Source organism: Sorex araneus, chromosome 6 (assembly GCF_027595985.1).
Source record: "Sorex araneus isolate mSorAra2 chromosome 6, mSorAra2.pri, whole genome shotgun sequence".
Classification (NCBI taxonomy): domain Eukaryota; kingdom Metazoa; phylum Chordata; class Mammalia; order Eulipotyphla; family Soricidae; genus Sorex; species Sorex araneus.
In genome coordinates, this window is record NC_073307.1 from 38,395,403 (window position 1) to 38,467,491 (window position 72,089).

Here is a 72,089-nt window from a genome sequence, read left to right on the forward strand (position 1 = left end):
GATTAAGCTGACTCCTTCCAAACATATTGCTCATGTGTAACTTGCTAACAAGACAATTTCTCTACATTGCATGACGAAAGGCAAGTTTTCAGTATTGGGACAGGTCTTACATCAGAGAATGTGACTGGCCAAAGGAAAGCACAAATTAACTTTAAAAGCATTTAAAAAGGCATTTGGTTGTAAGGTAAATATGAAATAAATAAATCCATTGCATTTTTTTTCAGCAATAAGTAGCTAAAAGAATAAAGGAACTAGTGGGGAAAAAAACCCACTATTTGAATTGTATCAGGTTAAAGATTAGCTACCTAGTAAAGTGTGAAAGTGTAAGACTTTCTACAGAAAAACTTCAAACCTTGATTACAACATATCAGAAAAGAAAGATTTTAGTAAAGATATGTACTATATCCACGAACAAATATACTACCACAAATATGTAAATGCTCCCAAATTACTCGAAGTAATTCAAATTAACTCAATCAGGTGATTGAGTAGAAGGTTAAATTCAACTCAAGTTCTATTATTAACTAAAGACACAAAATCTACCAAGAAAATCCTAAAGTAGAGGAAGTGAGAGAAAACTGGTCATAAAAACTCACAGGTGACTTTTGAAGAAATTAAAATTCATATAAGATGGCATTAATATACAATATAAATTATTTTAATAGAAGAGAAACTGCAAATATAGAACCATGTACTTGGGGAATATATGGCAAAGATGGAAGAATGAATAGCTGAGAAAAACAGTATAATGAAGAAGCAGAGCTCTAAAAGTAATTACGCATATGGTAAAACACAAATTGTTATAAACACATACTATGTATACAACTCAGTAAGTATGTTACAACAAAAAAAGAACTTTCAGGTAGTTGAAAATTGAGCTTCAACTTCCCGATATACTTTTTCTTTGTGGTCTAGAGAGTCTAAAGAAATTTTCAAATTCACTTAGTTTATTAACAAAAATCAATGTATTTTTCTATATCAAAATTAAGAATGTTTCTTAATCAAAAGAAACAAAATGAGTAAGAGTATCAATTACAGGTAGGGAAAATACCACTAATATTAAAAATCAAACAATCAATCAGTAATGAAAATAAAACTCATATTTGAAAGAAATGTCAAAATACAAGAATAAGCATTTTGCTGAAGAAGGCACAAAATGTTTATATGTAAGATAAATTTAAATATTATTAGAATGTAATTCCTCATTATATTATTCAGTTATGCCTGGGACAATGTCAAAAGTAAAGGTGACATGATAACACAAAATATCTTGTACACTGAAAGCAAGAATGCACTGTAGCACTGTCATCCCATCATTCATCTATTTCCTTGAGCAGGCACCAGTAACGTCTCCATTGTGAGACTTGTTGTTACTGTTTTTGGCATATCAAATATGCCATGGGTAGCTTGTCAGGCTCTGCCATGCAAGAGCGATACTCTTGGTAGCTTGCTAAATATATACAAAATATTTTCAAAATGATTTTTACCATTATAGTCTAAGGCTTGCAAACTAACTCTATTCTTAAGTTTATATACAAAAGAAACTCTTGTCCAAGTATACTAGAAAATATATACTTGAATGTGCATAGCGATATGCTCAAATTAAAAACAAAATCATAAAAGTCTGTACTAAAATCTGTACTTATATACTCATAAAGCTTATTATCATAAGTTGTAGGATGACATTACTTTGTCCTTTCCCTCCTTGCCACAAGTAGCTTGTCCCAGTTTTACCCAGAGTTTAGGCTTACCCCAGTCTCACCCATCGAGGTGTTCCCGAATCTCTCCCATCCCTTTGTTTAGCTATAATCACTTCTCCATGTTCTCTTCCCCAAAACAGTTAATCCTCGGCTTTCCCTTAATCTGACTGCTAATTTGCAAGGTCAGACCTTCCTAGGATACTGAATTTATATTATATAAGTTAATATTGCCTTTCTCCTCTTCTTGTGCCTTTTGAATTATTTACTTTAAAGCTATGACTGTTTTGTATAGACACAAGAAGACAATATTATGTTTTTATAACTTGGGAATTAATTGGCCTCGAATATTCCCTCCCGGGCCTCTGCTTTCTCCACTTAAGCCTCAGTTGCCCTCAGTTCCTAGCACCCCAAAGTAGGGTCCCCGACGTGGGACAGGAAGGATCCAGGGCAAGCGGTGAGTTGTGTGCTACCCTGGCATCGAGATGGGCCTGGCCAAAGTGCCTAATTCTTAACTATAAGTTAAGAGCTTGATCATAGACAAATGCTGTCATGATCCAATAGTAATTATGAGACTGGGACCCTGCCAGGGATAGGAAAGACTGATCTGGCCTGAGCACTGTAGTCTGAGATTGAGATGGCCCCAGGAGAGCAATTCTATAAGCTTTAATGCATCTCTTATTGTGTCCATACAAAATAATGAATATTATGAATTCTTATATGTTTGCTGGCTGAGGAGAAGAGAAACACATTCATGGGACTCCGCCCTTGGGTGGATCCTCCTGCTGAAAGAGAATTAAGTCCTAGGAGAAGCATCCCCTAAGGGAATGGAACCTTACCCTATTGATGGTGACCACACCTACGTGTATGCCCCAACCCCCTGATGCTGTGGAGATTTAACAAGGCTGTGAGAGTGGGTTGGGGGGCCAGATCCACAAGCCAGATCCACGGGGCAGATCCACGGGGAGAGACCCAGGAGAGCGGGAGAGAAGCGGAGGGAGAGAATGAAATAAACAGATCGACCAACCAGTTTGGCCTTCTTCCTTCTTCCTTCCGTCGCCTGCCCTCGACCGACGGCACACACAGCGGTTCTGGGGCACCGGACGCGGGTGGTGAGACAGAGCCGCCCAGAGAGCCCGCGAGTGTATGCGCCCCCTCGGCGCTCTTTAGTTTTTTACAATAAGTAACCAATGATAAATAATTGGAATGATATACAGCCCTATACTATTAATTTTAAGGGCTGAGAGATAGGATAGCTGTGAAGGCTTTTTCCTTGCATGTGGTTGATCCAAGTTTGATCCCCATCACTACATGTAGTTCCCAAGCCTCGCCAGAGGTGATCACAGGGCACAGAGATAGGAGTAAGCTCCAAACAAAGAAGGGTGTGGCCTAAGCACTCCAAAATATATTTTAAAAATCACAATTCCAAAACTCTCTGAACTGTGAGAACTTTTAGTTGTGGTAGTAAAAGTGGAAACATTTTCATTGAGAGATAATTACACATGGAAGCAATATAAGGAAGGTGACAAGTGTTCACTGAACTCAGAGTTGCAAAAGATTTTGCCAAATAAAGGAGAAGAATAAATGGATGAAAAGAACACACGTTCAGATGATTTTGTGAGAGCAGGGGGCTGGATCACACTCAGAGTTCTCAGGGACTACTTTGGCTCTGTTCTCAGGAGTCACTCCAGGAGTGCTCAGGCGACTGTGGGGAGAATCAAGGTCAGCTGCATATCAGACAAGTACCTTGAACACCCCCTTTCCTATCTCTTCAATCAAGCAGAACATGTATGTAGATGTATGTCAATTTATCTGGAAGATTCATTTGTCTTTACCACATATAATAAAATGCTCAACTATATAAAATATGTATATTAAACAAAAACATTTATCATATTAGATCAGCCAAAAGAAATAACCAATGTTCACATTTAATGCCACTTTATACTTACATGCTGAGGTAATTCTCAAGAATTTTAGTACGTAATCAAACATGAAAATACTACACAGCACAACCAACCACAAAACGACCCAGGATGATTGGTCAAGTGGCATGAGAGGCAAAATTCCGGTTTAATGTTTATTTCTATTTAACTTCAGATTTAACTTTAAATTTAAATTTCAGATGAAAATGTAGGATAACATAGCCTCAGTAGTTTAGTTTTATTGGGTTACTCCCATTACAGTGCTCCTATTCCTCTTTGTTTATTTGTAGCTTCTTTCTTGGTGTTCTGTTGACTTGTAAATAATGTTTTTCTCTTCTCCTTGAGTCCTTTGCATAGTTTATTCAGAGCAAGTCCTTTTTGTATGGACACAGGAAGACTTAACAAATGTTATGCTTTTGTAACCTGGGAGTCATTTGACTCTACATGATATTTTCCTCCAGGGCATCTGTTCTCTTGACCTAAGCCTCAGCTGCCCTTACTTCCTAGCACCCCCAAAGCACGGTCCCGACGTGGGACAAGAAGGACCCAGGGCAAGCGGTGAGTTGTGTGCTACCCTGGCATCGAGATGGGCCTGGCCAAAGTGCCTAATGCTTAACTATAAGTTAAGAGCTTGATCATGTACAAATGCTGTCATGATCCAAACAGTGATACTAGATTTGGACCCTGCTAGGGTGAGGAATGATTAATCTGGCCTGAGTGCTGTGGTCTGAGCCTGTGGCAAGATGTTGCCAGGAGAGCTGCCTTGCAAGCCTCAATGTATCACTTGCCATGTCCATACAAAAATAACTAGTATTGAGATGTTGATAAGTTCCTGGACTAAGGAAAAGAAAAAAAACCTTAAGAGTGAGGAAGGGCTTTGGAGTGCCCTGCCCTCAGGAAGGGCTTTCTTATGTTGATTTGGCTACTTGGCTGCTTGTAGCCTAGAGGGCAAGGTGGGAGAGACAAGTAGGAGGAGAGAGAGAAGCCAGAGAGAGGCAGCAGTTGAGCGGTAGATCCAGAGAGAGGCCGGAGCTGGGAGTGCGGGAGATGAGAAAGTTTGAAGATTGAATAAACGGTAACTAATCAGCAACCAGCTTGGTCCTCGTTCTTCCTTCGCCTGTCCTTGACCACCGGCCGTCCCGATCCAGTCCACACACTGCGGTTCCAGAGCACCGAACACGGGTGGCGAGACAGAGCCGCCCTGAGAGCCCGCGAGTGCACTCGCCCCCTCGGCGTTCTTTAGTTTTTTACAGAAAAGAAAGATGTTACTTACTAATGCCCATGCTTTGCAGGGCACACATTTAAGTGAACAGAAAAGTATCTCCTCTCTGGCTCCTTAGTTTCTGCTTTTGCTTAAATTGATAAGATTTGTGGGGCTGGAACGATAGTATAGTGGGTAGGGCACTTGCCTTGCACGAGGCCAACCTGAGATCAATCCCCGGCATCTCAAATGGTTCTCAAGCTGTGCCAGGAGTAATTCCTGAGTGCAGAGCCAGGAGGAACCCCTGAGCATTGCTGGGTGTGACCCAAAAAGCAAGAGAAAATAAAAAACAATTATAAGATTTGTGATGCAGCCTGGAAAGATAGTACCGCAGGGAGAGCACTTAGCTGTCCCCTCCAGCTAAACTGCCATCTCCAGTACTACACATGGTCCCCAGAGTACTGCCAGGCATGTGCCCAAGCAGAGTCAGGGATGCCTCCACAGCACCACAGGCTATGGCTCAAGTTCTCCTCACAAAAGAGAGATTTTGTTATGAGGAAACCTCTTAACAATTTTTAAGTCACTTGCCTTGCACGGGACTGACCAACGTTTAATCCTTCGCACACCACACATAGTCCCTTGTCACAGCCAGGAATGACTCTGAATATGTAGCCAGAAGTGATCTCTGAACATCGCCAGCTATGCCTCAAAATCCCCACTACCCGCCCCCCACCAAAAATAAAAATGTTCATATGTTCACCTTGAGTTTTTAGTGTTTGGGGGGCTGGAGTGATAGCACAGTGGGTAGACCGTTTGCCTTGCAAGTGGCCAACCCGGGTTCAATTCCTCCGACCCTCTTGGAGATCCCTGCAAGCTACCAAGAGTATCTCACTTGCATGACAGAGCCTGGCAAGCTACCCATGGCATATTTGATATGCCAAAAATAGTAACAACAAGTCTCACAATGGAGACATTACTGGTGCCCGCTCAAGAAAATCAATGAGCACAGGATGATAGTGATAGTGACATTTTACTTGATCTAGGTTACTATTGTGGTGGTGGGAAATTAGAAAGCATCCTAAGTGCTTTCCTCTGAACTTACTACCCATTTCTGTATATCTTTTTTAAAAAAAACAAGTTAAAAATTTTAGCAAGCATTGTGAGCCAGTATCAAAGAACTCACAAGAAGCTCCAATCAGCCGGGGCAGTTTTCAGCCTCTCCTGTAGGGTTTGTTCCAGTCAGAAGATCTCAACAAAATATGCTCATCCTTATAACCCTGTTTCTTGTAGGTGCACTGGGTATTAATATGAGAAAACAGAACAGAAAGCAAAGAGAAAATGTTGAGAACTTTAAAGAAGCACACAACTTAGTGGAGAACATTTTCTGAGCACTTTAAAAGCCATGATGAAAATCTACTTACCCATTGGTCTTCTTTATGAAAATCTACTCCTTAAAAATAGAGACAATGTTTTACAAATCGGATTTATAAAATCACAGTTCCTAAGAATTCGTAGGTCCCTATATTTATTCAAGAAATAAGTGAATTCTTATTAGGTTATCATTTAACATGTCATTAGTATAAGCAAAACACATCAGACACTGGTTTACAAGTTATGAAAACGGGAACTTGATAGACTAACAAATACAAAGCTTCTTGGAAGTTAACTTGAAAGGAAAATCTCTGATGAGAGTTGATCTTTATAAACAATGCATGCCCAATGTTCTCACAGCTATTTGAGACAGGAAAATGCTGTTCTTCCTTGAGAAGAGTCTAGAGAATCAGTTTTTTTTTTTCTGCAAGCTTTTACTGGACTGAGGTTCTCTTTAATTAACCTGACTATTGTTCCTGTTCTCTTTCGGGATTTCATTCTCTATCACACACACTCAGGAACTGTCACATTGCCCCTAACATCTCCCAGTTTGGCTACTCTGTTTTGGCAACATTTCCTCTAACTGACACAAAACGTGTCTTTAGACAGAACTTACTCAGCAGAAAAACATGGCAGCAGATGGTCACATATATATACACATTCTAAAGAAAACAGAAGGGCTGAAATGGGTTGGTAAGAAGGCACCAAGGAGCCATCAGATGAAGCAATTGAAGGGTAGAGACCAAAATGATGATAATGGTACCAACAGTAGCAACTTCACAAAAATTTAATTGTTAATGTAAGTGTAAGCCATACAACCTATGTTATAGCTGTTACTATGCTCATTTATTTATTTTTTTGTGATTTATAAGAATTGGCTTTAAGTTTTTTTTATATATACTATTACTCTGTCACCATGTCTAATTTCTATGGCCTTATTATGAACATCTAATACTAAGATATATTACTTTGTTTAATGAAATTATCCAAAGGGATTATTTTAGGTTAGATATAGGGCTGCCAACAGCATTTCTCTTATTAGATAAATCTTAATATTCTAAAGAAAGACAAACATTGGAAACAGAAAAAAAATTACCTGAGTGATTTTCTCAGACTCACTCTTGATTTATTCATAACACACATCCCTCAATTCTCTTGGAACATAGATTCTACATTTATTATTTAAGCAAAGACATTTTATAGGGGAAGATTAATGAATAAAAGGCAAATAGCAGATGAATTAAGAGTCTGGGTCATAAAAACCTATTCAAATAAACACAAAGTTAAAACTGCTTTTCAGAGCAATGCAGATAAAATTGCAGAAAAGTTGTAAGAAATGCTACTTAGATAATAAATGAGTTACACACTGAGAGATGTAAAACTTGAAAGGGACAACATACTCGATGAATATGTATATTTAAAATACATAAATTTCAAATTTAAAGCCTAAAAGTGTGAGGAACCTGGTCCTTTGGTGTGAAAAGGTAATTTTCTCTATGAATCTACACATAAAAAATTACAGTGGCAGGTAAGTAAAAATTTTAATAAAAATGGAAATTATGACCTTACAAATAGGAGTCATGTTTCTTCCAAACAGGACTGCTAACCTTACTGAAATGACACTAAATAGTAGTGGAAAAGCCAGAGCAAAACTGAATGCAGATCAAAATCAATTGTTTATAAAGTAGCCTCAAACTAGGTTTCCATGTAGTGAACATGCAATCATAAAGAAATAGCAAAAGTGTAAAAGATACATTTTAATCTGAGGTGTGGAAGTAATATTTTATGTGGAATGAAAAGTAACAATATCAATAATTATTGTAAGCATGCAGGCTCGGCTCCACAGCCTTGTAAGGACCAATCAAACAGGAAAGATGGGGTGAAGACTTGAGAAAGAACCTTGGTGGCAAAGCCCAAGTTTGGAAGATGGCAGATTCACTTCCTCAAAGCAATCAAACTGTTTTTACAGTCACAGAAAAAGGTTTTTATAGGGGAAGGTGAGGAGAGATGGGTCTGCTGCAGACTAGAAGGATCCGGGTTGAACAATATAATCCCCTCATGGGCTGATTCCCTGAGGTACACTCCATCTTATTCCTAAGTCTAAACAATATGCTAGCTAGGCTATATGGTGTGGATGAACTAAAAATAAGCTGTCCTTATATTTAGGCTTTTAGAGAAAAAGCAAGCAGAATAAATTTTCTGAGTCAAGGACAATCATGCTTTTCTAGTCCTGATACTTGAAGTAGATTCAACACCACATTACTTTAATATTGTACATTTGTATCTACAAGTTTACAAAGTTAATTAAAATAGAAAAGAACACTTACTAAAGATTACCAAAGATCTGGGGCCAGGGAGATAGTATAGCAGGTAAGTCTTACATGCCAGGAATGCTCCCTGCATGTAGAGCCAGGAGTAAGTTCTGAGCATCAACAAGTGTGTCTCCGAAACAGCAACAAAAATTTACGAAAGATCTAGAGAACAATCTTGACATAAATCAAAGTTTCAGAATAAAAATCAAAGTTTCTTTAATAGAGAGTACTTGAATATTAACTTGTATGGTCTAACCTGACAGAAACTTTTATGTCTCAATGATCAGTGAAAAAATGTGAAATTAAAATGAATGGTTCCTAATATATTACAATTAACAATATGACAGTGATACATATCTCACAAGTTAATTTTACCAATCAATGGGCAAGAGTAGAACTCACATTACTCAGTTTAGAAAAGCTAATAAAAATGTATAATACAGATTTTCTTCAGTGTATTCAGTCATAAAGGTTAATCATGAAGTCAAATTAGAACTTTTTAAACTTTTTAATATAAATAAATTTGAGTAGTTGTAGGTTTACAGTAAATGGAGCAGAAAGAATAAAGAGCCCTCCTTTACATTCTCACCGCACACAGTTCTGACCTCTACTTTTATCAACACCCTTTACTAGAGTGGTACCCTTGATAAAACTGATGACCCTACATTCATACATCACTCTAACCCAAACTTCATAGTTGGCATTATTAGGGTTTACTTTTAGTTTTTGGTTATTGGGATAAACCTAAAAACGGCATGCATTTACCATGAGGTATAAAATAGTCTCAAATCCTCTGTATTCTTCTTATTCACCATTCCCTCTCTTTATCCTCTGACACCCACTCAATATTTTTAATGTCCATACAGTTGGAATTATATGTGTATATCCTTTCAGATTAACTTCCTTCTTTTAGTCATAGGTATACAAGTCAGAGGCACTTCATATCTTTTCATAATTTGACAATTCACATCTTTTTAAGACTCATAATATTCTAGTGTTTAAGTGTGTTATACTCAATTCATCCATTTATCATATTGTGTGCAGGTTTATCTATATATATAAGTTTCAACTTCAAGAAGCATAATTACATAGTTAGAGAATGTTAAGTTTTATAAGACTTCACAAAAACTATTTTCCAAATACTCAATTCTTTTTCCAGATAGCATGCATAAAAGTATCTTAAACATAATCATAGTCCATGAACAAGTCCTGGAAAAATATTAAAAGATTCTTCTAATATATGGCTAATATTTCACTAAACAATTCCTTAAAGAATAGTTTTAGGATTTAAAACAACATAACTTTCCCCAAGAATTAGCCATTTCAGAAAAGTGGTAGAATATTTCTGGGGCTGGAGCAATAGCACAACAGGCAAGGCATTTGCCTTGCACTCGGCCGACCCGGGTTTGATTCCCAGCATCCCATATGGTCCCCCAGCACCTCCAGGAGTAATTCTTGAGTACAGAGCCAGGAGTAAATCCTGTGCATCGCCGGGTGTGACCAAAAAAGCAAAAAATAAAAAAAAGGTAGAATATTTCAAGTCAAAATTATAAAATACTTTCCTTGTTTAAATCTCAAATCTATAATTCAAATGACTTGTTTTGTAGTGGACAAACACTGAGTAAGACTAAAGGGCTAATTCCAGAAGTCCTTCTAGTAGAGAAGTATCAGGAATCAAACTAGGGTCTCCTGTTTAGCTCTCTCTAGTTTCTCAAAACAATTTAGTGAGTACACAGATATCGCATTTATGAACACTGTGAAGTTCTTAACTGTATTTCACAAGTTAAGAAAATTATGTTACTATAATGGAAAGTTATTTTGTTCATATTATGATTGATAGACTGAGATTCTGAAATTTGCTGGAACTCTTTATCTCAATCGTGAATTGATTGATTTTGTTTCATTTTTGTTATACATGATAAAAAATCCTGACTACATTAGGCTGAATCAAGCATTAGAAAAGCAGGTACCACTGCCTCTTCACTTGTACACGGAACTCATTTTAATCCTACACGCTAATTCAAATGTTACCAACTCCTGAACAATTCTTTAATAGTTTTTGTTTTCTTTTTAATTGTCTTTTAAGAAAGCTTTGCATTTGTCATTTTGTACAATAGTCAATTGTGATTTGTTTGTATGTCAGCTTCTCTGTGCTATTTGAGAAGTATCTGCACACAAACATATGAGATTCCTATACAATAAATAGATATAAAAATTGTCAAGAAACTGGAAAATATCAGTAACCCTGTTGGTTTTCTAGTTATAGAGATGTTTAACTTTATGAGTGAATTATAACACCAGTTTTTCATTACCTATCCACCAAACTGATGGTTGCTATCTAAAGTTTTCCCATTTTTCTATAACAATTTTAATCCATCAGTTTTTAGGAAATATTATTAGTCCTATTACATTTTTATATTGTTCTCAACAGTCTGATGTCCTTCTTGTAATAATTAAAAAATCATCCCATTCTTGTTTCTTTTCTAATAAAATTTTGATACCAAAAGAGACTGTTTTTATGACTTCCATCTATGACCTAATAGCAATGGTTCTACTCCCAAACCAACAGTTATCATTTACTATTACTTTGAATAAAGTGACTATATTTTGAATACTCAGAAAATAAATTAGAAATTGGAATGAAAACATTTATTTAAGAACTTCTCCCCTAAGTAGCATACCACATAAAACAAATTTAAAAAATGCTTTTTTGGGGGACTTGGAGATACCACAGTGGTTTTTCTACATGTTTAGCTTGTACATGACCAAGGGTTGGTTTCTGGTGTCACATGATCTTTGAAGCATCACTGGGCGCAGCCCTGAAGGCCCCTGAGCACCATCTACTGTCCTGGGCAGGAGGAGCATCAAATCCTTGTGTCCTGGAATAAAGCCAATTGTCTGATTGGTCAAAGAAGTCCAGGTGGGGCCCTGGATACACAATGTTCACTCCTTACCTCATTTTTGTTATCAAAAAATGCAAATATGTTTTCTTCCAGTGAAATGTAATAAGGAAAAGGTTTGATTCCAGTAGAGAAATTTCCTGCCAATGAACCTGAATAAATCTGTAGGAAGAAACAAGAGTATTAAATCTTCATAGTAAAGCTGGGATCAAAATCTCCCCAGCCTTCCTTCAGATAAACTTCGTAAGTCCTGTGATTATAGTTTAGAGTTATTAGTCACTGGGGATTGGCTGTGCTGCACAAAAAACATGGCATTGTGAAATGCTTGCTGCAGGTTATTTTGCTGCTGAAAGGAAAGATAAGAGAGAGAGAGGAGAGAGGAAGAGGGGAGAGAGAGAGGGAGAGAGGGAGAAAGGAGAGAGATGTCATAGAGGCAGGCAGATATAGGAATTGGGAGATAAATTTGGGACATTGGTAGTGGGAAATGTATACTGCTGAAGGATTTGGTATTGGAATATTATATAACTAAAACCTAATCATGAACAACTTGAACTATGTGTCTCACTGTAATTCAATTTAAAAAAAAGAAGAAAAGAAAAGCAATGACTTCTTGTCATACCAGTCAGAGCAGAGTTCCCTTGAATTTCAAATGAAATTATTGAGCATGCAGTCTGAGAGTTACATTGATTTTTCTATAAATACATTAGTTTTACCAATGATTGATTTTAAATGGCACCAAACCAAGGTGAAGTGTTGATCTGATGCCACAGACATGATAAACATAGAGAGCTGTTCTCCAGCACTAAAATATAAAGGCTCTCATCTAGGAAGACTTAAAAACAATTGACAGGGTTAGACATAGGGAAAAAGTTGGGTTAGGAATGATTGTTTCATTTCATCACTAGGTAAGAAACCAGAAATTCGAAACTGGAATACAGAACTCCTTCTCTTTACACAGACAGAATCTCTGAAGACCAAAAAAATTAATCATTCACTCCAGGTGCATATGGTGAAAAATAAAGAGCAAAATTCTTTTAAGTTTGAAATCTATACCATACGTAAAAGCAGTAACTGTGTCTTGTCTAGGTGTTTTTATTCTATGATAGAGCCAATAATCCAATAATACACTGTTTATTAAGAAACTAGTTTTGTAAGCTAAACCAAAAAAGACAAATAGAGCATGATTTCTTTCTTATATGGAAGATAAACTAAACCATGAACAGAATAAACAAAACCTTTAAGTTTTTACAACAGGGATTACCAGCAAGCAAAGAGGCTGAGGTGAGTAAATTAGGGAAAAGGGACTAATCCTATGGTGAGAATGGAAACAGAAACTTGGTGGGCTTGTAACAGCACCTAGGGATGTTGAACTATAGTGTAGTATACCTATCATATTATTAACTGCTGGGGCTTCAATAAATCTTTGAAAATGTTCTTACTACGGACACATCTGGGTATACCATCAATGTTTTGTCATCAAATAGTTAAGGAACCTGGGCAGATGGCAAAACTTTTCTCTATCTTCAATTCCTCACAGGTAAACTAAACAGCATTATTTTTATTATAGCAGTAATGTACCAAATTAAATAAGTTAATACACATTAGCACTGTAGCACTGTCATCCCATTGTCCATCCATTTGCTCAAGCAGGCACCAGTAGCGTCTCCATTGTGAGACTTGTTGTTACTGTTTTTGGAATATTGAATACACCACAGGTAGGTAGCTGTCGGCCTCATTCAAGACAAACACCCTACCCGCTGCGTGTGCTATCGCTCCAGTTCTGATACACATTAAAAAGTGTTAAAGTGGGGGCTGGAGGGATATCACAGTGGTAAAGTACTTGCCTTGCACCTGGTCAACTCAGGTTTGATCCCTAACACCACATATGATCTCCTGAGCACCGCCAATAGTGATTACTGATGACAGAGCCAGGAGTAAGCCCTTAGCTCCTATCACATAGGACAAACCAGTGAAAGTACCTGTTATATTATTATCATTATTATGATGGCAACTGTTATTTACTAGCAGCATTATCAGAGAATGTATCCAGTAAAATTTTTGCTGCCTTATTTCTCAGATTGAGATAATTAGATATTGATCAGTCGTTTCTGATAATCTTTACCAGAAATATAAGTGTGAAACTTCAGTAGCAACTGAGATATTCCAATAATATCTATATTTCATCTAATATTCACTTTATATACATATATATGCGTAGTTTCTCATGTTATATTTCACTTTCCACATACAGACTTTAAGAGTGGGTCTTAAAAAAAGAGTGAGTCTTTTCATTAATTTTAAAAATATATATAAAGAAATACAGGATATTGGGTTGGGTTAGTAGGGCCTGTATTGGTATATGTCAGAGTGGAAAGTTACCATCTACAAGTAAAACTCGCCACCACAAATAGGCCTCAAACAGTTATGGGTACTGGTTCTGATAAGAGTACTTCTAACATTCTAACATAAATGGGCTGATCTCAAAATTATAAAAGTCTCATTCAATTTGCTTGATGGACGGGTTTAAATGTACAGTTTATATATATACATATGTATATGTGTATATATATATACACACATATACGTATACATAACTTCAATTGTATCACTTGTCTTCCCGTTGATCTTCAATTTGCTCAAGCGGGCGCCAGTAACATCTCCATTTGTCCCTGTCGCATGCTAGTTTAGGCCAATGATATCTGCTCGCTCCAGGGACAGGAAGTGCCTCAAACCATTCATTCAGGGTTTTGAGAAAGAAGTCTGACCATCTTGTTGGTGGGCAGCTATGCAGTCTTTTCATGTCCCGTGGAATCCCGTCGGTAACAGCCTTAGTTCAGGGGTCGTCTCTGAATCACATTACATGTCCGGCCAATCTGAGTTTTGATGTCTTGGCAAACTAGACAGCATCTCTGATTCTTGACCGTCGATGGAAGTCGGAACTCCGGATTTCTTCTCTCACTCGAGTGAGATATGATACTCCTAGCATAGCTCTTTTGATTCCTCTTTGGAATACCCAAGTAGTGTTCTCATCCTGTTTGCATAAGGCCCAGGTCTCTGGCATCGGAAGCATCCATCAAGGACCTGATGGTGCAAGCACAGAAGATCAAGTATGATGCCAATGGTCTGATCGAAACAAGAAGACATCGAGCACATCACGCCATTTTCAGCACTGGAGAAGAATTGTTCCTTGGAACATGCGACAACAGAGGTGTCGGTGGTGTTGGATGTCCTTTACAACATGAACTTGGCCATGAGCATTGATTCACTCGAATGTCTAACAACCCAAATCAGACAATTACGCTTGAATAGATGTGGCTCACTGCCGGCAGTTTCTATTTCATCGTCTATGCACCAACATCCAACTACAATGAAGAAGAAATCGAGAAGTTTTACATGGAACTGGAGAGTAAATATAAAGAAGACCACACCTTCTACAAGATCATTGTTGGTTATTTTAATGCCTCATGGCATTAAAAGGACCAAGAAGTTCGCCCAAAGAACTCCACATTGGGACCCATGGCCTAGAATAGAATGATCAGGGTGAGAGACTGTCTGAGTTCACCATGTCAACCAAGACCATGCATGGTAACTCACAGTTCCAGAAGGCCGAATCGAAATGCTGGACTTGGAAGTCTCCTGGTGGACCGTTTCACAATGAAATTGACCACATTATATTCAATCAAAGGTTTTGCCTAACCAATGTCGCTGTTGTCCCAAAATTCCAAACGGGATCGGACCACCGTCTCCTTCGTGCAAAATTCTACTTCACAGAGTGGGGAGAAAGGTCTGCAAAGTTTAAGTCTAAGAAGGCAACTCCCAGAATGACCACCAACTGGGAGCTCTTTGGCACTACTGTGGCAATGTGGGAAGATGCCGTCCTTGACAACATCAACAAGGAATATGATCGACTGGGTTCAGCCCCTCCATGACTGTATGAAGAATGCCAAGAGTGAGAAAGTCACAAACAGACACCTGTCTTTGTAAACTCTCGAGCTTATTCCTCAACGTGGTTTGGCGCGAGCCTCAGGCAACCACAAGCTAATGTCTGAGCTTGCAAAGCTGTAGAGAGAAGAGATAAATGAAGACCTCAAAGAGAGAAGAGCAGCAGTGTTGGCTGATGTGGCAGAAGCCTGGAAAAGTATTCGCAATGCTCGTCTTTCCTTCGCCAACTACAAGACCAAGATGACTGCCCTACGGCATCCTGATGGATCTATCACATCTTCCAGAAAGGCAATGGAGAGGATTATTTACGACTTCTACTCAGATCTCTTTGACAGCCATGTCCACCTGCCCACATACCAAATTCCACAGGATGGTTATGTCATTCCCAATGTCCTCCCTTCCAAAATCCGACACACCATCTCATTGGTAAAGATCCGTACAGCACCCAGTCCAGACAAGGTCAGACCCAAACACCTGAAGAATCTGCCGCCAGTACTCATCAATACACTGGCTCGGCTCTTCACATGCTACCTGTCTGAATGCAAGGTTCTGTCCCAATGGAAAACCAGCAGGACCGTTCTGTTGCACAAGAAGGGAGACATCCACGACATTGGCGACTAGTGCCCAATCTTCCTGCTGTCTGTCATCTACAAGTTGTTCACTCATGTCATCCTGAATAGAATAGGCAGAACAATAGATGAAGGACAACCATGAGAGCAAGCAGGGTTCAAAAAAGGATTCAGCACAGTCAACCATATTCACATAGTGACCAAACTCATTGAAGTTTCGCGAGAGTTCAAGATGCCGCTCTGTCTAACGTTCATCAACTTAAAGAAGGCCTTTGATTCTGTTGAGACTGAAGCGGTCATCGAAGCCCTAGATAAACAGGTTGTTGAAACTTAGTACATCAAGATCCTCCAAAAGCTGTATTGCAGATTCACCACCAGGATCTCACCATTCTACAAGGAAGTGATCATTGGTGTAAAGAGAGGGGTTCTGCACGAGGATACCATTTCACCAGAGCAACTACACCGCATCAGCTTCACTGATGACATTGTTCTCATAATGCCAAACATTAGCCAAGCGGCACAAATGCTGGCCGACTTCGACCTTGAGTGTGGAGAGGTTGGACTGCAGCTGAACATCAACAAGATGATGCTCATGAAATACAAACTAGTCCCTGACGTTTCATTTGCTATCAATGGAACAAATGCCTCTGAATTCAGCATTATGTGTACCTGGATCGAGAACTCAACATGAGGAACAACTTGGCGCCAGAACTGTGCAGGAGGAAGAGAGCAGCATGGAATGCCTTCAAGAGCCTTGAAGAAGTGGTTGAGAGGACGAAGGATCTCCAGCTCCGGGCACATCTTTTCGATTCAACCGTTCTTCCTGCACTAATGTACACCTGCACTAATGTACGTCTCAGATACATATGCATATACATATATATATGTGTGTGTATATATATATATGTACACGTATGTGTGTGAGCCTGTGTGTGCATATGTGCATGTGTGTAATCAAACAAATTCTCATAATAGTTTAACATGGAAGAGATATTTTCTTCATCTAAAATAAAAGTATAAATTATAACAACTTATTTTGGGAGTCTTTGACCCCTGCACCTGGCTGTCTTCATTGGGGCCCCTCAGGGGTGGGTTGAGTTTCCATCTGGTCCCCAAGCAGAGCCCCTACAGCCAAAGACCTCCAGAACCCAGAAACAGCCATGTTCAAGGCCCCGTTCCAGACTTTCAGACGAGCCTCATGCATGAAGGAACTGGCAAGGGAACCAGGTGTGCGGGACCTGGGGCTGAGCTCTCCAAGCTTGCTCGGATCAGGACTGAGCCTCTTCTGCCCAGATCCTCCATTCTCCATTAGCTAGGTGGTCACACCCAGAAACTTCCCCCAGGTACCCTGTAATCCCATCAATGGCCAACATCCAGAGACAACATCCAGAGACTCGGCCAACACCAAGCTTCTGACACCTTATAGCCTTATTTTTCCTCTTGGAGAACCTGGCAAACTACTGAGAGCTTCCTGCCTGCATGGGAGAGCTTGGCAAACTCCCTGTGGCGTGTTCCTATGCCCAAACCAGTAACAATGATGGATCTCAATCCCTTAACCCTGAAAGATCCTCCAATGTGGCACCATTGGGAAGGATGAGTAAAGAGAGGCTGCTAAAAGTCTCAGGGCTAGGACAAATGTAGATGTTACTGAGACTTATCTAGAAAATCGATGATCAACAGGATGATGATGATAATGATGATGATGATTTTGGGAGTCATGACAATATCTGTTTCTCTAGGTACCATCGTTTCAAAGTTCATAATGTTTATGTTTGATTAATTCTTTCACTGAAATGATTTTTCAGAAATATTATCTTATTTTCTCTGAAGGCAGCAAGGGCACAGCTTACTCTGATCAAATTAATAAAAACTGACACCTCTTTTCTAACAATTTTCAAAGAATCATTTACCTTTTTCTATATTGTTAAAAATCATGTCCTTTACCTCCAAATTGAAAAAGCAAAGAAAATAGCAGTTCTTACCAATTTTACACTTTGTGTACAGATGTAAAGTATCCAAGATCACTGATGGTTCTGCATGCATAGTACTTACTGGCATCAAAGAAAGGGTTGGGGCAGTGTGCACAAAGGAAGAAACCAAGTCCAAGAGGAAGAATTAGGCTGAAGTGGTTTTTTTTTTTAAATATATTGCTCCTAGGCAGATCTCACAAGTCCCTAGAGAGGTTAATGAGGATTATGTTCACCTGTGGTTTTTTTATTTCTTTCTTTTGGGGGGCGTTATATTGAAGAAAAGAAAGTCGGCAGAGTCGGGCAGGGGTTGCTTAGCCTGCGCCAAGGTCAGGTTGGTAATCTTTGTTTTTTTATTATTTTTTAAAATTTTTATTAGTGTTATCACTGTGAGGTACAGTTACAAACTTATGAACTTTTGTGTTTGCATTTCAATCATACAGTGATCATTTATCCATCCCTCCACCAGTGCCCATTCTCCTCAACCAATGATCCCCAAATCCCTCTCACCACCCCCACTGGATTCCCCATCACCCCACCCTGCCTCTGTGACAGGGCATTTCCATTTGTTCTCTCTCCTTTTGGGTGTTGTAGTTTGCAAAAGAGGTATTGAGTGGCCTTCATGTTTGGTCTATGGTCTACTTTCGGCACGCATCTTTCAACCCCAAAGGATCCTCCCAACATCCTCTACTTAGTGTTCCCTTTTCTATCTCAGCTGCATTTTCCCCCAGCATGTGAGGCCAGTTTCTAAACTGTGGGGCAGACCTCCTGGTCCTTATCTCTGCTACTCTTGGGTGTTAGTCTCCCACTCTATTACTTTATATTCCACAGATGAGTGCGATCTTTATATGTCTGTCTCTCTCTTTCTGACTCATTTCACTTAACATGATACTTTCCATGTTGATCCACTTATACGCAAATTTCATGACTTCATCATTTCTAACAGCTGCATAGTATTCCATTGTGTAGATGTACCAAAGTTTCTTTAACCAGTCATCTGTTTTGGGACACTCTCGTTTTTCAGATTTTGGCTATTGTAAACCGTGCTGGAATGAACATGCAAGTGCAGATGTTATTTATACTATACCTTTTTGCCTCTCTGGGATATATTCTCAGGAATGATATTGCTGGGTCAAATGGGAGCTCAATTTCTAAATTTTTGAGAATCATCCATAATGATTTCCAAAAGGGCTGAACCAGTCAGCATTGCAACCAGCAGTGAAGGACAGTCTCTTTCTCCCCACATCTGTGCTAACACCGGTTGCTTTTGTTCTTTTAGATGTGGGCCAATCTCTGTGGTATGAAATGATATCTCATTTTTGTTTTAATTTGCATCTCCCTGATGATTAGTGATGTAGAACATTTTCTCATGTGTCTTTTGGCAATTCTGATTTCTTCTTTGAGAAAATTTCTGTTCATTTCCACCCTCCCATTTTCTGATGGGGTTGGATATTTTCTTCTTATGGAGTTCAACCAGTGCATTTTATTTTATTTTATTTTATTTATTTTTTTTGGTAGTAAATGTTTATTGTACACCACCATTGCTTTTTTTTAAATTTTTTATTGTGGAAAGTTACAAAGTTACAAAGTTTTCAGGTTTAAATCTCAGTTATACAATGCTCGAATACCCATCCCTTCACCAGTGCTCATATTCCACCACCAAGAATCCCAGTATAGCTCCACCCCGCCCCCTCACACCCCAAACCCCCCCCCACGCCCCTAGCCCCCCCACCCTAAGCCCCCCCCCGCCTGTGTAACTAATAAATTTCACTTTACTTTCACTTTGATTGCATACAATATTTCAACAAAACTCACTATTATTGTTTGGAGAGTCTCTCCCCTAAAGTCAGACCTGCTGAAAAGGAAAATTTGTTTTCCATTGCTGAGGATGAAGAAGTGTGAGGTCGAGTGACCACACTTAGCGGCCTCTCAGTTTTGGGTTTCTGTAATTTAGTATTTTAGTAACTAAGTCCAGAGAGATATCTGCCAGAAGTTGCATCGTTGCCAACTTGTACTTCTCAGTTACATTATATTCCACATATGAGTGCAATCTTTCTATGTCTGTCTCTTTCTTTCTGACTCATTTCACTCAACATGATACTTTCCATGTTGATCCACTTGTATGCAAATTTCATGACTTCATGTTTCCTGACAGCTACATAGTATTCCATTGTGTAAATATACCAGAGTTTCTTTAGCCAATCATCTGTTTTCGGGCACTCAACCAGTGCATTTTATATCCTTGACATCAACCCTTTATCGGATGGGTATTGGGTGAATATCCTTTCCCATTCTGTAGACTATCTTTGTATTTTGGTCACTGTTTCTTTTGAGAGGCAGAAGCTTCTTAATTTAAGATAGTCCCATTTGTTTATCTCTCTTTTCACTTGCTTGGCCAGTGGTGTGTCATCTTTGAAAATACCTTTAGCATCAATTTCGTGGAGGATTTTTCCAACCTTGTCTTCCATGTACCTTATAGATTCTGGTCTGATGTTGAGATCTTTAATCCACTTTGACATGACTTTTGTACATGGTGTTAGGTAGAGATCTGAGCCCATCTTATTTTCATGTAGCTGTCCAATTTGCCAGCACCATTTGTTGAAGAGGATTTCCTTGCTCCACTTTACATTTCCTTCTCCCTTATCCTAGATTAAATGATCATATATTTGAGAGTGTCTGTCAGGATATTCAACTCTGTTCCATTGGTCTGTGTCTCTGCCTTTGTTCTAGTACCATGCTGTTTTAATTACTACTGCTTTGTAGTAGAGATTGAGGTTGGGGAGAGTGATTCCTCTCATATTCCTTTTCCCAAGAATTGCTATGTTTGTAATCTTTTGTTGTGGATTCCAGGGATTCAGGAAATAAGAAATTCCTAGGGTGGCAGTGGAATTGCATATGCAAACTTTAAATTGTCTTTCTACAGGCCAACCCAACAATGAGAACTAGAACTTTCTGACATACTAAGTTTAAAACTCATACCAAATAGTTGAGGAAATAAATATTCAGCCATATTATGATAAAATATGATAAAATAAATATGGTAAAAAGTTATATTTATAACCTAGATGCATACATTTATCATTCTTTTTAAAAATAACTGAATTCTTTGGGGCATAAAGTAACAAGAGAAATAATCACTAAGAAATGTAAGAATTAGCTGAATGAAGCAAGTATTAGCCACATCTATTCAATCACGATTACAAGAAAGGGAACTTTAATGAATGGGCAGGACCAGTTGCACCTTACTGGAAAAGTAATCATCAGTCTCTTTAAGCTAGAGGTATTTGAAATTAGAGTGAAAAAAATATTTTCAAATACAGGTCTTGACTAGGCTTATAACATATTTACATCTGGCTTTTCATGATCTCATTTCTCACTATCTCATTTCTCAAAAGCCACTATACCAGCCTGCATGGTTACATTTCTCATTATGTATTTCTATGATAACATTTAATTTGTGTGTGTTTGATTCTCAAGAGTTTGATAAATATGACCTGACCACTGGTTGAAACAAAACAAATTACTTTTCTCCATATGCACACATACATGTGTTTCGAATCTGAATCAAAATATTTATCTAACATTCAAGATAATACAGTAAGGCGGCCCCTCCGTTCCTGAATGCCCATGATCCCAGAGGCCAGCTAACTACTTTCGGCACATGGTGGCTTCTTGCAGAAATGCATCTAGACTGTGAACTAAGCTATGGCCCCATGCCGCCCCGGGAAGGGAAAGGTTTTTCTCTCTTGGCCTTTCCTTTCCCTGGTGGTGGCATGGTGACCACTATCTTATAAGGTCCACTGAACAGAGGTACAAGCTTGTAATGATGCGATTTCTGGCAGAAATTTCTCTGTACTTAGTTACTAAAATATCAGATCCAAAACCACATTGCTGCAAAAGTGGCTGCACGACCTCATATGCTCTTCATTCTCAGCAATGGAAAAAAAATTATCAAATGATGCCTTTTCGACAGGTCTGATTATTGGGGGAAAATTCCAAATAATAATAGTGAGTTTTCTGTTGAAATATTGAATGTAATCAAAGTAAAGAGAAAGCAAAGTGAAATTAATCAGCCACACAGGTGGGGGATGGGGGTGGGATGGGACATATACTGGGGTTCAAGGTGGTGGAACATGTGCACTAGTGAAGAGATGGGTGTTTGATCATTGTATGACTGAGACTTAAGCCTTAAAGCTTTGTAACTTTTCACATGGTGATTCAATAATTTTTTTTAAAAAAATAATACAGTATGGGTCTTAGGGGATAGTCGGTAATGCTTGCCCCCCAACCTCTAGGAAGACCCCAAATATCACCATTGACTAAATATATGGTTGTCAATCATTTGTTTCTAAAGTACAAAACTATGAACAAATAGGTATGATCAACACTACAAACCATATAATAGGATAGCTGCAAAATTTCCAAAGTATGTAAAAATAATTGTAAAGATAACAACCAAGTGCTAAAAACTCACTAAGATCTTTCAAAGGATTATTTAATTTCATTCACCATACAGTCCAATGAAAAATTATCATCATCATGCTTTTGAGGATGATACTGAAACTAAAAACATTAATGTATTTGCCAAAGTCAAACAGTTAAATAGAAGAGGTGAGATGAGAAACCAGGCAGGTTGACAGAGGTCTATCCTCTGAAAATCTCGTTGAAAGTAAAGACATGCTATTCAGCACTGCCACAGTGCCTTGAAACTAGAGCGAGATGGAGATGTGTTGGATCAAGATGAGAACCATTCAATGTCATCAGTACTATGAACACAAATTGAGCTAACTGGTTAAGTAGACAATGTTAGTCAAAATAAGTTTTAATAAGATTTTTGTGGCTGAAAAAATAACTAAAAGTTTAATAAATTATATTCTGATGTCTATTAAGTTCTTTATAACAGGCACTATATATGTTCAGTTTACAGACAGTTCTAACCTATATTTGCATTAAAATTACTTTTAAATGAATTATAAATGACAAATCAAAGCTTCCAAATCTCATTAATGTGTCTCTATGCTTTTCATTTTGTTTCCACATAATTTAATAAACCATTTTAGATAATCTGTGTATTAACTGACTACCCTATTATCAAAAGAAATGGGTATGAATATTTATTAACTGATGATAAGTCTTATTTTTTTTAAACAAGAAATGGCTGAGATTGAGAGTCTTGCTGGGGTAAATTTTTAATAAGAAAAGAACTCAAATGAACTGTTACAAAATGAATAATTTTAAATAGATGGCTCCCATTATTAAAAATTTATTATTAATCGAGTCACTCATTATTGTGGTGAGTAGTTGAGTCACATTTTGTCATACTTGGTAGCACATGGATTTGAGTCATTGACAGGCATTCTATGGGAGAAATAGTGAGGCAGATACATGGGCATCAATGTGCTTTTCCAGATTGAAAATAAATACTCCTGATGATGCCGTACAGCATTGAATTTCATAATATTGATCAAATTCATTTATCTCTTTAAAGCAGATTCAAATGACTAGGAAAATGCTAACTCTACCCTTTGCATAGAGCTGGCATGGTCATATCTATTCAGCAGAAGTCTTTGTCACCTCCACCTCTCAGAAGCGATTTATGATCTCAGCTTTATTTAGTAGATTGTGTACAATGGTCATTCAAGACATGAACTTCTTTATGACCACACAGGTAAGAGTCAGTGGGGGGAGAAATCACATTTAAAGCAGATGGTTCAAATCCTTAGGGCTTTGACGTTCTCAGCTTAACATTAAGGGAAATTTACTAATCTCTCACCACCCCAGCACCTCTGACACTACACTACAATCACCAAGGTGACATGCCCTCAGTTCCTAATAAAATTTGAAATAAAATAAAAAATCATGCTCTATTGATTGGGGAAGGGAGAGGCACAGATCTCTCTTTGAAATCTTGTTTTCATATTCTTCAGAGATCTAGGATTGGAATTTCTGGAGCTATGGTGAATCTCTTTTTAATGTTTCAGGTGCTTACATAGAGTTTTCCAAGTGACTGAATCAATTTACATCCCCAGCAATCCTGCCTAGGGGTAACACAGGGCAATTGGATAACTGCCTGAGCCATTAGAACTTGGTGGTGGAACACTTACTTATATTTGGAAAGTTGGAAACACAGATGCCTACATTGTGGTAAATACTCTCCCAATTTAACAAAAGAAATACTTGAATTCAATGAGTATTCAACTATAACCCCTAGGAATATTGGTAGGAGAAGATCCAATCTCTTTATCAGGGTTCACTCTATGACTCCTACCTCCAAACCTACAGAAAATCTCCAGGTCTAGGCTTTCTGGGGAGAGAGGCAGAGAGCGCCGAGCTCTGAGTTCTGCTCTACGGCCTATGCAGTTCTCAAGGAGTAGGTGCTTAGGAGGTGTGGCCAATGTCCTCCTGCCCAGGATTAGGCCTTGGCAGGGTGTGTGGGGAGGATATCCCTGCCGCCATGTCTTCTTAAGCCTCTTGGGGAGTGATAACCAGGGGAGTTTGTGTACCAAAAGCTAGAAGAATGTGTATCTTTCTCTTGCTAGGGGCCATCACACTCCAGGCTGTCCCCAAAGCCAGTCCCTATTCTCTCTTTTGTTCTTTTCCAGACATTCAGTATATGCAGGCAGTTGACCAGGGTAGATTCCCCCATTCATTGGGCAGCAAATAAGAGTTTTCTGAGCAAATGCTTTATATCAGTTGCATAATCTTTAGGCCCAGACTAGTTTCTCACTTTGTGACTGCCTGTGAAAAAGTGAGATGTAAACTTTGTTATCGCACATCAAATTATCTGGATTATTATGAAAAACAATTGAAGTATTATTCAGACCTTGTTTTACACAGCTATTAATTTTGTTTTGTTTGTTTAGGCAGGGAGGGGCACATGAGTACTGTTGCCATAGCACTCCTGAGTCTACATAGTGATGGGAATTGAACCCAGGCCTCCTCTATGCAAAACATGTACTCAGGACTTTAAGCTATCTCTACAGCCCTAATTTTAGAACAATTTCACATATATGTATATATACATATATATGGATACATATAGAGAGATATTGATATATCAATATATGTGCCTCTTCCTCCACATCCATATGCGCCATCTCCCCCAAAGATACAGCATCATTTTCTATCCTATTTCAACCTTTAGTAGGAACTGAGGGCATAACACATTGCTGAAACTAGTGTCAGAGGTGCTGGGGCAGAGTGAAATTTTCCTTAATGCTAAACTGAGTAAGTCAAAGCCCTAAGGATTTGAGACATCTGCTTTCAATGTGATTTCTCCTCACTTTCTCTTTCCTGTATGGTCATAGAGAAGTTCCCCTGAATGATATGTATATATCAATATATATTAATGCATAGACATCTATATATATATCTATCTTTATATATCACTGTTGTCTTGTTCATCGATTTGCTCGAGCAGGCACCAGTAACGTCTTCATTGTGAGACTTGTTACTGTTTTTGGCATATCGAATATGCCATGGGTAGCTTGCCAGGCTCTGCTGTGTGGGCAGGATACTCTCGGTTAGCTTGCTGGGCTCTCTGACAGGGACAATTGAACCCGTGTTGGATGAGTGCAAGGCAAACGCCCTACCCACTGTGTTATTGCTCCAGTCCTATCTATATAAGTATTGATATATTGATATACCAATATATATGTATTTTTCAATTGAAATCTGTATACACAGACAAATATATGCACACACATGCACTTTACCTTCTGATAAACTTTAACTTGTCTAATCTTGCCTGGTATGTGCCTGCTGTCTTATAAAATAACATTTTTTTCTGATCAAGTACTTACATATATAAAGTCAAGGACTGTAATGCTTTATTACAATCTGCAAAATGATTCATCCAAGTCCTCATCAATATAAACTCCCAAATTTTATCCTCTGCAGTAAATAAGCATTCTTCTCCAAAACATGTAGACAGATTTTGCATGATGCTTCCTGAAATTACAACTCGATAGCACAAATATTCATGATCAAAGATCAGCTCTGGAACTTTACTCTTGTTTTATGTAATAGTTCTGGGGAGACAGTGAGAGAAGGAGGGCCTTTCATTTGAAGTCATAAAGATGTATATCTGAGACACAGTAATCTAAGTGCAATACACTTAGGCTGAAAACTGTGTATACTATAGCATGTCTCTTCAGTACAAGCAAGTTCTCAAGGACAACTCAACCACTATTCACCAGTAATCACCTATACTCTCAGGCACTCAAAAGCCAGCCTGATGACATCCTGGCATGCTTCTCAGGTCACCATTAGTTTCACAATCTCACACTTTTCTTACAGTAGCATTATGAGCATTGCTTTATTTTAAAACCAATCACCATTGCAAGAAATCAAATATTCAAGTTAGATGCCATCTTTAAATGAATAATTATGGGAATTTGGAAGGAGTCACAGAAGAGACACCTATAGATGCATGCAGGGTAATAACATCAACCTGGCACTGTGTATAGGTGTTCAAAAGGAAAGAGTGAAGGTACCAGTCATGTGGAATGAGCCCCAAAATGGCTGATTATGCTACCAAAGGTATGCTAGTTTTTTAAAGCGGTCAAATAATTTTAAAATTATTTTTAAAAATTAGCATGATGTGTAGATAAAACACCATACCAGCTAATAAATTTTAGTTTAAAATGATATAAAATACCTCAAAAGACAGCTCGTATTTTTTAAGATAAAGCCTAGTACATTTTGAATATAGCTCTTGGATTTAATTTCCATACCAAATTATGAAGAGCTTAAAATATTTGTATTTGTGTAGACATATAAATAGTCAATAATTCTCCCAGTTATATAAATCATGTCATTTTGGAGAAACTGAAAGTTACTCCACAGAAAATGGACAATTATATGTTAAGTAAAAACCGCGAGGTACAGTTACAAACTTATGAACTTTTGTGTTTGCATTTCAGTCATGCAGTGATTGTTTACCCATCACTCCACCAGTGCCCATTCTCCTCCATCAATAATCCCAGTATCCCTCCCACCACACCCACACCATCCCCCAGCAATGTTTTTTGGTTTTTTTTTGGGGGGGTGGTCACACCCAGCAATATACAGAGGTTATTCCTGGCTCATGCACTCAGGAGTTACTCCTAGTGGTGCTCGGGGACCATATGGGATGCTGAGAATGAAACTCAAGTCAGCAGTGTGCAAGGCAAACACCCTACCCTCTATGCTATTGCTCCAGCCTCCATAAAACTTTTAAAAAACTTCCTTTATACATAATTTTGGTAGTGTATTTATGTCCCTCTGCCCCTTTCAGAGAGCCCGGCAAGCTACAAGAGTATCCCGTCTGCATGGCAGAGCCTGGCAAGCTATCCATGGCATATTCGATATGCCAAAAACAGTAACAAGTCTTACAAATGGAGACCTTACTGGTGCCCACTCGAGATAATCAATGAGCAACGGGATGACACTGATACAGTGATCTGTTAATTATTATTATGTAATATACATGTTAAAAAGGACACTTGCCCTAATCTGGCAAATAATCAAGACTAGTTCATGAATCTCAGATTATGATTAAAGAAAATATTGATCTGATTGTTAAGTTTCCATTTGGGAACATATGGTATTAAACTCCAATTAACTAGTAAGCCTACCACCAATAAGCTTCTTTATTATCACTTACAATTCAATCATTTCATTTTCATCTTACTCTAATTTTGTAATGATTCTTAGACATGTATAATATAACCAGGCGAAATAAAATTTTAATGAATAATTAATATGCATAATTAATTTAGATGTTTAAAGGGCAATGTGAATCTCATTATGAACTAAATACACAGAGAGAAAAATGATGGCAAAATAGTGAGTGAATACAAGAATCATGTCATTATCCTTGTGTGCATTCAAAGTTTGATCAGAAGCAGAGAGAAGGGTGGCTGGGAAGGGAGATGACTGGTGACATGGAGGAATACTAGCACTTTGCTGGCAGGTGTGGGTGCAGTGACCATAGGCCTAAAGCAATATCAACAGTATTGTAAGTCATGTTCTCTCAATAATAATAATTAAATCAAAAGATTGGTCAAATATTTGGCACTTTCTCTAATTTCCAAGGTAGATGGTAAAATATGTCTAATCACAGGATTGCTTGTTATTATTTTGGGGTAACATCTGGTGGTGCTCTGCATGCAGAGACCACTCCTGGCAGTGCTCAGGTTTCTAAAATCAAACCTGGGTCAGCTGCATGCAGAGTATTCTGCCTGCTCTACTGTTGCTCTGGCCCTTATAGAATTGTCTACACATTAAAAAGACATAAATTCTTTGAATTTATTTTCAATATTCCGAAAGACCTTTCTTACAAGTCTTCAAATAATTTATTCTGTATAGTATGGTACCCTTTTAGTATATACAGGGATAAAGTGTAGGATTTCTTGTAATCATTCACTTAGTGATGAAAGTATCAACTCAGAATATAAACTATTGAAGGCAGGAGATAATATAGCAGGTAGTGTATATGCCTTACATGCAGTTGACCCGCCTTTGATCCCGATGTGGTCCCTGAGCCCTGCCAGGAATGGTATCTGAGCACTAAGCCAACAGAAAGCCCTGAGCACCACCAGGTATGGGCCTCCCAAAAAACAAACAGCAAAAAACAAACAAACACACAAAACTATGAACCACTAAGTAGCCAATATACATTGATAATACAGCATAGACATTATTTTGCATGAAAATCCAGTTATAAGTTTCTAATGACATGATTTCACTTTGCGAAAAGTTGACTGGGCATGAAGAGCAGACCTCCTCAACCTTAGCACTCCTAACCTTTTAAGACTAGTCATTTGTCATGTCAACAATCTTGTGCATTACATGTTTATCAGCATCTCTGGGCTCCACCACTAGATGCCACTGGCCCCTTTGGGGGAAGGCAAAACTCACCCCTGAATAAGAAGCATAACTCAGAGAAGAGAAAAGATTGCACCAAATCCTCCATAAATAGTATTTGCTTCAGCAGAAGCTTTGAAAGCTATTGAAGGGCTGTCAACTCAAGCTTATTCTGTCTGAGAAGAAACCAGAGTACAAGTATTAGTCAGAGAGAACAGCATCAATTACTGCAGAGAGGTAGAACTGAAAAATCAGTCGCACTGATGTTGGTAAAGAAAGAACCACCTAGCTATTTGTCACAAATTCACTTTCTCTTCTTCCAAAGCAAACAATTAAAAGGCATTTGCAACCTTCCTTGTGGAAAAGTTTGTACTGTGACAGAGTTCTGGTGATGGAAACTGCACATATATGATGAGTGCATTTCAGGACAACTTGTAAGCTGATCTGCACCTCTTTTACCTTTTCACCATTCTTCCTAGAAGCAGAAAATAATGATAATCTCAGAGATGATGAAACCACAGACTGGAGCAGACCAAGTCCTTGACTGACAGGTGGGGAAAAGCTAATCATCAACCAGGAACATTATGATGGGCTGTGAGGTGAATGAGAAAGACATCTGTACCGAGTCTGAGCCTCTAAGCAATTAGAATCTATATATAAAAGCTCAATACATTTAGTTGCCTCTTCAATGCTAATGAAACCAAATTCATGATTTTCATAGTGTTTTGTGGTGTTTATGGATTAGTTCAATCACGCAGCTATTTATACATAATGTCATGCAAAAAATAAATTACATAAATAAGGATTTTATCCCCAAGGGATGATTACTTAGGATTGCATGACACAGTTAGACATTATAAGACATGAGCACAACAGAATAAATGGCAAGCAAAAATATATCTGCTACCTGGTATAAAAATTCTACAGAGAAAATTCAAAAGTTAAATATATTATGGTTATTAATTTCCAGTCAAGCAAGTTTCTTTTAACTTTATGTCTTATCTTCTCAACAAAACATCTATAAATTGATCCCTCTGTATCGGTTACTGATACAGAACCTGAAATTTTTTACTGATTATGCATCAACTGCTACAGGTATCCTTACACTGTATTTTCTGTCACTGTCACTGTTACTGTCATCCCGTTGCTCATCAATTTGCTTGAGCGGGCACTAGTAACGTCTCCATTGTGAGATTTGGTGTTACTGTGGTTGGCATATCGGATATGCCACGGTTACCTTGCCAGGCTCTGCCGTGTAGGCGAGATACTCTCAGTAGCTTGCCAGGCTCTCCAAAAGGGGTGCAGGAATCGAACCCTGGTCGGCTACATGCAAGGCAAACACCTTACCACTGTAAATATAATGAATTTTCTTTTATGTATGCATAAAGGAGACATACAGATATGTATGTATAAAGGAGGCAAGCATAAAAATGGACTTCTGCTGATAAATGAAAATAGGAAGACTAATAAAACTTAGATATTTAGTGGTCTTAGAGATAGTCCAAAAAGTTAGGGCACTTCCATTGGACATGGTTACTTCCAGTTAGAACCCCAGAACAGGGCATAACTAGCAGAACTAGAAGTTGTGCCTGAACACATAATCAGGAGTAACTCCTAAGTACTGCTAGGTGTGGCCCCAAACCAAAAATAAATAACACTTAGATTTCTGTAACTCTTTAGAATAATTAAGAAAAAAACATTGATAATATATCACTATCACTGTATCACTGTCATCCCGTTGCTCATCGATTTGCTCTAGTGGGAACCAGTAATGTCTTCATTGTGGTGCTTGTTGTTAGTTTTTGGCATATCAAATATGCCATGGGTAGCTTGCCAGGCTCTCTGAGAGGAGCGGAGGAATCGAACCCCGGTCAGTGGAGCACTAGCACAGTGGATAGGGCGTTTGCCTTGCACTCGGCCGACCTGGGTTCAATTGAATATTGATATATGGGGGAAAATAAAGATAAATATAAGAGCAATTTAAAACATTTAGAATCATTGAATGGTCTTACTATTCAAAGTAAATGAACAGGAAAATAAAGTACTTTAGTACTTTCTAATTACAAATATTTTAGGATTCAATAAACATATCTACAGAATGAAAAAAAATTAACTCAGAAAACATACCATAATTTTCTTTGCCACATTAAATGTTTAATGAAAAGCAAACCTTGAAAAATAAAAATTTTCAGCAGAGGTTTTCAAATAAGAAGTAAAAATCTCTGATTTATAAAAATTTGCATAAAGAATAGCTATCAAAACCTGGAAAATATGGTTCTTCCTATTTCATTAACAAATTTGATGTCTCAGAGGAAAGAAAATTAAAAACTTTTAAAGGGATATTAAAAGAAAAACTGTATTAAGCAGCTTAGTTTTTACTTTTCTGTTCTGACAACCTTTCAAAAATGATAATGAATAGTGTAATCACTAGTGCCTTGAAGAAGATAATACAAATTTGAAACAAGTGAATGAGGTCGGAGAGGCAATAAAAATTGAATAGAAGTTAGTATTTGCAATTCTCAGTTGTTTATTTTACCTACTTTCTGTATTTTTATCTGTACATAGGGTCATTTAGGTTTCTGGGTGTAAGTTTGTTTTATATTGGGTGGGAAAATTGAAACCTCAGAATAATCTAGAAATCAGACTCATACGGTGTTCTGCATTTCCTACCACATCCTGGTTTTCACTAGCACAGAGCAGGCAGGAGAAGGGCAAATCTGCCTCCTGGCCTTTGGTGAAATTTTATTATGGGTACCCAACCCTTCTCCAGGTTTGAGTTCGGAGCTGAGTCAAGATTTCTTTTGCCTGATGAAAAGGGGCAGAAAGAGAAGTGTGTCCCTTCCAATCCAGGCGCTTTAAGAAACCAAGGGGAGCCCTCTTTACCCCCATATACTAGGAGGAGTGTGTACTCCTGCCAGCTGAACTACTTTTGTAGGAAAAGGATCCCCACACCCCCAGTTCACTCAGAACCTGGAACAAAAAGGCCAGACCAGCGGCTGTACCCTCAAGCATGACCTCCCGTGAGCTCAACCTACAGCAGCAGAGATTGAAAGGGTGCCAGGGTGATGATAAGAAAATAATGCTATTCTAAGACACTCAATTCTGGGAGATTAGTTATTAACATTTTTTATAAGGTTAGTTAACTGAAACTTGGAGTAAGCCAGAACATGTCAAGATCATCAGTCTTTGCATCAAAATGTACCAACTGAAATGTCAGATCTTCCACTTACATTATTCATTTAAGCATATGGTTACACTCAGTGAGCAGCTCCATGCTTCAAAGACAACAATCACACAAAGCGGGTGTAGAGGTTCCTTCATACTGTAAGATCTTTGATACTTCTAGGACATCTGTAAATGTACCTAGGACACCTACAAATGCAGCAGTATATAGTGATTTACGTCAACTTCTTCATGCCTCTTACAACCAAGCCTACTCAGTACTCAGCTACCTATTCGCTTTTGCATATCACAGAATCATCTCCAAACTTGAGAATCACTCTGGCAAGTATGGCTAAGTAAGACCTCTGACTTATCTCTGTTACAATGCTAAAAATAAGTTTATCCCTTCCTCCCACCCTTTCTTCCATTTTTGGGTCACACCTGACAGTGCCCATGGCTTACTTCTGCCTCTGTGCTCAAGGATTAGGAGGCCATCTGGGTTGCTAAGGATTGTAGCTAAGCAAGCACCCGACCTACTGTACCTCCAGCCCCCAAGTTTTTCCTTTCAACAAAATGAGCATGAAATTTATAGAATGCACCACAAAACATGTTGCTTTTATAATGAGAATGATGAGAAAAAGTAAAAATAATTAGAAAGTTGATCAGGTATTATTTCCAATCAAGTTGACTGATTTTTGTTGTGACTCATTTTTACATCCAGTGCTTATGAAGCTAGCCAAATTCCTCTAATATAGCTGACCCTTGAACAAAATGAGTGTAGGATACACTGTATTTTAAAATTGCTCTTTAGTTGAATAGTCTTATATAAATGACTCTCCTCAAACTTTACTGCAGTTGTTCTACTGGAAACTGGCATTAGGACCAAAATCAACAGATGTTCAAGTCCCTGAGTCAATTTTCAGTACCCATCAGATTCAACACACTAATGCTAAATCTGAGAACTGAAAACTCTTGATTAACAAAGTGCTATTGTAGGAAGAGGACCCAGGTAATTCAAACTTATGTTGCTCAAGGATGAGCTTTACAGCATTTAGTCCTGACTACCAAAGAACAGGAGGAACACAAAACTGATCTCAGTAATAGTGTGATTAAAAATAAAGTTACGTTTGGCTTCATAGAAAAATTACTAGGCTTTTTTTTTTCATATACATACAGGGAATTTAAAGGTTCATTTTTTTTCAGTCAAGCCTGAAATGTAATGCTCAACTATATGTAATATGAAGTAATACAATATTTTATTAGAAAATCTGAGTAGGAAGTCCTTTACTTTGATCAACAGAAGTATCTTATTTATCATTTCTTCCAACCAATCCAGGAAAAGCATTAAATTAACTGAATAACTTTTAGGGATATTTGAGTTGAATTTGGTGATGTGTAGAGTGGTACACAATAGGGATATTTGATTTCTTCTTATTAGTATATCATCATTATCTCAAAAACCTTAAGTGTAGCAAAACTAGCAAACAAATTTCCCCAAACCACTGTTGTTTAAATTTCTTTGCTGTGGGCTGGAGGGATAGCACAGCGGTAGGGCATTCGCCTATCACTCAGCCAAACAGTGTTCGATTCCTCCATCCCTCTCCGAGAGCCCAGCAAGCTACAAAGAGTATTGAGCCCGCATGGCAGAGCCTGGAAAGCTACCCGTGGCGTATTGGATATGCCAAAAACAGTAACAATAAGTCTCACAATGGAAACGTTACTGGTGCCCGCTTGAACAAATTGATGATCTGGGGCTGACAGTGACAGTGATAGTTTCAGTTAACTGAGCTTATTTTAGCCTTACTTAGAAAATAATTAGGAAATGGCACGAAAATGGTACAAAAATGGTACCTTTTGTTAACCATTGTTTTTTATTTTTTCTTTTACAAGCTCAAAAAATCTTTTTCTATTCCTCTAATTTCTCATTAACAGGAACATAAAATTTTAACTTAGACCAGATAACTCCTTAGATGTCTTTCCTCCAGTTCCAGAGCAGAATAATACACAGGAGCACCCCTTAGCACTTGAGTGTTAAATTCATCTCCTTTCCTCCCGAAACCCAGCTCTACTTCCAATTCAGCTAAGTCAGCAAAGTACCTGTCTGATTTACACTCTCCAGCTGGACTCTGAACCAGCTGTCAATCCTGACCACCACGCAGCATTGCTTCCCTGCTTCTTCTGCTGCTTCCCTATTACATGGCCACAGAATATCAACAACCCTTTACCCTTCAAAATAGGAAACACAAGTATTCAGGTGCTAAACAACTAAAAGAATCTAATTCAGAATTCAACACACAGTGAAAATATCTTTGAACCAGGATAGTCTAAAAGAAGAAAAAGTAAGAGCATTTATTGTTAACTAATCTACACTAAGAGAGGCTAACATGACTTATTAAAATGGGTCAGGGGAATCAGGTAAAAAGGTGGTGTTAAGCACTGATAGAGCCAAATACCCAAACTGCAGAGTCAACAACAATGAAATCAAGAGACCCAAACTTAAACAAGTAAACTTAGAAAGTTGTTGCTGTCAAGGAGACAGGCAGGGGTGAAAGTTGATGCTCGTGGTGGAATTGGGGCTGCAATATTTTATGTCTAAAACTCAACTATGAATATCTTTATAAACCACAGTGCTTTGATAAAAATATGAAAAACACAGATGGGAAAGATAAAGTAAGAAACTTTACATTAGGAAGAAAAGGCAAACAGCAAAAGTATGAGTATGTTAAAAAGGCTTTTCTTGCCTCACTTTTGTTGGTAAAAAGACACTCTGGGGAAAAGGATATTTTGTGCATATAAATATGAGAGGTAAAATGTGGTCCATATGAAGAAGGGGACGTGTCTGCTCTGAGTGGGAAAACTGAGGCAATGTGGAGTGACATAAAATTTAAAGAAACCTAAAGAGTCATAGAGTATTAGATGGTCTAAAACTAAACTTTTGTTTTGTTTTGTTTTGCTTTTTGGGTCACACCCAGCGACGCTCAGGGGTTACTCCTGGCTCTGCACTCAGGAATTAACCCTGGCAGTGCTCAGGGGACCATGTGGGATGCTGGGAATCGAACCCGGGTCGGCCGCGTGCAAGGCAAACGCCTTACCCACTGTACTATTGCTCCAGCCCCATAAAACTAAACTTTTTGACAATTAATGAGCATACCTTTTCTGTAAAGGGAGTAGCACTGTGTTCTTCATCACAAAGAACATAAAACTATGTTCAATTGAAAGTTCTTCAATCACCCTAAAGCAATTTTGCGTTCAAGTAAGTAGTTTTTACCACTATAGTACAGATTATTTTTTTCCTTTAAAAAGTATAAAATTACATTATATTGTGTTTGTATTAGTACTGTCGAGTATCATTTTCATTCAAAATGTTGAAGACATATAGAGTAGATTATGTTTTTATTTGATTGGGGTTAAGTGTGTTTTATACTATAGTATCTATATAGCTCTATTTATTGATTGATATAAAATTAACATATTTGAAAAATTAATATATATTTATCTTGAACTTACCACTTGTATCACTTGTCATCCCATTTCTCATTGATTTGCTCGAGTGAGCACCAGTAACATAGCCATTCGTACCTGTCTTGTGCTAGTGTAGCCAAATGGCATCTGATCAATCCAGGAATATGAAGAGCATCAAACCATTCATTTAGGGTCTTGACAGCATTGGCGAATGAGTTCGAGAGTTTCAGAAGGCATTCCTCATACAGTCTTGAAGGTGCTAAACCAGACGATTGTATTCCTCGTCAATGTTGTCAATGACGGCATCTTCCCATATTGCTGTAATAGGGCCAAAGAGCTCCAAGTTGGTAGTCGTTCTGGGAGTTCTCTTCTTAAGCTTTGGAGTCATTTATCCCCACTCTGTGAAGTAGAATTTTGCACGAAGGAGAGATGGTGTGATCCCGTTTGGAATTTTGGGACAACACCGACATCGGTCAGGCAAAACCGTAGATTGAATATAATGTGGTCAATTGTGGAACTGTCCACCGGGAGGCTCCCATGTCCAACCTTTATATTTGACCTTCTGGAACAGTGAGTTACCATGGATGGTCTTGGTCAACATGATGAACTCAGACAGTCTCTCACCCTGTTCATTACATTCTAGGCCGAGGGTCCCAGTGTGGAATTCTTTGGATGATCTTCTAGGTCCTATCTTGGTGTTAAAATCACCAACAATGACCTCGTAGAAGGTGTGGTCTTCTATATAGACTGCTGCCATACTCCAGGCCACTTTCCAGATGCTTGAACCGAGCCTCACACATGAGTGAAGTTCCATAGAACCAGGTAATGAGGAAATTTGTGACCTCGGACTCTAGGCTCAATGGGACCCAGAAACAGAGATCCTCTGTCTGCTTCCCCTAATCTCTGGCAACCCAGAGATCACAGCCATAAGACCCCCCTTCTTGTGCAGATAAATTCCTTATTGGCCAATCTCCACTACCCAACCACTGCCACACTCCAGGCTGCATTCTGGCCTGACACATCATAAACATTTCCTATCCATTTTCCATTATTACTGAACCATATTTGATGGGTTTCAACTATTGTGTGAACCATAGAAACACATTTAGTGGTGATTAAAGGCTGCCCTAAAAGCCTCCATCCCTCTTGGAGAGCCTGGTAAGCTACTGAGAGTATCCTTCCCGCACAGCAGGGCCTGGCAAGCTACCCATGGCATATTCGATATGCCCTAGACAGTAACAACAATGGCCCTCATTCCCTTGACCCTGAACTGCCCCCAATATGACAGCGTTCAGAAGGACGAACAAGAAGAGGTTGATAAAAGCTCAGGGCCAAACTAGGCTGCCAAAATGAAGAAGTATTAAAATGACTGTTTGCACTTTTAAAACACGTACATTGGCATTGGAAGCAACCATCGAGGACCTGATGGTGCCAGCAGAGAAGATTAAGTATGACGTCACTGGATTGACCAAGACGAGAAGGCATCTGGACACATCACACCGTTTTCGACACTGAAAAAGAACTGTTCCTCTGAACATGCAACAGTAGAGGCATCGGTGTTGCTGTTGTCCTTTTCAACATGAACTTGGCCATGAGCATTGATTCGTTCAAATGCCTGTCGGCCCGAATCAGATGCTTACGTTTGAATAGATGTGCTTGCTGCCGGCAGCTTCTATCTTTGTCGTCTACGCACCAATATCCAACTAAGACTAAGAAATTGAGAAGTTCTACATGGATCTGGAAAAGTTCTATAAGGGAGACTAAGAAGACTTCCTATATATTATTTAAATAAACATGAGCATTATATAAATTAACTTTTAAGTTTATAAAGTGATTCTAACAAAAAATAACATATAAATATATATTTTATTCTTTAACTTTTCCATCTTAAACTGTGGGGGAGAAATAAATGTTGTTGTTTTTGTTGTATTGTTGTTTTTGGCATGGGGGGACCACACTCAACTGTGCCAGGTCTTACTCCTATCACTACACCAGGGATCACTCTTTGAGATGCTTAGCAGCCCATAAGTTATATCATGTATGGAACCTGGTCAGCCATAATCAAGAAAAGTGACCTTATCCCACTATCTGAATCCAGATCTCTAAGACCTTAAAGTCAATTTCTGTTGTATGAAAAGGACTTTATCTTCAAATCCCGTATTCTCCCTGGAGTACTTATCTAGCCTGCTTGTCTATTTCTTTGCTTCCTGTGTTCTCTCTCTTGAACACATTTCCCCATTTTCTCTCCTCTGGCATCTAAGTAAGTTTCAATAAAAAGTATTTCATTTCACTAAAAAAGAAAAAGAACAAATATTATATAGAACAGCAACTAATTTTTAGATTTGATCTTTACTATGGAGGAAAAATTCCTCATAAACACTGTGTTACTGCAACTGATGTTTTTTTTTTCTGAGATCTGTGAAAATAAGCAAAACCCTAAGTCAAATTTGTATAATTAAAAGCCTTTCCTATACAGAGAAACACCCTCTCTTACTCATTCCAGATGTGAGATAATATTCTGATATTTTCCCAATGTCTCAGTGAACAATTCTGATCACTGAGGGGCCAGTGATCCTACCATGGCTCTTGAAGAGCCAATAAGAAAGAGCCTCGTCCAAGGAGATGAGAACATAATAAACAAGCATCCTCGGAGACTGGCAGGAGACAGCTCAGATGTTTGCCATAGCTCTAGATGAAGGCAGCTGGGACCATCAGCGCAAAACAAGGGGCCACTGCACAGTAGCTGAGTTACAAACTCCCTGTCACTCTCACTAATGGCTGGAACAAATGGTTGAAAGAGTGCCACTAAATCTATCAGACATCACCACCTGCTATTTTCCGAATGTCAAGGCAACTCTCTAATCTGAGTCTTTAAAAGGCCTTGAGGGCTGGTTTACGGGGATGGCAGTGACATACATTCCATGAGTTAAAGACTCCAGACACCTGGAAATTGTCTCTGGCAAAATATGAAGAACTCCCACATGCTAGCATTGTTATTGCAGAGAGAGAGTATCAATAAATCCTCAAATATAACCTTTCTGTTAATGTGATGATATAACCATCAACTATAATGTGTTTGATCATTTACAGTTACAGTTTACAGTTTTGCTACTATATACCTCACTAAAAGTCAGTTCCCTATAGACAGTGTATATTTAAACTTTGCCATTTGTGATGAATAGTTCAAGTCTCAATACCCTGCTCTAGGACAATGGGGAAAAATATCTTAAGATTCTTGTTTCTAAGATTTACCACCTATTTAATAAAATATGCCCACATGCTATAAACATTTTTTTTGCAAATGCTCTTGCATCAAGGGACCTGAAACAAAGCAATGAATTAACTTTGCGGAACTAAATTCCCTGACAGAAGTCTAAACATCATCTTTATGCTCACAGATAAAACCCTCACGTGCTCCAGATTTTATGTTTGGTATTCAAGGCTCCCTTTGCTTCTGAATACAGAAGATTCATACGTTATTTTTTAAAAGGTACATATTTGCAAGAAAATCATTTTATGTACTCACATTATCACCTGCTGGCCTTATCTTTGGTCTCTGTCAGTTAATTCTACGCATAGACTCTGCTATCAATCTGAAATTGTAATTTTTTTTTGATTCTAAATCACTGTCACAGAGAATATAATGAAAAGATAATGACTTCAATTCTGTGAACACAAAAAACATACCCGTTCTTGATGATAACAGAGACTATTTACTCAAAAACAAAATTTGTATTAAAAAATAGATGAAGATAGATGTATTTAGAAGAAAGTTCATGGAATCTGCTGTTATAACAGTTTGTATGTCTTTCTTGCATATTTAAATCACGTTGAAACTCAGGGTATCTGTAAATAAGATAGAAACATAATGTTTTCTCATGACTGATAGCACAGAGGGTAGGGCTTTTGCCTTGCAATTGCCTGACCTGGGTTCGATTCCTCCATCCCTCTCAGAAAGCCCGGGAAGCTACCGAGAGTGTCTCACCCGAATGGCAGAGCAGGCAAGCTATCCGTGGCGTATTTGATATGCCAAAAACAGTAACAACAAGTCTCACAATGGAGACATTACTGGTACCCACTTGAGGAAATCCATGAGCAACAGGATGACAGTGACAGTGACAGTGATGTGCAGGTCATGTTGTAAATACAATCCTGTTTGTGGTTTCATATCTGGGATACAGTGGAATAATGCCTAACAAATATGGCTTCTATGGCTTTACCTCAGTCTACTCTAATATGCAGCTTGATATGTATGCAACTCTCTGTGACATTTTTTGTTTAATTTTGTTTAGGGCTCATACCCAAGTCACTATTCTGGGACTCTAAACCAGAAGATGGAATGCTAGGGATCAAACTTGGGTCTCCTGCCTACAAAGAAAAGGCTCCAGCCCTTTGAGCAATCACCCTGATCCTCTCTAAAATTTTTAATGCATTTATTATACATAATTCACATGTGTTTACTTTATTTAAATGTATAAGACATGAATAATCACAATTGATATATCAAACATGCCAATACTCATCTACATAAAGACAATCATTGTCGCTCTTGGCAGTTAATCATTAATTTTCCTTTCATGAATAAGCATTCCTTAGCCTGTGTTTACCTGGCTACGATCCCTGACACCACCTTTCCCCATATTACCAACTGTCTTCATCTCTGGAATCGAAACTAGTATGTTCTCTGGTGCACACTCACAACATGTGTGTAAACACTGCTTACTTTATCCTTGTTGCTCTGCAAAATAATAATAAAAATATGACAACAACGAAGGGCAGTGGGAAGAGAGAGCTTCCTTATCACCTAGTAATTTAACTCTAAGGTCTAGATACACACACAAAAGCATTTGTCCAAAAAAACAGATGCACTCCTATCTCCTTTGCATTGCTGTTTACAATGCCCAGTGCCTGTGGTCAGAAGTGCTATTTACAATAGTATGGATACACATTTGTTTTTCTTAACCTTCTGTATCACAGTACCACTGTCACTGTCATCCTGTTGTTCATCAATTTGCTTGAATGGGCACCAGTAACATCTCAATTGTGAGATTTGTTGTTACTTTTTTTTTTTTCACAGCAGGCAGGGTGTTTGCCTTGCACTCAGGCAACCCAGTTTTGAATCCTCCGTTCCTCTTGGAGAGCCTGGCAAGTTACCAAGACTATCCCATCTGCATGGCAGAGCCTGGCAAGCTATCCATGGTGTATTCAATATGCCAAAAACAGTAACAAGTCTCACAATGCAGATGTTACTGGTGATGCTGCAGCAAATGGAGGAACAACAGGATGACAGTGCTACAGTGCAGTGCTACGGATACACATGGAATACTTCTGTATACACATATGATGAAATCTTGAATTTTGATACAACATGGGGGGCCCAGAGGGCATTTGCTAGTGAAATAAGACAAAAGGAAGAAGCCAAGGGATAGTTTCTCTTATGCATGATTCATTATGTAACAAAGCGAAGGAAGAGACAATGTCCAATAAATAAACCCCTAGATTATTTCCCCAGAGCTACATGTAACAAGTGTAATTAGGAGGATATGCCCTGTGGTCTGGGGTGGAGGGATACTCTCACTTTGCTGGTATGTGGTAACACTGTACCTCAAAAACATACAGATATTTACAGCATTGTAAACAATGTTACCTCCGCAAATTTTTAATTATTATTTATGAATTTAAAAAATGTTCTCTTTAAGATAATCTTAAATTCTCTTTAAGATTTAGGTGTGATACTAAGAATCTCATGAAACATGGGGTTAAAAATTCCAAGGACTCTTAGAGGGTCCAGTAGGTGTGTATGAAGTTTTAGACCTTAAGAAATTTTATATTTAAATTAAAAGAAAAGAAATCTTACTTGCTGGAGCAGTAGTAAAATGTGGAGGGCCACTGGCTTTTCTGCATCTGACCTGGGTTCAATTCCAGGCATCCCATATGATCCACCATGCACAACCAGGAGTAATTCCTGAGTGCAGAGTCAGGGATAACTATCCCTGAGCGTTGCTGGCTGGGTGTGGCTCCCAAACAAACAAACAAAAAAGAAAATTAAAAAAAATTTAAAAAGAGAAATTTTACTGTACTTTACCATAACAGAAGTTGATATAGTGCCAGGTATATCCATATATGTTTATAAATGTACCTCTATTATAGTTATACATAGATATTATATAAAACAAATGGACATCATTCTTTTGTTCTAGTTTTATTTTTCAGCACACCCATAGTGTGCTCTAACCAGTGTGGTTAGAGTTAACTCCTGACTTTGTGCTCAGGTCACTTCCGGCTCAGGAGAGGATATATGGTGCTGGCATCAATTCAGCCACATGTAAAACAGCACAATAACTTCTGCACTCTCTCCTGTCCCTCCCTTGTGCTTTAAAACAACATATTCGATCTTAACTTATGGTTATTAGCACCTAAATCACCATCCTAGAACTGAGGAAATAGTATTTTCCAGAACAATTAGCATATATCTTAAGAACAAATGTGTTATATTTTACAAGGTTTTAAGTGTAACCTCAATGGTGATTTATCAAAGTTATTATCCTGTATCAAAAACTCAAAAAAGAATCAATAGTAAAAGTGGTTTGGGACAAGAGTCAATAAAGTCAGGATTGTGCCTACAGGAAGGGGAGGAAAGAGCACTTAGGCATAGAAAAATATCTAAGGAGTTCAACCCTCATTCCTGTACCATGAATGACAACTCTCTTAGCTATGGATACTTTGAGTGCAAGAAATAAGGAACTTTTCCTATAAATATTAAGCATTGGAAATTTTTATCCTCTATCCCTCTTGGGGAGCCCATTAAGGGACCGAGAGTATCCCACCTGCACGGCAGAGTCTGGCAAGCTACCCATGGCATATTCAATATGCCAAAAACAGTAACAACAAGTCTCACAATAGAGACATTACTGATGCCCGCTGGAGCAAACCGATGAACAAGGGGACGAAAGTGCAGTGCTACAGCCTCGAGATAAAGTACAACATTGAATTTTTATGAAGTATAATTGAATTGGGGGTCGCTAATAGAAATAATAAATTACTGAAACCATGAGTCACTAAGAAATAATTCTAAGAAAACTATGGAATTGGCATGTATGTCAGGGAATCAAGGATTTTTAACTTTACAGGATTCAAACAGTGGTCAGAGCCAGAGATTAATTCTGGGACAAACCGAACAGTTTTCCTACTCAATTAGTGGAATTCACCACCAAGTAACTATTTCACTGCAGCAACTATTTGGCTGCACAAAATATAAGACTGTTTCAGAGTTCCTAGCCATGATGTCTTGCCTCAGACTCAGTTAAGATAAAGCAAAGCAAAGGGGAAAAACTTCATCTCCTGATAAAACACAGTTGCAAATTATTTTTATGGCTGTTAAAGGGCTAGAATTCACTTTGCATGTTTGAGAAACAACCAAACTTAAGTGGACACACAAAACAAAAAAGCAAAATTAATGAAAATACTTTCGAACTATTTGTTCTATTTGGAAGTGTCCTGACACAGTTGACAAAGATAAAAATTATATCATAGGAATTGATCCCTATATTCCATCCTGAAATAATTCTCACAAATGAAATCTCAATGATAATAGGATCAGAAAAAGTAAGACATCGGATACCAGAGCAATAGTACGGTGAATAATACTTGTGCCTTGCACATGGTGAACCTGGGTTTCATCCATGTCATCCCATATGGGTACCTCAAGCCCACCAGGAGTGTACCCTGAGCACAGTCAAGAGCATGTCTTGATCACCTCTAGGTATGGCCCCAAACCAAAGCAGAAACAAAACCAAATAAATAAGTGTTACTTATGGCAGTGATGACAGTGATAAATAATACAGCTGGTAGGGTGCTTTCCTTGCATGAGGCCAATCTGGGTTCAATCCATGACACCCCATAGGGTCCCTGAACACCTTTAGGAGTGATTCCTTGGTAGGAGTAAGCCATTAACACCCCTGAGTGTGGACACCAGAATAAACAACAACTAAAAAAGAATGATTCAAGAATGATCAAAAATTATCAATACAGTTTGAGTAAGGTATCAACTTACTCAAACACATCATTTGGTTCAGAAGTACAATCCTAGTGAAGTAACATTTGAGAAATAATTGTTAAGAAATAATTGTTAAGTAACTATTTTTAGGAAATTGTTGGAGAGTTTATTATCAACATATGTTAGTTAAAATTATAAATTTATATTTCAGAACGAAGAATATCAGAAAAAATGTACTGAGATTCAAGAAGAGAAATGTTAACATACGAATTTTACTTAGTATGTGCAAGTAAACTAAGACATTGAAATGCAAGAAATAAAAAAAACATTACTAGACATAGCTCAAATATTGATAAAAACAAGTTATTAAATGAAGTTATAGACAACAATATTTGGAAACAATCACTGTTAACAAAAACTGAGTGCTGAAAGGAGGTAAAGTGACTTGCAGGTACCTTTCAGTAATAATATTGCAAACTATTGTGCTTAAAAGGGGGAGGGACGAAGGAGAGGAAGGGAAGGGAGAGGAGAGGAGAGAAGAGGAGAAGAGAGAGGACAGGAGAGAAGAGGAGAAGAGAGAAGGGAGTGGAAAAAGAGGGAGAGGAAGAGAGAGAGAGAGAGAGAGAGAGAGAGAGAGAGAGGCAAAGAGTGTTTGCCATAGAAGCAGTCTGTGTGGGTCTAGGCTGGGAGAAAACTGGGGACATTGGTGGTGGCAAATGTTCACTTGTAAAGGGATAGGTGTTGGAACATTACATGACTGAAACTCAATGAAGAACAACTTTGTAACTGTATATTTTACAGTGATTCAATTAAATAAATGTATTAACAGATGTGTATATTGAATACACAGTGATTCAATTAAAAATAAATAATAGTATTTTGGAAAAATACAAATATATTGATCAAACTCAGATGTAGTTACATGTCTAACTTTAAATACCAAAAATCTAAATATATGATAAAATTTCAATAAAGATAACTAAAGTAATAGACATAAAGCATAACTTCTAAATATAGAGAGATAAGTAGAGTGAGGGAAAAAATCAGAAGAAACTTTCCTATCGATTAGCAAAAATGAAATAAAACTAAAATAAAAAAAAGAGATATGAACTATTCTGAGGAGCTGGTGAGATAGTACAGAAGTTAAGATGCAGTCCTTGCAGCAACAGACCCAGGTTGGATCCCTGGAACTCCATGATTTCCTGAGGATCACTGGGTGCAGCTCTTGGAGGCCCTATGTGACCTCCAGCACTGCACTTCCAGAGCAGCACCACATTCTCATACTCTTGCCCTGAGTCAATGGCCAGAGTGGCAGAAAATGACCAGGAGCACCACCACAGTAGGATAACTCCTTTTACCCCCCAAAAGGAAAAATATACCCTATAAAGTTGATAAATGGGTACAAACAGAATTTGTTGCATTTCAGTTCTGAAGTTTTAAATCTTTCTTTTATGAAACCATGTTATATTGTGCTGGATAAGCTCTTCAGTATAGTTTTACACATTGTATCCATAGTGTCTTACTATTTTCAGGTACATATTTGTAGTATGTACCACAAAAACATTAAATTAGGTGTTTATAGGTATGTTCTAGTGGACTGGAAAGTTTCTTCTCTTGTTAGTTTTTAGAATGCATTAAGATTTGTGAGCATAAAACCATAATGGAGAGAGTTGGGGAGAGAGAGAGAGGAGAGAGAGAGAAAAAGGAGAGAGGAAAGAGAGTAGAGAAAGGAGAGAGAGAGAGAGACAAGAGAGAGAGAGAGAGAGAGAGAGAGAGAGAGAGAGAGAGAGAGAGAGAAGGTGCCTGACATAGAAGCATGGGTTGGAGGGGGTGACGTGAAGGGGTGGGAGAGAAACTGGGGACACTGGTGCTGGGAAATTACACTGGTGGAGGGATAGGGGTTGGAACATTGTGTGACTGAAACACAATCATAACCAATTTTGTAACTATCTCATGGCGACTCAATAAATAAAAAATTACAGTGTATGTGAAAACTATCTCCTGCCCCAAATATTTGTGAGCATGTTTTCTTTATTAATTTAGCTGGTAGTATTATATGATACAGTAACAAAATATAGAAACTGTGCACCAAAATGAATATTAATTTATTTTTTCATAAAACAGTGAATGTGCATGCCCTTAAAATAATGTCATTTATAAAATGGTAAACAATATAAAACAAGCCATTTATTATTTAGGCTTAAATTTATGTTTAGCAAAATGAACTGAGAAGCTACTAAATAACAGCATTAAATAGTGGTTATCCTAGCTAACATACAATTTGAATAATATTTGAAAAATCCTTCTTAGGCTCAGATTTCAATTATGATCTTCATAATATGTTGATTGGGACATAGGTGACCCACCAATATAAACTTATTTACAATCCTAGCTTATAAGCTACGCTGTGTAAAAAACAATTGAAAAAAATGTTCATTTTGCTTTATAAATGTCATTTGAAAGAAATATTAATACATAAAATATAATTAAGGATAAAGTAATAGACATAATTTGTCCAGAACTTAATTTGGGCCCACCTGATATTGGCTTATTTATTGATCTATGACTAGACTATGTCATTTAGAATATACAAAGATAACATGTACTATTTTATCTGCATTTTGTCGATGAGGAAACAGTTAAAATATTCACTAATATGCTAATGTCTCAGATATACACTTTGAATGTACGCAATTAGTTGCTAATCTATACTGAACTATATATAGACATAAACATTCCAAACACACACAAACACAAAGCAACTCATATTCATATACAGTTAATTATTAATTTTAACAGGTAAGTCACTTTGTCCAACTGCAACATATATTATATATAAAATATATATAACTGAAATATATATTACCAATATTTTTCTGGGATTGCAGCCAGAATATGATATGGAAGCGATGTTATGCATTAACTACTTAAGTAATGAAAGTGGGAACACTTGCAGGGACAGAGGTTTTGTGATGCCACTCATCTGTGGTATAGAGAGAAACAAAATAAGAGTTTGGACAAAGGACAAATTTATAGCCTTGGAAGGCAAAATAGAATCTTTGGAGGGGACAAGACAGTGTCCCTGGAGCCTCTTGGGTGCTGCTGGTGGTGAAGAAGGTGTAGTAACTTTGTTTATCAAAACCATGACAGTAAACACTATTGCAACCATTTTCTCTAAATATCACTGTATCACTGTCATCCTGTTGCTCATCAATTTGCTCAAGTGGGTGGCCAGTAATGTCTCCATTTGTCCTAACCCTGAGATTTTAGTAGCCTCGCTTTACTCATCCTTCACAATGGTGCTGCATTGGAGGCTTTCAGGGTCAGGGGAATGAGACCCATAATTGTTATTGTTTTTTGACATATCAAATACACCACGGGGAGGGGAGATTGCCAGGTTTTGCAAGAGGGAGAACTAGACTATAACTATTCGGACCACGAATGAGACCACGCCCTTCTGGGAGCTTTGCTTTATAGTCTCTGGATCTTGGCAGTTAATGGGATTACAGGGGCAGTTTGTGGGTGTGGCTGCCAAACTACTGGAAAATGGGGGGTCTGGGTGGAGAAGGCCCAGTCCGAATCTGAGCAGGCTTGGAGATCTCAGCCCTGGTCCCACACACCTGGGTTCCTCTGCAGGTTCCTTCATGCTTGAGGCTTGTCCGAAGGTAGAGAGTGGCCTTGAGCATGACTGTGGCTGGGCTCCGGAGGTCTTCGGCTGCCTGGGCTCTGCTGGGGGTGGGGAGGAAAGCTCAACCTGCCCTTCTCTGAGGGCCCCAGGTGAAGAAAGCCAGGCGCCAGGGCAGGAGACTCTAAATAACAGCAACAAAATAACTTACTATGTAAAATAAGATACTTTGTACACCATAAACAATAGCTTTATTCAGATCATTAAGCTAAATAGGAGGAAGGAAAAAAACATAAACATAAACACAAGGTAAACATCCTATATTTCAGACGCAACGGGCAAATAGATAAATTATAGTTTTCTCAATTATTCCTATTACAATCACAAGTGCCAGTTAGTAATTAAAATCATCATTGCCCTATTTCCAATAAACGCACTGTTCTCTGAAATAATTAGAATTCAAACCTTTACATATCTAATGTCTTTGTAATCTTACTAATCATTAAATATTTGCTGAAAGTGACATCTAAATGTATGTAATACAGAAAACAGCCTCAGGAAATATCATGAACAATTTCTTTCATGTAACATTTGAAAATGCCTCTTTCACACATTAGCTTAATTATCATAAATTGCTTCATTATCATAAATTAGTCTCTATGTCAAAGTACTCATGTTTTATACTTTAACCAAAATCTACAACTTCTTACTAATCTTTATAGCACCTTCTTTGATCTTTTTGCATTTTAGAGCATATAATTTTCTAGATAAAGATTTTACTTTACCTTGAAAAACAAGGACAGATTTTCCAATTATCTTTGGAGCTAGTTTAAGTGGTTGACAAAAAATAATTTAGCAATCTATATATCTTTTTTTATTCTCTTCTAGGCTTGATTCTATTTTCTTTTCAGTCCTGAGTGAAAAACGTAAAGGAGTATAATGACTTTATATCACATAATTTTGAACAATCATTTCACAACATCAAAGTTGGAAAAGTAGTGCATGGAAAGACAAAATAACCTGGGTTTGATTCCTGGTACCACATTTGGTTCCCTGGGCCCTACCAGGAGTGATCCCTGCCTACAGGCCAGGTCTAAACCCTGAGCACAACTGAGTGTGGACCAAACATACACACACACACACACACACACACACAAACACACACACACTCACACAAGAAAACTTTAGGTGGCTGGAGAGGTGGTATAGTGGGTATTGTTTGCCTTCCTTGTACAAGATCATTCAGATTTCAATTCCTGGCACTCCGAATGGTTCCCCAAGTCCAGCAAATAGTTATCTCTGAGTGCAAAGCCAGGGGTAAGCCCTGTGCATCACTGATTATCGTCACAAAACCAAAACATAAACCGAAAAAAAATGAGAATTAAGGAAAATAATTTTTTTGTCTATGACTTGTATTGATAGGCATGATTAAGTAGCTGCCTGTTTTATTTTATTTCCATCATGTTTTATAGAAGCTATTTATAATTATAAAATTTCAATTTGCTTAAGTGATAATGACACATTATTTTTTTCTATGTCATTAAGAAAATAATTTATATGCTCATTGACTTTCCCTAGAATGCAAGCTGCAAGTAAGAGGAATTCAGTTTTATATATCTGTATCTCCTCAATGTTAAATAGGTATAAAAATAATCAATTCTCACTACTATGTTAATAAATAAAAAAATGTTGATTTATTCAAACTGTGTCCTATTTTAGATTAGAAGTGATGTTATAGCATAATTTCATCACTGTCTTTACCTGTTTTGTTGGCAATACTAACTTTGATTTTGGTTGTTAGTCTAAAATTCATTTGTCATAAATCACTGCTAATGGAGCTGCTATTGAGATCTCATATTTACTGAAAATGCCCTTTTAACAGGAAAAACAAATCCCTCTGGCCATTGAGTCAAATTACTTGGCATCATTTTTATGCCTTTCTCTCCTTTCCAATTGCTTAATGCATATTTAAATACTCTCCATTCATCTGTTCAGTGCCACTTGGAAGAGAATAAAGTAAAGATCAGCTAAACAGGAAGGTGTTTGGCACTTGAACAATCAGATACTTAGACCAATCACTCTAATTTTAGTTGGAACATATTTTAAAAGGTTGAATTATGGAGCTTTTAGGTTTTCAGAAATCAGCAGGCAATAATAGTATTCATAATCATATCATTTGATGATGTCTCCTCTGTATTGAGAGCTCTCAAAATGCCTTAAAAACTTGATCACATTTTAATATCAATATCCTCTTAAATTTCCACGGCACTTACCTCCATTTTAGAAATCAAGTGGAAGAACAAACTGATTTATAATTCCTTTAAGATACAATGAGGATCTTTATCAATTAAACCTAGATTTATAGTTGTAGCAGAGTAGAACAAATATAAATAAATAACTGTCTTCAAAAGCACTTACATTAAATCCTGTTGGTGATACCTACTGGAAAGCAGCTATTATAATGGCTTAAAATTGTCATGAATTTTCAATCAAAAATTCTACAGGGTCACAAGGTACACTTACTGAAAACAGACAAGTAATGTGGTAATGTGGTAATAGCAAAGGATCTGTCAAGTGGAAGATTCTATAAAGACACACTGAACAGAAAGGTAAGTCTAACAGGATATTTAACATAGTGCATGATATTAACACTGAAATTGTGGCAACTCAGGTAAAAAGGTAGGGAAAATCAGAGTCAATAAGGAATTTTGATAATTGACAGTACTTATGAAGGCAAAGCAGATTATATCTATCTGCAATCCTCCTCTCTTTCTGAAAGTTTGAAGAGCTTATTCTTGGAAGAAAGAATTGGAAGCAAAATTTAAATAAACTATGAAATACACCATCATCATCATCATCATCCCATTGATAGTCGATTTTCTTGAGCAGTTTCAGTAACATCTCCATTTGTCCTAGCCCTGAGATTTTAGAAGCCTCTCTTTACTTGCCCTTCCCAACTGTGCCACACTGGAGGCTCTTTTAGGGTCAGGGGAATGAGACCCATCATTGTTATTGGTTTTGGCATATGAATACACCATGGGGAGTTTGTGAGGCTCTACAATGTGAGCAGGAAACACTCAATAGCTTGCTATGTTCTCTGAGAGGGAGAACTAGACATGTCAACTCACCTAAGTTAATTTGACTATGCCTAATAAATTATGTAATAAAGTATTTGCAAATATACGCAAATATTATTTATTAACATATATATGTTTACATGGATATGTTTTAGAAAAGTATTCCATTTTAGTTATTTGGGAAATGCAAATTATAACAACCAGAACAACTAAACATACATTTGAAAAAATTCAAAATATGTATTATGCTGGACTAAACATGATAATTTTTCCAATTTCTGCTGTCTTCTGTATAGTTACTAGAAAAAGAATAAAAGCATAATGTTTAAGGGAACAAAAGGTGATTTAGGAGAAAGAAAATAATTCAGCTCATAATTGAAGGGTAGAAAACTCCTGGAAGACTCTTACTATTTTAAAATGCAGAGAAATTAGTAATTTATCTTACCGAGAATTCACTGGATATAGAAGAAAAGGAAATGGTGGAAACAAACTCAGAATTGCAGCTTCATAAGAGATTAGAAAACCAGGAATGGGTGCTCAGAACATCTATACAGAAAAAGAGCAACCCTTCTGCTATCCCCCAAACACAGAAATCTGTGAATAAAAATCACTTAATATAAGCATGGCTGTCACCTGTGTTGATTTTATTTTCAAACCAAATAAAATGAGGTATTAATTCTAGTCCCAGATAACACATACTACAAGTTACCAAAGTTTACTAAAATAACGTTTATTCTGATTGTCAAAGATCACCAAATAATGAAAGCACAGACATGGATTTGAACCCATAGAGTTGTACACCCAGTTCTTGCTTGAGGCCAGTGTTGTTCAACTATTGGTTCATGGAACAGTGCCTGCCGGTAGAAAGTTTGAAAATCATTTGTTTTACCTCCTTGGTTATAAATACTGGCCCATGGAAAGGGGTTAGTCCACCAGGGTAAAGGGTTGAACAATGCTTGTCTAACCAATGTTCTCAAACTGCTCTAAGTCATCAGGTCAGGTAAGATTTGGTCCCTTTCATTCTTCAGCAGAAAAGCAAAAGAAACCCACACATTTATTATTTTCTGAAGAAACCAAAAGATTAATCATCTGGTTCCATGTGGACAAGTGATTAAGGGTTTTGGGAGGGGGCCCATGGAGTATAATATTAAAATACTAGAAATGTAAGAGTCTAACAGCTCCCTTATTGGCAGAGGGCTTGGACAAGGAAGAAGATGAATTTGTGAGAGGTAAAACATTTAAGGGACATTCTGAAAGTAAAGTTAACAGAAGCAATGAGAGATTTGAAGAAACAAAACGAGAAAAAGTAATAAGAATTACTCCTTGACATAATGCTGAAACATTGAAAATGATGTCATTTAAGAAAATTGGGAAATAGTTGAGGAAAAGTAGTTTTGCTAGGAAGATCTAGTTTTTTTTTGCCATAACTTGAAATACTTGTTAGCATTAAAATAGGAGTTTATCATCTTTCATTTAAAAATAAAAATTAGAAAACTGAAAAATAATTAACATTTATAAAATAATTATTTCTACAAAAAGATTAAATGGCGTTGCAGTAATAATGCCACTTTAAACATACAATTAAAAAATTAAAACATGATAAAGTTCTTGGGCATGAAAATTATTATTACATTTCCCAGCAGAGTGAATTTTTTCCCTGACATTACTGACAGTAATTTTCTTAACTTCATCAATTATATATTGCCATTCTGACATTTGTCAAGAGTTCTTTCTTTTTCTAGTTATTTGTTTTATGTAACCTTCAGAAATTTCAACTTATTTATTTTATATAACTTCCAGAAGTTCAACACCTATGCATAAATTTCTGTAAAAAAATAATATTTTTTAAATGGTGGGGAAACTATGAACAAAAAGTTTCAGAACAATCTCTGCAATGAATGGATTGGGACTGTTCATTACGTTGAACAAAATAACTCCCTACACGTTCTCATTTTAGTGGTCTTATAAAATAGAGCTAATGAAAAAAGACATTCCATCTTCCATAGAAGAAAAAAAAATCAGTATTTTTACTAGGTAATACCACATTCTTCATACATGACCAGATTCCTAGATTTCAATTGTGAAATGGGTAAAAACACTGCTGACAGGTCATTTTCATTTGTGTGTTAAACAATCAATCTCCCCCAAAGAGATATTTCTCAATATACCAATAAGTCTCTTCCTGAAATGTTACAGTGATCTGGGATCCTCAGAGCCAATTAAGTCCCTGTGGGACTCTCAAAAAACTTTTCCTTTGTAATTCAGATTATCTTAACTTTAAAGCATTATCAACTCACAATAAAAGACCCTTATTCTAATTACAGAAGCAGTGCTAATCAATCCCTCACCTCTTATGACTTAAGTAATATACTTGGGAGGGGATTACTGTCCAGATATAATTTTATATATGAGCATATCCTCTTTGCATGAGAAACTATCATTAGACATCAGAGGATGATGAATTCATTTCCTCCTTGTTAGGTGAAATTTCTTCCTTACCTTGCTGCTCAAGTCAATACTTTAGCATTGTGGATAATACTTTAGGTGTGACCTGTATTTCTTTACAAATTATTGCATGTAAATAAAGTAACTTTTTTGTTGTTTGTTTCTTTTTGCAAACCTGCCCGATGTTGCTTGGATGATTCCCCAAGTGCACCCCTAAAAACTCTGAAGTTTGAGGGTGTTTTTCTTCTATCCCACAAGCTTGATGGTCAGTCATTATCTTGAGACAAAAAACATCTCTGATGTTTTCTTAAAAAATATATCGCTAAAATGTATTAGTATCAAAAAATAACAACAACACAAAGGGAAATCTAGAGCTGAGATGCAGCTCAGTGGTGGAGAGCATACAATATATTTGGGAGGCCCTAGGTTCAATTCCTGGCATTCCCACGGCCTCTCCCCAAAATAAGGGGGAAGGTAATTCATTTACAGTACAAATAAAACTTTGTATTTAGAGAGAGGAATTTAGTTTGCTTATGACTACAGAAGTTTCTCATAAGCTCTGATGGTATGAGTATAAATAGCTAAACCACTATTTCAAAACCCCAATTTAGCATTACCTTAAAGAGTTGAAGATGAGCACATACTATGATTCAACAATCCAGAGTCAAGAAAAATTCCTGAAACATGAATCAGCAGACCTGTAGATGATGACTGTTAGTCACAACAGGCAATGTGCCAGAGCTACAAATAACCCAGCTCCCCATACGCAGAGCACTAAGTGAAAAGTTTTCATAGAGGACTGGAAGTGAATGAGTTACAGTTGGACTTCCTGATATGGATGTATCTCAAAAACCTAATATAGATAGAATTATTCCTCATGCATGCTGATATTTATACAGAAACAGGAATAATTATTAATAGGGCACACATATATGTGACAAGGACATATATCAAAGAGAAAAGGACTCTCACATATTTGGATGGGGTAGAAAGGCGGCAATATGGCTAATGAAGTTTTATTTGGGGGTGACACTCAGTTCAGTGGCACGCCACGCTTACTTCTGGTGCTTGAGAACCCTGTCGTCCTAGGGACCCAACCAAGGGTTTGACGTCCCACTCTTTAGCATGTTGTCCCACTTTGGGGCTTTCTCCCAAGATTTGAAATGTTTAACAACCAATTTTTCTTTCTCTTTTCTTCTTAAAGATGTTTAATTGAATCACTATGAGATACAAAGTTATAAATTTGTCCATAATTGAGTTTCAGTCACACAGTATTCACACACCTCTCTATTGACCACTTCCCTTTTCTAGTGTCCAGTCCCCCAGCCTGCCTCTATGTTAGACACTTTTCTTATTTTAGGCACTATGGTGTGCAATACTTTACTCAACATGTATCATGCATAACACTTTTCCTCTTTTCAGCACCCAGTTCTCCTTCACTTCATACTATCATTGTCATAGTGGTCCTTTCTATGACCTATTCCTGATGCCATGCATAAAAGTCAAAGCAAAATGGACTAAAGACTTTGATATCAGACCTGAATTCATAATATACACAGAGGAAAGCGTAGACAGAACTCTCAATGATTGGAACTAGAAGCATCTTTAAAGATGAAACATTGCTTACCAAGCAAGCGAAAGCAAACAAATGGGGACACTACATTAAATCCAAAAACATCTGCACCTGAAAAGGAAATAAAGACCAGAATATAAAAACAGCTCATGAACTAGGAGAAATTATTTGCCTACCACTCATCCAATAAAGGATTAATATCCCAGTTATATAAAATACCGGCAATTCTTTACAAGAAAAGTCACTCAGCACCATCAAAAAATGGGGAGATCATAAAATTCCTAAAGGAAGAAATCTAAACGGCCTAAAGACACATGCAAAAATGCCCTATATCACTAATTAGGGAAGTGCAAATCAAGATAACAATGAGACATCACCTCACACCAAAGAGACTGGCACTCATCTTTCCTTTCTTTAAAAAATTATTATAGGGATTTTTGAGTCATATCTGATGGTGCTCAGGGGCTACTCCTACCTTGTGCTTCAGGGATCCTCCTGGTACTGTTGGGGGATCATGCATTACCAGGGATAGAGCCAGGCCCTTCACCATACAGAACATGTATGCAGCACACTGAGTGGTCTCTCTGGCTCTTAACTTCTATTTCTCAAGCTATTGTCAAGTTCAGAAAACATTAATTCATTATTATTATTATTATTATTATTATTATTATTATTATTATTATTATTCACGAATCAGGAACCATGAATCACGAAATCCCATTGATCGTCGAATTTCTCGAGCGGTCTCAGTAACATCTCCATTTGTCCTATCCTTGAGATTTTAGAAGCCTCTCTCTACTCAGCCTTCTCAATGATGCCACATTGGAGGCTCTTTAATGGTCAGGGGAATGAGATCCAGCTTGTTACTGGCTTTGGCGTATGAATACACCATGGGAAGCTTGTGATGTTCTCCCATGTGGGCAGGAAACTCTCAGTAGCTTGTTAGTGACTCCCAGAGGGAGAAGTAGGTTATAAGATATTATTATTATTATTATTATTATTATTATTATTATTATTATTATTATTATTTTGCTCCTGGGCCACACCCAGAGGTGCTCAGGGATTTTTCCTTACTCTTGGCTCAGGAGTCATTCCTGCCAGGGTTTGGGTCCTATATGGGTTGCTGGTGATCAAATCTAGGTCTGCTGGGTGCAAGACAAGCACCCTACAGGGTGTATTGTCACCTTATCTTTGAACTATAAATAAATCTTGCAAATACACTCAAGGAAATTGTTCTATTGCTGACCTATATCACCAGTCTTCTGTATACTTTTAAATCTCTACAACTGTAAATGAAGAGAGTGGTGTCATCTCCAACTTTCATGTGCTTTCTGGTTGAGGAAAAAGATCCACGAATGTGCCCCACACATTAATTTTCTCCCAGTAGCCTTGGTGGTAATCAGAATAACACTAAATCCTTTCAGTCCTTTCACCACCAATGGAGAGTGTTTTTAAATCCACATTTAAAACCATCACTCATCCTTATTTATGCACGGGTGCTTATGTGCCAGTGAGTGCCACAACAGTTGAGATCATTGGAACACTAGGCTCAGTTCAAACAAGAACAACCTATTAGTTGACCTGGTGTGTGTTGCATATCCTCACTCCTCACGTATACATCCTCACTTCCCTGTTCCTCTCTCTTCCCCTATGCCCTGTACTCCACCACGCCCCTTTGGAAATGTTTGCAAAGACCTTCTTTATTAACCTTTCAATCCGTTATCAATGTCACTGAACATTTTTGGTTCTTTTAGCATCTTGAACGACTTTTTTGAAGTCAGTGGAATAAACTGGGAAAGCAAGTCAGTCCCATTAGGTGGGGTGACATTGGAGGACCTTCTCTAAGTCCCAGGTACTGCTCTGCCTGGGTGTCCCAGGCATTTAATGAACAATTACCCTCTGCTCCCAATGCACAGAGTATCTCCTGAAGCGGCAAACAGAAATCTGAGCAGACAATGAGTGACAAGTTCAGGGAAAGCTCTGCAGATAAGAAACTGCAAGGCAAGGAACCGCAGGCATCATGCCAAACTCACACTTTGTTAGAATTATGGTCTTTAGAAAACTAAACAGAAATTTTTCACACGTGGGTGGTAAACTCCATCAGCAACACTCTAACTAGTGTTAGCTATTAAGATATTAATCAGAGAGGCATACTGAGAGAAGACTGGGAGGTCATAAGTCTGAGATAGCTCATATTTTCAGACATCCCTAAAAATCATATTTACTCTTATTTTATGTGGTGCTAGCTAGGGATCAAACCTGGGGCTTGACACATGCAAAGCATGTGTTTTACTGATTAGATATACCAATAACCAATAACAATTTGAAGAACATTTATAAACTGCTAATGACAGAATATAAAGCAATCCTATAGAAATGCTAATTTATTTACTACCGTATATAGAAAATTATTTTACAAACATATAGTGTGAGGAAGATATGCATCAATCAGAGAATTTATAGCAAAAATGAAGACAAAAGCAAAAAATATAATTTCATTTCAAATGTTGAAATGAAATTATATTTCAACAATAAAATAGGAGTTAGTAATTTGTTTGTTTTACTATTGTAAGTGCTTTGGAATTCGTCAGTTATTCAAAATTTTATGAAAGGGGCCAGAGCAGTAGTACAGTGGGTATAGTACTTGACTTTCATACAAAAGAACTTGGGTTCAATCTGTAGCATCCCATGTGGTCCCCTGAAGCTTCCTTAGAGTGATTCCTAAGTGCAGAGCCAGGAGTAAGTTCCAAACCCCACGGAGCATGGCCACAAAACCAAACAAAAAAACAAAGAAAATAAAACAGAAATAAAATTTTGTGAAATAGTGCTTGTATATAATTATTTTGCTTTTCAGGAAATTAATTACACAGGTACTTTTTTGGATAGGGAAAAATATGACCATTGCCAAGTATCTAGACTGGTGTGACTGTGAAAGTTGTAGGCATGAATGTTGTACACAAGCTTCTGGCTAAGGGAAATAATAGGTCATAATCAGGTGAAAAGCATCAGGGAGGTTATGAAAAAGATTAAGTACAGGGTTAAGGTTCTGGCCTTGCATGCTGCTGACCACAGTTCAATTCCAGCACAGTATATGGTGATCTGAATTTCATCAGGAGTGATCCTTGAGCAAAGCTGGGTGTGACCACAAACAAACAAAAAGAAGATATCTGGTTTTGTTATGGGGTCATATCCACTGGTACTCAGGTTCTAATCCTAGCTCTGTGCTCAGGGTTGCTCATGGAAGTGTTTCTGGGACTACATAGTGGTAGAACAAACCCAGGACTCCTAAATGCAAAACATGTACTTGACCCATTGAAATCTCTCTCTCCAGCCACAAAAAGTATTCATTTTATGCAAAAAGTGAAAAATGAGACACTCTATCTCCACATAAATTTTCTTATTCTCATTTAACTAAATTTAGCAATGATTGGTTTCATTTAGAAAGTAATCTCCATAAGAACAGTGACGTAATTCTTGCAAAATCATAATTTAAGATATTTTAAAGTAAAATATTTTCACCTTGCTCCATTTTATTAACCAGTACATTTTGGAAGAGAGGATAGACAGTATGATCGAATCCTCGCTTTGAAGTGAGAAGGATTTTCAAGCTCATAGGCATCTTTGCCCTCTTAAATGAACTTATAAGTCAGGGCTTGCATGTGACATCTGTCTGTCCAGAGTGCATCTTGCTCTTCATGTCTTAGACTGGACCCTCTCTGGTGGAGATTCGTGCTCCTAATCCCCTCTGGCACTAGAAAAGGTGCCCCAGAATCTGGGTTACATAGAGAACAACCCATAATCCTCCATTTCCAGAGGGAGTCTAAGATGGGTAAGTTATTATTCATGACAAAGAAATAAAATGTATTCCATGTCCCATTATAATGAGATTGGCACTTTCTGAGCAGAGATTTCCTGGAACTCAGAGCTCCACTGTGGCTAAGAGGAATCTCACATCATCTTTCCATCTGAAGCTGGGGCTGTGACTCAGGTGGTAGAGCACATGCCTAGCATGGGGAAGGTCCAGGTTGTATATCTGGCATTACATGTCTCCTCTTTCTGAGATATGGTTCTGATGGTCCCTGAGTACAACCAGATCCAGTCACTTGAATTCAAAACCATATCTCTTGACTGAGTACTGCAGGGAAAGGTCTTAGCCCTGACTTCATGCTGAGTTGACCCCAATATAAAATAAATAATAGATATGCTCACTGGTTGCACTCTTCTTGATAATTACTTCACAAACTAACAATCTACATTTTTTAAATAAAAAAGTTCATCAATATTTATAGGATTTTTTCATTGTTCTATTATTCAAAGCAGAGCATACTGGTTAACATTTGAAATGGCTTAACAAAGATTTCCAGACATGTTTGAATTTTGAAGAAAGCCTTCAATTACTTGCTATGAAATATGAATATGTGCACATACATAAGCTTATTAAGCACAAGTAATATATAGTAGAAGTAAATATTCACGGTGAGACCATAACTCTATACATTAGCTCCACTGTTTCCAATTTCTGCATGTTAAATTTATTTTCAAAAGAAATAAACAAAATACAACTCTGATATAAAAGTATTCTTAGTGTAATAAAGAGTAATAAACTAATGTTCACTTTGCCTCATTTTTTTTAAATCACAATTTTCAAGCACAGAGCATAATTCATTGAGGTTTTGATATAACCACCAAATCAAAACATTTTAATGCATGCATGGAAGTTAAAAAGAGGGCTCCTTTCATGATGAAATTCATCATTCTCTTAGCATAGAATCAAGGTAACTAAGACAGCATTCATATTTGTATTTTTAATGATTAAATTCAGAAAAAATTCTTTCCCTTCATGCTAGAGATATTATGCAGAGGTTAAGATACCCACCTTGCATGTGACTGACCTCAGTTTATTTCCTGGCACTGTAAATAGTTCCCATTCACTACCAGTAGTGAGCCCTGAGCAGAACCAGTAGTAACTCTGAGTAATCCCAAATCTCTCCAAATTTTTACATTTTTAAAATAATTTTTTATACTTTTATTTTCTGAAGTCAAAAGTTTAATTTAGGCTAATTGATTCTTTACTCTATTCAAAAAGATTCTATCCATTTTGAACACGTAGTCCAGAAAGGAAAAAATAATTGTGGTAATCATACTGAAGTCACATCAAGTTCTTTTCTTTTGTGTGTGTGTGTGTTTTTTGTTTTTAGTCACATCAAATTCTTAATGAGTTCGTGAGTACTGTTTTGTTTTCTCTTGTTTTGGGTCACATCTAGCAATGTTCAGGGATCATTCCTTGCAGGGCATGGGGTTCCATATGCAGTACCAGAGAACAAATACTGGCACTGCAAGCAAGGCAAGTGCCCTACCCACTGTACTGTACTGATCCAGCCCAGTTTCTGAATATTTCCATACCAGATAATTGTCAAGGGGATTCCAGCCACGGTTAGCAAAAGATAAAGAAAAAAATTTGGAACTACCTATTCAAATATGGTTTTAAGTATTTTCACTGTAAGACCATTGACACAATATTTTGGTCTCAAAAATTTTCACTATATAATTAATTGGTCATAGAGAAATTTTACCATAAAAGATAAAATTATTGACAGTATGTTTGTATTTGGGCATGTCATGGAAAAAGAAATCATGCTTCCTTTCTCAATGTCTATAATTAAGAGTTTATGACCTAACTGAACTAATTTTGAACTCCAATTCTACATACTACAACAATATATGATTGTTGTGGAATTAGAAAGGAAGATGGCTACTTATTACTATGTATATAACATGGACAGCATATCTTCTATAGTAGGTTTATATTTAAATGTCTAGGTCTTATATTTCACCAGATCATCTAAGTGATATGACCAAACACCAAAATTCTATCAACATCAAGTTCTCCTTGTCAAAAAATGACATAATTTTTAAGAATTCCATTGATCCAGGAGGAGAGTAATTCCTCTTTTGCTTCCAGCTTCTACTATCACATGACAAACCCAGCAAAAACGAAGTCAAATAAGCAGTGGGGGGCTGGAGCAATAGCACAATAGATAGAGCATTTGTCTTGCATTCAACCTAACCCAGTTGGATTCTCAGCACTCCATATGGTCCCCCAATCACAACCAGGAATAATTTCTGAGTGCATGAACTAGGAGTAACTTCTGTGAATTGCTGGGTATGACCCAAAAAGAAAAAAAAATGCTGGTGGATCTAAGTAATTTAGGGACTGAGAGATAGCATCAAGGAGTAACGAGTTTGCTCATGTGGCTAATGTAGGTAAGATCGTTGTCACCATATGTGATCCCCCAAACCCTGCCATGAGTGGTCTCTGAGCAGAGCCAAGAATAAGCCCTGAACACTGCTGGGTGTGGTCCTCCTCCACTCCAAAAGAATCCCCAAACCAAAGAATTGATCACTAAGGATCTAGAGCATCATTTCTCAAATATAGGTCACAAGTTATTCCAAGGGCATTACAGGTAAAAATTGTATAAATTAGGGACCAAGGCATGAGGGTAAAGAGCCAAATGGTAGGATTGGGGGTTGGAGCGGGTACAAGATAAAAACAAGGTCTACAGGGAAAAGACAGAAACATTGCTTTAGACACGGGAGTGAATTACTAGTTATCACCTTAATACCTGCCAAAGCTTGATTAGGTTTTGTTTTGAATGCTTTAGACTATGTTCATCATAGGATTTGAAAACAAATTTGTTACTATTTCCCAGTATTGCATGTAATCTGACTTTATACTTTCTATACTTCACAAATCCAGCAATTTTTCTTGTTTTATTTTCATAATATAAAAATGGGAATTATGCATCCACTGTAAACTTAAAATCAAGCTGTCAAATCAAACTATCAGTCAGTTATTTTATCTATTATGGAAAAATTGACTTAGGACCAACTAGTCATGCAGTGAAAAGGTTTGTGACAACAACTTATACTGAATCTATAGAGTGTGCTCAAATTCAATTACTCTTGACATTATCAAAACTTTCCTTAAAATGCTCTTAAGAAATCATGAAGCATAAGCAAAATACTTGTAAGGCAAATTACTTTACATTTATTATTATGTAAATCATTTTATATTTATGGAAATATTTGAAAAAGTGCTACTAGGCAGTGTTTCATATTTAAATCATTTAAATGACATCCTTGTACAAATTTTCATACCCTATGTATTTTTGCTGACCCCAGAGGTTTATATTTTGTAATTTAATTTCAAATCCATTTCTTTGGGTTATGTTTATGCAATATGGTTACTTTTAACTAATATATTTTTGCAAACCCTTAAAGCAAAACATAGAAACTCAGATAAATTAAAAATCATAACACCTTTTTGATAATATGTAACTTCTTTATTTTGGGGCGACAACTGATTTTGCTCAGAGCTTGCTTCTGCCCCTGTGCTCAGGAATAACTCCTGGTGGTAAGCTGGGGCCCGTGTGTGGTTGCGAAGATTGAAACCAGTTTGCCAGCCTTTAAGTAAGAGTCCTAACCATTGTACTATCTCTCCAGCCTAAATAGGTACTTTTTTTGGGGGGGGGCTTTTTGGGTCACACCCGGCAATGCTCAGGGCTGACTCCTGGCTCTGCACTAAAGAATCACTCCTGGCAGAGCTCGGGGAACCACATGGGATGCTGGAAATAGAACCCAGGCAAATGCCCTACTGACTGTACTATTGCTCCAACCACGTAAATGGGTAACATTTTAACAAAGCAATTTCAAACAAATGAGAGTACTAAAATGGTACCCTGAATTGGTTATATTGTATCCCATGATTTCCAAAATGTTAATGATATGGAAATATGATGTTTGCTTTACTTCTATGGTCAGATGTGGGGGGGATGGATTTGGGGCCATTACTGGTAGTGGTCAAGGTTTATTCCTCATACTGTTTAGGGATAATTTCTAGCACTGCTTGGAGGACCATATGGATGCCAGGAACCAAACTTTGATCATCCTCATACTAGGTAAGAACCCTATCTGCTGAACTATTTCTGAAGCCCACAACTCATGTTTGCTTTTTTTCTTTCTTCTTTTTTTAATTGAATTTCCGTGAGATAGAGTTACAAAGCTTTTATGTTTTGAGTTTTGGTCATACAATGATCAAATACCCCCCACTTCACCACTTCACCAATGTACATTTTCCACCACCAAAATCCCCAGTATCTGCCTCCATCTCTAGCCTTCTCTTGCCTGTGTGGCAGACAATTTCCACCAGACTCTCTCTCTACTTTGATTACGTTCAATATTTTGACACCAGTCCTATTATTATTATTTGGAATTTTCCTGCCACCATTCAAACTTGCTGCAAAGGCAATGCTCGACAATTTATTTTGTATTGCTTGTTATGAATAGCATGAGATGTTGCTCCTGGAATTCTAAAATTTTACATAATTAGGGTCTGGAGAGATCTCTGTTGCTGCTCGCTTCCAAGATTCTTTTGTGTGTTTCCAGATCACGACCGTTAAGGAGCTTAAATAGTATCTGGAGGCAGTTCCTGGGCATAATCAGGGTCCCATCGGGCAGAGGGATGAGAGGGACCGGCCCATCCCCTTTCCCGTGAGGTCTGACATTTGCTATTACTGTTCCCACATACCTGGGCTTCTCACTGGGTTCTGGAAGATTGCAGCCGCCGGGATTCCTAGGGAGCAGGCAGAGGGACAGCACCTGCTCCCATCTGGAGTAGGTTGGTGAAATCAGCCCGGTGCAAAGTCTGGAGACATCTCTGCAGAGAGCTGCTTGGTTCTGAGATTTTTTTTTGTTTCTCATGTTTGCTTTTCCATTCTACTTTTCACCCACTCTGCATTACTTAAATTTAGTGGGGTAATGTTATATCTAATCTTTTAAATCTAATGCTTACCTTATGAGCCTTCCTCTGCTCATATTCATGAGTTACATGATACAATAGTTGTGTGTTTATGTTTTTACTGTTCAAATTTTTTTAAAACTTAAACAAATTTTGTTTGGAAATAGTGACGCTTGTGAAACAGAATTTTGACATTTATTGTCGCACTACACTTGTATAAAATGGAGTGTATAGACCTTTATTTAAGTTTCTTTTTTGTATTGAGGACACACCTGTGGTGCTCAGAGTTTACTCCTGGCTCTGTGGTCAGAGATCACTATTGATGGGGCTCAGGGCACCATACTTAAAGGGTGCCCTATGTAGGGCAAACACCTTGTCTAATCTATTACTATACAGACCTCCAGAATATCTTTCAATTTTTTTTTCTTTTTGGGTCACACCCAGCGATGCTCAGGGGCTACTCCTGGCTTTGCACTCAGGAATTATTCCTGGCGGTGCTTGGGGGACCATATGGGATGCCGGGGATCAAACCAGGGTCGGCCGAGTGCAAGGCAAACGCCTTACCCGCTGTGCTATCGCTCCGGCCCCAATATCTTTCAATTTTTAACTTTTTAATATCTATGTGGGTTTAGCTATGGAAATTACAGTTTTATAGTTCAAGTTAGTTATATGACTGAAATGTTCTATCTTTTTAGTACTAAGATAAATTTTAAATATTCTACCTTGATGGTGGATTTGCAAAATTGTAGTTCTTTGTGCTTTGTATATTTTGAAACTAGTCTGTGAAAATTGGCAATAATTTATATCTTTTTTGAAAACTGATTTTGAAAATATATAATGAACTCATTTCTAGGGATAATTTTTCTATACATTATTTTCACTAATAATAAAACTGTAAACATTTTTGTTAGTTGATAATTTTTGAGGAATTTATTTTTTATCCACTGACATTAAATATTCAAAGCAAAAGTTACCCAGGCAATGTTATACAGAAGCAGCTGTCATTATTCAAGAGTTTCCAATGAGTAGAAAACTGTTAAAACTCAACCTGAACACAATTCACATTCTGAAAGTTTCAGAATGGGGTGGTTGTTTAGATGGGCTAGATAGAACAAAACTTTTTAAATCTTTCCACACTTGAATTCTGTTTTGACTCAAAAGACACAACATGGAGGAACACTGTCAGAAACACCCAGGATTTATTGGTGTTTTACTGATACTGAGCTAATATGTATTGATATTGAACTATTTTTGCTCTTTGCACATTCAAAAACCTTTTACAATGGTTCACATTTTCATGATCCCTACATTTAGTTACTAGCTCCTAGTTTTAGAAGCTGAGAAACAGAGGAACAGCACAGAACATATTACAGATGTTGATCACTGGGATGTGTATGGTACAGAAATTAAATAATTTCTACCTCTGCAAATGTTTTCTTCTGTAATTTTTTAATTTAGGCTTAGAGATAGGGACACCATTTCTTTGCTGATTGTATTTCAAAAGGATAAATTTGTAAGATAAGTCTGTGAGAAAATATTTGGGCGGGAAACCTCTTGCAAGAGGTTTTTAGAAGCAACTCAACAACCACCAAAAGAAACTATCCAACCAACAATGGTGAAATGTGCTGAACAGACATTTGAAAAATGTTCACCATCACTGATTCTCATGGAAAGAAAAATTAAAATGATTATCTCATTGCTGTGAGAATGGCTTCCATCAAATAGAGCAGACACATAGACTGATGGGAATGTGGAGAGAAGGGGACTCTTGTTCACTATGCGTGGGGAAATAAAGTTTATCTGACCACTTTGGGAACCAATATGGAATTTCTCAGAAATGAAAAGAGAATTCACAATATGTTTCAGCAAATCCATTCCTAAGTACTGCTCCTAAGAACACATGAAATACTTATTCAAAAAATACATGTACACCTGTATAAACTGTAGCACTGTTTACAATACCCAAGATTTGAAAACAATTCCAGCACCCAATAATCCATAACCATATGCCAACCTGCTTGCTTGTTACTTCTAAAACTCTTTCTTGAGGCTGGAGAGAGTCACAGTAGGTACGATTATTTCCTTGTGTGCTTCTAACTTAGGTCTGAGGTTGATCACATATGGTTGATCCACATATGGTTCCCATAGGATCTCCTGAAGTACAGAGCCAGGAGTAAGTCTTGAGCACAGAGGCAGGAGTAATCCCTGGGCACTAGCAGGTGTTGTTTAAAGCAAAAACAAACAAAAAAACCCCAAGTACCAAAAGCCAGAAAACTTTCTCAACTTGTCATCTTATCTCTCCTTTGACTGGTCTCTTGAGTGAAAGTGGAACTGGACCATCAATGTTACTTTAGCGCCAAAGTGAGGCTCTTTGGGCTTGGTTCCAGCCAAATTGCTAATTAGAGGGGTCTTGCATTTGTTATTATATCTCTCTAGCCTTTACTTCTAGTATGGTAATTGTTATTGTATTTACCTTAGCTTAATTATGAGTCATGAACATAAATCTTAAGAGTTTATGATTTGGGGAATACTTTTTGAAAATAGACTTGGTCTTTAAAAGGTTAGAGTGAAAATTTATGCAAAGTACAGGCATAGTTCCATAGTTAGAGAAAAGGAAAACTTACACTTTGCTTAATGCTTACTCAAAGTAAAATATAACTTATTCTTTTGACAAATACTCTTGCTATTTTATTATTTCATATGAGATTTTTATGATTGTATAGTCATTTAAAATATTTTCTATTATCTTTATGATTTTCTCTCTAGCCACAGTTCATTGAGAAAGGTTTGTAATTTCACATGATGAGTGCTTATTGTTTCTCCTTTATTATTTCTTTTTAATTTCCTACAGACCGCATGGACTATCAATGCACTATTAGACCATCTATCAGTGTGAACCCTACACTTAGATTCAGATTCCAATTTAACAAACATTCCCTGAAGACCAGCTTTCTTTCAAGCTCTGATGCTCTTGACATAAAATTTCAACAAACACGAATAAGATGGCATTATCTATAAAAAAGACTTATTTTCCTAGTGGGATAACCATTATTCTTTGGAGTTAGAAAATACATAATGTAGGTTATTTCAACACCTCTAAATTTAGTGGTATTATAAAAGGGAAGGAGATATGCATTGGATATACAGATACTGCATAAGTCAGATCACTAAAAAAATTACTCTGTTGATTCAATTTACCTTGCATATTATGTACATATGGTTTCTCAGTTGTATCAATAAGAAAACTTTTTAGATATTATCTATGAATGCATCTCAGATTATTAGACATTTGGTATATGTTAGGCAATGCAATTAAAACATGATGACTGATTGAACAGTATATGTTAACTGTGCTGGTATTCATTTCCTGTCTTTTGTGCATGGGAAGAGAAATAAAGGTCTGTTTGTTCTGCCCTTAAGTACATTCATTTACATACAACGTAGATACCCTGAGCAAGAAGTCTTTATTTCAAGACTATATTCTTTTATGCATTTAGAAGTTGGCACATATATAATTACTGCATTAAGTAACTAATGCCTTTGATATAATCCTTTGTGGTTTGTTTAAAATTCCTAAAATTTTTTGGAAAAAAAAGGAAGCATGAAGGGGAAATGATTCATCATCTCATTCTAGAGGCAAAATATCAAGCATATAAAAGAACAATATTTTAATCAGAGTTTTGCAGCTTTTCCAAAAGGAACAATATCGTGGTGCACGTTGGGTATTTTCTTTAAAAGACTATTTCTGGGCCAGAGATAGCTCAGCAAATGAACAGCATACTTTACATGTGGATTTGATTCTGGGTCTTTCACATGGTCCTCTGAGTACCGGTAGGAGTGATCTCTGAGCAACAAACTAGGAGTAGCTACAGAGCACTGTCAGGTATGGCCCAAAGAAACAAAAATACCATTATCTCCATTTATACAGAAATGGAAGAATTTTAATTCCACTTATTTCTTCTTTCTTCAGAGAGTCTCTTGCTTGCACGCCTGGCTGTCTTCACCAGGATCCCTCCGAGGGATGGGCTCCAGCTTCCCTCCCCACCCCGAGCAGAGCTCCCAGCGGCCAAAGACCGCCGGAACCTAGCTACAGCCATGCTCGAGGCCCTTCTCCACACGTTTGGACAGGCCTCACGCATGAAGGTACCAGCAGAGGAACTCAGGTGTGTGTAATTCCATCAACGACTAACATCCAGAGACTTAAAAGCAAGCTCCCAGAGACATCTTGTAGCCTACTTCTCCCTCTGGGAGAAACTGGCAATCTTCTGAGAGTTTTCTGCCCACATGGGACAGCCTTGCAAGCTTCCCATGGTGTATTCCCATGCTAAAGCCAGTAACAAGATGGATCTCATTCCCCTGACCCTGAAAGAGCCTCCAGTGTGACATTGTTGGGAGGGCCGAGTCGAGAGAGACTTCTAAGATCTCAGGGAAAGGACAAATTGAGAGGTTACTGAGCCCGCTCGAGAAATCGACGATTAATGGGGATTTCGTGATTCGTGATTTCTTCTGAACCACTACTCTCAAGATAAAGCATGTATTACTACTTATTATTGTATACCTTAAATATAATTGTTCTTAAGTTAGCCTCTCAGTTAAAATGATGCTGTAACTTACCTATGGTGTGACAGTATCACTTAATCTATGTGTGATCTTTAAAAAAAAATTAAGATTGGGGCTAGAGAAATAGTACAGCAAGCAATGCATTTGCCTAGCACATAGCTGATGAGAGTTCAGTCCCTGGCATATGACCCCCATATAGTCCCCCAAGCGCTGCCAGGAGTGATCTCTGAGTGCAGAGATAGGACTAACCCTGAACACCACCAGATATTACCCTAAAAAACAAGGAAAAGTTCTTTCCCCTGTACACTGATGTTTAAAATTATGTGAATTATGTTGACTTTCTGGTGTTAATTCTTTTGACCTAGGGTCACATTCTAGTATCTGAATAATAGTTCAATACGTTAATTATAAATATAGGCACATTAGTTTTTAACGTAGAATAAAGTGGTCTCAAGGTCTCACTTTCTAGGTTAGCAGGAAGTCTAATATTTGTATCTTCACTCTACTGCAATAATTTCCTTGTTACCAATAATCTTAGGGGTTTAACTCCAAAGAGGAAACCCATGATTCTCTCTTCGAAGAGGAGAGCAGCCTTATCATATGCCATTCTGTGTAACTGATAACTAGTCCAATGCCATCGTTGAATACTATTTCAAGTCCAGTAGTATCCAATACAGGCAAATGTTACAGGTCAAAATGAATAGTATTCAGTGTTATCTATGTCACTATAATATTACCAGATACTGGCAATTCCTTACCTTTAAGTCTTAACATTGAAGAGGTAAAACTTTTTTTCTGTTAAATGGGTCTTCAGTGTCCCTTAATTGTGCCTCAGCTTTGATGTATAGTTGGATCACTTAATTTTCTTCAGAAACACTATGAGGTGATAGTGTGTTGTTAATAAAAGCTGTTAAAGAGACTTTGCCCCACTCCACTTTCATTATTTTCACTGGCCACAACAGAAGCCCAAATTTTAGTGGATGCACAGAGCAGATGTAGTAGCATTATCTGACAAGGTAAGTTCATCTAAGCAAAAGAAATAATCAAAATTTTCCATTAATATTATGAAGTTTGGTATTTAGAGACTTTTTAATAGACATAAGGATATTCTATTGGAGAGGGCCACAGGTAAGATACACTCTTTATGATCAAGCACTGAGTCCCAAGGTAAAAAAGAAAATGAAGAAAAAAATTTTCTTTCTCTTTTTGAAATCACGCCATAGATGGTCACAACATATGAGTTTTCAATTCTATTATTCTATTCTTGAACTTCTGCAAGGACTTGTGTGCCTATGATTAAGTACCTCCACAATTAATATTTTCAATTTTTTACTAGTTTCCTTTCGGTTTACATATACCTGTGAAATATGAATGCCAAAGTAGAAAATATTGTTCTCTATAAGTAAATAAAAAATGAGTTAAGAGACTTCACAAACATAGTACACATAAAATGAAATTATACCCCTTGAATTATCAATGGAATATAAATCCTTTAATAGTTTATAACATGAATTATTAAAATGAACATAAGGCACTGTGTGATTTAACTCATTTGTAAAGGACTATTAAGATGATAAAATTGTTTCTAGGAACAATGATTATTTTTTATGAAAAAAGACAAAGGAAGTATAAGGAATCAAAGGGAGGAAATATCTAGATTACCCTCATCTCTAGATTATAGAACTGAGAAGAACAGATAAGGAAAGAAACCAGGATGGGGATTAGGGTGAGTAAGAAGAGGCATATGAGAGGTAACAGAGAAGGGGGGCAGTGACACACTGACAGTGTAGAGACATGGTGTATATACATATCTGAATCACAGAACCAACAAACTGAACTCATGAGATCCAAACTACCACAACAAACGTAAAATGTACCTGTAAAGGAAGCAAGTTTGGAGATAAGAGAGAAATTGGAGACATGAGTGGAAGGAAGTGGACACTGGTGATAGGATTGGTGCTTGAACACTGTATACCAGAAATTTAACTATGAATAACCTTGTAAACCATGGTTCCTTAATAAAAAAATAAAAAGCAACATTAACATCAGTTATTAAAAGCTTCATATCCTAAGTGGCAAAAACACTATTAAATTTTGTCGTACATCTCCAGTTTAATATGCAACTTTAGGGGCTGGAGCAATAGCACAGCGGGTAGGGCATTTGCCTTGCACGCGCGGCCAACAAGGGTTTGATTCCCAGCATCCCATATGGTCCCCTGAGCACCGCCAGGGATAATTCCTGAGTGCATAGCCAGGAGTAACCCCTGTGCATCGCTGGGTGTGACCCAAAAAAGCAAAAAGAAATATATATACATATATATATATATGCAAATTTATCATTCTAGTTTATAACCAAAACACAAAATCAAGTTATATATTTTAAAAAATAAATATTACTTAGGCAGGGACTGTTAAATAAAATCCTGTAATTTAAAGGATATCCCAATTCCTGTGCATTTTCCAGGTGGGCATCCTTTTATTGTTAAGCTATTTAGGACAGAGTACTCTCAATTTTTCAGGATGCTAGTACAATAAAACTATAGAAAGAATCTATATTCATCTTGACTTGCACTTAATCTTTAGAATCTTGCCACATTTTAAAGAAATTACACTGTTAACTATGAGTAATAGAAGAAAAAGTACTCATTACAGCTTTCAGAGGAAATATACTGAAAGGTTGGAGAAATAGCTCAGGGATTAAGGCATTTGCCTTGCTTGCGATGCATGTAGACCACCAGCGTTGCATAGCCAGAAGCACGTACAGCCCCCCACCCCCTGCCCAGCACAGTCATGAGTGATCCGAAAGCAGAGTCAGGAGTAAGCTTGATATGGCCCTTTTCCACCCCAAAATGAATAGAAAAGAAAACATACTCAAAGTCTCAGTGATTGGTGGATAGGACAGCAGGTAAGGCATTTATTTGTCTTGCATGCAGTTGACCCAGTTTCAAATCCCTCGATGGTCTCCCAAACACTGTCAGGAATGAACCCTGTAGAGCCAGAACCAGAAGTAAGTCCTGCCACTCAATGGGTGTTGCCCATAAAACAAACCAAAAGAAAAATTCAGTTTCAGTTTTCAGTTTGTGCCAGAAGACACAAATATACCACACATCAAGTGATATTGTTTGAACTATTTAAAAATAGATACAAATTCATTCCATGATTTTTCTTTGGTAGCTGATAAGTACGAGTTCAGGCAAAAATGAGGTACAATGGTCCACTTATTAGGATGGGAAAAGTTGGAAGAATGTATAATGTGAAAAACTTTATATTCTTCTTTATACTTATCTTGAGTATTTGCTAATAAATGAATTGAAGACAACAGGATTATTGATCTTTCCATTAATTTTAATTGGTAATTTAATTTGAACATGATTTTAATGTCTTATCTAGATTAAATTCACAATAATTCCATACTTCTATGTCCTTCAGTATGCCTAAATGTTATCTAATTTTATATTCTTAGGTTAGTATTCATGAAGAAAAGCAATAAAGAAGATATAAATAACTGAAAGCATGGTTTTTAAGAGGGTCTAGACCTCACAGCTCAAATAGCAAAATCTGCATTTCGATTTCAGTATTTTCTGCCTAATGACTTGGTTGCAACACTGAACTTCAAGTGTCTTTTCTTTGAAGCTGAGAAAATATCTATATTCATTGAAAATATTTTGAAGAGGATACAAATGCCTGCTAGATAAATACTATATTTGTATTTATCTAGATAAATGCTACATTTGTCAACTAGCATTGAAGCAGTTCAAAAAAATTCATTAAAATTACTGATTTATTGCTATAAATCAGAGTCAATTTCCTGAAGTACATTATTTCCTATTTTCAGTCCTTCCTATAACATTTCTGAAACTCACTGCATATTATTTAACCTTTTTTCTTTTTTTTTTTTTTTTTTTTTTTTTTTTGCTTTTTGGGTCAGACCTGGAAATGCTCAAGGGTTACTCCTGGCTCTGCACTCAGTAATTGTTCATGATGGAGTTTAGGAGATAACATGGGATTCTGGGATCAAATTTGGGTCGGCTGCATGCAAGGCAAATGCCCTACCTACTGTAATATGGCTCTGGCCCCAGTTATATATAACTTAAGTTTTCAAAGATCTAAACTGACAAACTTCTTCATAGCACTAAATCTACACATCAGTATTTCTTATTCTAGTGGAATCTCTTATGACATTATATTTTATTGTATAATAGAAAAAAAGAGAGCCAGAAAATTGGATCTTTAAATACATCTTAAATGGACCAAATCAATGAATTATGACATTAACAGAGGAAGTGATAGGTAAATACAATGACTGGATTAGAAATATAGAGAGTGATCAAATTTATTAGGAAATAGTTGTTGTTCCTCAGAGCATGCCTATAAGCATTCACTCCAATTAGTCAAACAAATATGGTTGCTATAATATCATTCATTGATTTATATTTTTACACTCTGAGACAACATACATTCTCTTTACTATAATGAGATCCTAGAAGCACTTTATGAAAAGCAAATCCTAACCAACTTACTTGTTCTTAGTGGTCTTCTTTTGATGTACAGTAGTATTATTTGGAAATGTGATATATAAAATTATATACAACGTTCAAAATTAAAGTCAAATAAATCATTAATAAGCTAGATCATCTCTTTATTTGATAGATGCTATTTT